Raw genomic sequence first — 72089 nt, forward strand, 5'->3', positions numbered from 1 at the left:
GACATCCTTTTTGTCGCAATTTGATCAGCGTTGTTGGGTGGTCATCTTTTAGGCACACAATACATTTCTCCATGGTATAGATGTAGCTGAAAAGAATTAGTTCACACATCATTTGTTGTTGCATATTTTAATCATTATATATATGTCATATAACATATCAATACACATTAAAATATTATTCAGAACAACAAGAATAAACAACATCGACTCTAAATGAATAATGTTTTCTTGTCCCTGTGATGTTTCTTTTTTAGTGTGTCTATACACTGTAATTCATTTGTCCATTTCTCAATTTATTATGAATTCTAGCACTACTGAAGATAATGAATTATTTGAAAAGTGTCATAACGGGTGACAAGAGAAGTTGAATCAATAGGCTTAAATCGCGACAGAGAAAACGAAAAGGACATTGAGACAAACAAGAAAAACTATACAAAGTACACACAGAAACGAGCAGCTTGAACTTAAGTACAATATTTATTATAAAGTATTAAACAAGTATACTATGTTCGATGTTTTCCCTACTTGGAAACTTTCGATTGTGTTTTATTGTAGCATATTCTGTACATTTGTTTAGTTGACCATTCATTTTGAATTTGGTTTAAATTGACTTTTGGTAGTACAAGATACACAAATATTTTTGACTCCATTGTGATAAAATATTTTCATTGAAATAGGAAATGCAGAAAAATATAATATATTACCTGATATAGAAATTATCCGTGTGCTAAACAATTAGCACAGTGACTGTGGTTAGCATGGTTGGCTCCAATAAAATCATGACACTGAACAGGTTTCTTCAAGTGAATTCAAAGCTGAAATAAATTACAAAATAGTTCATTTTCGACAATTATTCATTAATAAAGGAAGAAAATAATTATTTAAATTATTTATTTGAAGAAAATGCAATAGTAGGTAAGAATAAATGCTTTGGCTATAGTAATAAGTTCAAAATCGACAAAATTGCAATTATGACTATCCATTTTTGTTAATTTGGCGTTCCATACTTTTTTGTTTTTCGTTAGGGACGAGTCTTACTACGTTCCTTTAAATTATTTTTATTGCTATATTTTGGACTTTATTACTTTAAATTTAATTGATTTTATGTAAAGGTAGTTGATTTTATTTATTTTCTTTGAAATAAACAAAAATATAGCGATGTTTGGCGTTTGACCTGCGTCAAGAACTTTTGTATGTTTAATTCATTTCTTGACGCATTTCCGAATATCTAAATACACGTAAAACATAAGTGTATGTTAAAAAAACACTTACCAGCATACTTTTATAATAATATTAATTTATTTTAGCGATTCTTTCAGTGATATCATCTTCTCAGTTGGTTTCTATAAATTCACATATGTAAGAGTCTTCTCCCTTTGTCAATATGGCGGACCATTTCTGACATGAATCGGTAGGCACAATTCACCGATATTTTTATTTTCAATTTTCACCGATTTCCGACCGTACGATTTTGTTAGACTTTTTTAACAGTAATGTGCTATGATAATCTCATATGATATTTAAAAAATCTTTTCTGTTGCAATTTGTTTAGATTGATTCTGTAGACAGACTAGACTATTAGTCAGCCACGGACTTTATATTAAAGCTTTTGTTTATGCCTCCATGAGAAAAGAAACACACGAGGTCCGGATTCAGATAAAGAAATGTGACCCGCAAAATCAAAACAAAGTAAAGATTACATTTGCTGTTTGCTTGTGCAAAGCCGGGTAAGTGTAATACTAAATAATGCTAAATACAAAAATTACAGATCAGCAAATAAAATATGTGGATATATTTATCCTACCTTGATACAGACTTCCTTTTCTTCTTCATCCTAGATTCACACATGTTTTGTCATAATAAAAAAATCCTATTTTGTCCCGTGTCACTTATTTAACTCAGCCTATTATGTCGCTCATCTGTGTTAATTTTTTCAAAGTCAATGCGTTTACGAAACACTTTCATATGGTTGCATTTAAGGCACTATTTGTCTCATTAAATTTGAGAGAAAACACAATTAAGACTGAAGACACTGAAGAATGCAACAAAACAACACATTCCACTGTCACATGTGTACTGCATTCTATACACATATTGTCATGGAGTACACAAATACATTTAGAATTTACCGCCCAATCAACTTCCACAAAAGTGGGTAAGCCAATCAGAAGCTCTTTGGACGAGTCTACATATTAGAAGGTGTTAATCAACGTTAACAAAATTATGAAAAGCTGAAATGTCCAATAAATTAATTTACCAACAAAAACATCGTGAAAAAAATTACAACGAATTTATGATCATGAAGTAAGACAACTTGAAAACTCACCGAAAGTGGCAAACGTATATGAATTAATGTTGTTGGTTTTTTTCACTTGTCACGCAATTTTATGAGGAAATATTTAAATTGATATCAAACTACCTGTATTCTCACTCGTGGTAAAAAAAAAAACTTTTCCTTGACAGCATGTTTCAACGCATATAGGACCAAAGTCATAATTAAGGTAGGGAACAAACTATTGACGTTCCCTAGTTTGGGTCCTCTTTTTCAAATCCTTACCTTCATGTCCGGCGATATATAACCTGTCTGATAACAGGGACACGTCCCGGTGACGTATATATTTTTTTTCTTTCTACAAATGCACAAAACTGCTTATATATATATCAGACAAATGGACACATTCTATGAATCAGATATATAGGGGACTATAGTTGTATTACCCAGTCTGGTGACTTTTACATTTTTTTTTTAACAAAGCACCAATTATTTTGAAAATAGGGGGGGGGGGGGGGTCTTTGGCAAGCCGACTTTTGGAGTTAAACTTGAAAAATGTCAATGCACTTACCGACTTACCGAAATCCGCCTAATATTTCAATAAGATGCCCTGATCTGATGATGTTTTTTGGTTTGCTTTCAGATTGTCTGGTACATGCGGTCATGTATCCGCTGTCCTGTATCAGCTTATAGAATGGTCTCAGAGGTACAAACAGAAAGACAACTCATTACGTTGTGAGAAGAAGATTAATATCGATGACAATACTCCTTGCACTTCAAAACAAAACACCTGGAAACCACCCAAAAAGAAATCGCTGTTACCTAAAACATGTATAGCTGACTACACATTTCACAAAAACCTATCTGTATGGGAGAAACAGCCAACAAAACGCAGACAAAAGCGGGATTACAAAACATTCAATTCAGACCCTTCATTAACTGAAGACAAAATAACAAGTCGTGTACAGAATGCAATTGATAAATTACAACTGTCAGACAGAGTTTGCCGTGTACAAACAATATTGCAGCTTAAATATGCCAAGAAGGAATAAATTTGTTTTTTAACAACACGATTCTGTTGTAAATTATGTACGTTTTTGTGTATTTTAGTTGCATGTGAATAAAAATATGTTCTCGTGCCAACAAAGAAACAGATATTCATTCTGACCGGCCAACCAATACCTATATAAATGTAATAAGGGTTCAGATCTTCTTTTTTTTTTTGCTCATTGTTGAAGGCCGTACGGTGACCTACAGTTGTTAATGTCTGTGTCATTTTGGTCTTTTGTGGATAGTTGTCTCATTGGCAATCATACCACATCTTCTTTTTTTATATTTCAAATGATGCTAATGCTGACTCGTTATCATGCATAGTACAATTCATATTTAAATTTCACTCAAGTTCTAAATTAAATCATCCGGCAAATGACTGAAGACATTCTTTAATCGAATGTAAATTTATCTGTTTCATTATTTCCCTTTGCTGTTGCTGATTGCTATAATATATGTATTTTTTTGCTCCGTATCTGTTTGCCTTTTTTTCTTTTCTGATATTTTTTAATATATTTTCGTAAGTGTTTGTATGTATGTATGTTTGTTTGTTTGTTTGTTGTTGTTTATCTAAGCATGATATATTATTTGCTATTCATTTTCACTTTAACTGTACTGCAAGTAACTATTTCTTATGACCAACGTTTTGGAGACTGCATTCTTAGTATTAGCTAATTATAGACAAAGATTTAAGTTTAGAGTTATATCTTTTTAATGTTTTGGATTTTAGATCTGCAGACTAACAAATGCTGTACACTTCATCGGTTTCAATCTCCCCTTCAATTAACAAATCGACTAACCCAAGCACCAGCTCTTCGTCATATTCTCTGACGTCAATCTCAGGAATGTCAGGGTCACCGTCGCTGACGTTTTGTTTTGCAATGGGCTCAGCGATGTAGAATTGTTCTATGTTTTCCTCTGTGTTTTCTTCGTTTTCATCTAGTTGTAAAAGCTGTTTGCAAAATTTTTCAATGAGCACTTTACGGCGAGAGACAAGTATTGGATCTGCAGCAGTGACGAATGAACGTTGGAAATTTGTAAGGTAAGCGATGTTTAGACCGAATAATCTGTCTCTTGTGTGGGTACATTTGTCATTTCATATTTTCTTTTCATCATTTGGCTATTTATTATTTTTTTTTTTTTTTTTTGTGTCCACACGGAGACAGAAAGTGCTACTATCAAAAAGTAGTAGAAAGCCTACAATTTGTATGCAGTGGATTTTCAGGGTTTTGTTGCTTCCCCAGTGTTGCAAACACCTACCGATCGTTTGTTTATGGATTATTCTACATATCCGACTATGTCTCGATGTTTATTCTCCCTCAGAAAAGCCCCTATTATCATATTTGTTCCACAGGCGCTTGGGTCTATGATACAGATTTTTTTTTTTTTTTTTTTTTTTTTTAAATATTCAATTTTCTATATTTATAATACATATCTATCACTTCTGGGCATGTCTCACCTAGTTTCGAGTGATTTAAACGACCCAGAGAAAATACCAAATTTTACTATCCATACTAAGAAACAAAAAGGCAACTAACTCGACGCCATTTTTCTGCTATCTATAAATAAATAGATTGACCTACCTGGATTCCCCAACGATTTCTCTGGGAAAACGTGCCTTCCTTGTCGTCAGATCGCACACATCATTGATATTTATCAAATTGGTATTGTTCGTAACATTTTTAGTCCATCTCCAGCATATAATAAAAAGATTTTAACTATTTTGACTATTTTCAAATTTACGTGCCCGGAAGTTGATTGTTTTTCCCGAACTTTTGTCAAAGGGAAGTAATATTTTCCCGGACTTTTTCGGAACATCTCTCCAAGTACGTAGGAAAATAACAAAGTGATACGATGACTTTCGAACTAATACTATATGTTAACAAACAGATATGATGAACAACGAACAAAATCAAGCCCCTAATTTGATGGTTAGTGGTCATAATCTTTAATTTTTCAAAAATCACACAATTTTGATTTTATGTTAGAAAGGGGAACTACAAAATTTGGAAATATTGCCCCCCCCCCCCTTTTTTTTTTTTACATGACCCATGTTTTGTAATGATTAAAACAAAGTCGATAACATTTTCGTGGAAAGAAAATAATAGTAAATGTCCTCCCCCCCTTTTACACCAAACAAATAAAAATATCAGATCAAATGGTCAATGGCTTAATTTTTTTTAATTCCTCTCACAAGTAAATTTTGTGTGATAATCTGTATATTCATAAATTATCATGAATCAATGTTCTTATGAGTAACTTCCTTTGGTTGAATTGTCATCATTTCAGACTGAATATGAAGATTCTTTTCCGGCAATTGGAAATTTGCGCCTTTTTGTTAAAAGTTCGGAAATCATCGTATCACTTTATTATTTTCTTACGTACTTGGAGAGATGTTCCGAAAAAGTCCGGGAAAATATTACTTCCCTTTGACAAAAGTTCGGGAAAAACAATCAACTTCCGGGCACGTAAATTTGAAAATAGTCAAAATAGTTAAAATCTTTTTATTATATGCTGGAGATGGACTAAAAATGTTACGAACAATACCAATTTGATAAATATCAATGATGTGTGCGATCTGACGACAAGGAAGGCACGTTTTCCCAGAGAAATCGTTGGGGAATCCAGGTAGGTCAATCTATTTATTTATAGATAGCAGAAAAATGGCGTCGAGTTAGTTGCCTTTTTGTTTCTTAGTATGGATAGTAAAATTTGGTATTTTCTCTGGGTCGTTTAAATCACTCGAAACTAGGCGAGACATGCACAGAAGTGATAGATATGTATTATAAATATAGAAAATTGAATATTTAAAAAAAAAAAAAAAAAAAAAAAAAATCTGTATCATAGACCCAAGCGCTTAGTATGGATAGTAAAATTTGGTATTTTCTCTGGGTCGTTTAAATCACTCGAAACTAGGCGAGACATGCACAGAAGTGATAGATATGTATTATAAATATAGAAAATTGAATATTTAAAAAAAAAAAAAAAAAAAAAAAAAATCTGTATCATAGACCCAAGCGCCTGTGATTTGTTCAGCTCTGATTCACTCCACTTTAAATATCAATGGATTCCATTCATAAATATTCTGACCAATCAAAATCACTTTCTCATTTTCATGGGAAGGGAGATAATTTGATCACATGATCGAAACAGAAACCATGATTGTTTACAATGCACATGCAAAAACGTAAGATATAAATCAAATGAAATAGTATTAATGGCAAGTCAGAAACCTGCTGACAGCTGTAATGACAGTTGCAGTATCTGTAATGACAAATTTGTTTATCAAGTGAAAAGAAAAAGATTTGATAGAACAAGCATTGACAGTAAATTACATAGACAACCAGAAAAAGTGAGTGATGTACTCGAACACTTTATTCAGTTAACCCCAAATAGGGATGAAAAGGCATACATTTGTTCTAGTTGTTCTTCCAAAGTTTTCAAATATGGACAATTACTGTATTCCAAAGAAGAGCTTAGAACAGTAGCAGATAGTTCAACTTACATTGGGAAAAAAATATTAGTGACATGTGCATCACCAAGAACTCCTAGCAGATACAGGACAAAGAAACAATGTGTCCGAACTACATGTACTGTTACCCCAAAACATACAATGAAACAATTTGTCCAATCGTCGAAAAAACTGCAATTGAAAGGCAAAAAGCATTCCTCTTTTGGATATAAAAGAACTGCTTCAATTTATTTATCAGCTAGCAGATACTCTAATGTTTTTAAAACTTTGATTAAAAACTCTAAGGCTGCAAGAACAGCTTTTAAAAATATTATGGTCGGTGAGATAAAAAAAGAGGTCTCTGAGCTTTGTAAAGCAAAGCATGATACAGTGTGGCGCTCTGGCTCGAAAAATGGCATCAATGCTTTCAATCAATTTTCATGGGACAGTGCAGTAGAAGAAACAAAAAGGATTTGTCCACTGTTAGTAGCAGCTGTGTCATCATCTTTGTCAAATAACATCAATCTACAGAGAAAGTTTGGAAAAACACAAGTGTCTTTACTGCCAAATTTAGGTTGCATCCTTGGACAGATTGTCTTCGCAAGGAAACCCTACACAATGAAATTTTTACAAGAAATGATTGGGCTGCAGATGTGGATGTCTGGAACCTCCAGAAAGGTAAAAAGTCCAAAATTATAACAAATCAGTCAAACCTGTGTTAAGACAAATGTCAGAGACTAGAATTAGATAAAAAAAAAAAAAAAAAAGTGTTTAAAAATGTTCAGCTCAATTTGAGACTGTCTGAATTTTTTTTATAGTTATTACATATGTACCACCTCAATGTTATTGTACAATTATTTTTTGTTTGTTACACAGGTTAGGCTGTATTGCAATTTGGTTTGATATGTCCATAAAAATTGAATTAGAACTAATATGCATGTTGTATTGAACTTTAATGAAACCCAAAATTGGCATGATAAGTTTGAGAAAAATAGACAGTACAATATATAACATATGGAAACAAGTCATACACAGAGCTATCCCCCCCTTATTTTATCAAAATGTTAAAATTCAGTGCATTTTGTTTGAACTTGGAATAAATCATTTTGATTTAAAACTTTGAAGCAAAAAACAAGTACATTACTTTTTTATAAACATGTAGCAATGAGATATCTAATGAAACATTAATCATGTTTCTCATTAGAAGGTATACAGAATTCACCTTATTTATTGTGATAAAAAGACACAGGACCCAATCACAATCACTGATTATCTTACTAACAAATGTTAAGATTTCAACTTTAATGTATGTATGAAATTTAATATAGATGTGTTTTTTAGGCATTTACCCGACTGAACCATTTAGGCATCACGCTAGGAACAGATGCAACACGTGGTGCAGTGGACAAGATAAGACAGGGGTTTAGTAAAGATCTAACAGAGATGAAAGAGCATTTAACCCGTAACAACAGAGCAGCTGTACAGATACGCAGAAGGTTGTTTGATGAAGAAGGTATCATATGCTAAATTAAATCTATGTATACATAATTTTTTAAAATTTAATCTATACTTTCAAATACACACTTACTACAGACAACAATAAATACAATTGATGCGTTCTTAAAGTGCTACATGTAGCTTATCAATTAAATTTGTACATATGTACTCTAAATTTCAGTGTGAAACTTGCAATCGACTGTAATTTCATAACTCAATATTATTGTTATATTTCTTAAAATTTAAATTCCATAGATGTACTGTTTGCTCAAATTCTGCACAGATTAAAAAAAATCAACAAAAAGAAGGTTGGGGGAGGGGGGGGGGGGGGGGGGTGTCAAACCCCAGAACTGGATATGACATATCTGTCAAACATTTTTGACATATCTACCCTTATTTTAGCAGTGACAATACAATTAAATATTTCATCAGATATTTAATTAGTTGACTTTTGTGTTGAACAATTCAATAATCAATTTTAGATGAAGAGGGAGATGGAGAAGGGGTTGCCATTTTGGACGATACTCTACCATATGCAGTAGAAAGTGACAATGAGGATGCCAATCCAAATAATGGAAGAGACGAGGATGCAACAAGCTTAAATGACACAATTCCTTTTGAAGATGAAGATGAAGTTGAAGGTACATATAAAAACTGTAAATATCATAAAGGACAAAGTTCATAATTTGAAAGGAACAAAGAGTATGTCTAACTTAAATAGAATGTCAAAATTTCACTCAAACATTACTTGACAATATTGGTTAAGGTTACTCTCTTGAGCAGCTATGATTAAAATTTAAAAGTAGCAAGGACAAGTAAAACAGACATTTTGGTAAGTGAAAATTAAGTCCTGTTTTTTCTAGGGGGAACCTTTTTTCTCATGATTACTTTTCATTTTATATATGATTATCTGATAACTGTTTACTGATCATTTGATTCTTGACATTAAATTAATAATTATGATTAATGATAAAAATAATGTGATTGCAAGTATTAAGTAATGCTAACATTAGATTCCAGAATAACATATTAAACTAGAATAAGTTTTTATTTTATATTTTAGCTATTTTAGCTGATGATTTGCAAGAAGCAGTTATGATTACACCAGCTGAAAGACAAGGATTAGAGGAGGTTAATGAAGATTTAATGGTTGTTAATGAAGATTTAATGGTTGTTAATGAAGTTGACAATGAGGTATAATTTTTAAGTCCTATGATGCTGTCGTTGTCAGATTTTAAGCTTACATGACCCTTCGGCGTCAAGAATCTTCTCTGAAACTACTGGGCAAAATACCTTCAAACTTTAACTTAATGTTCCTCAGGGTGCTCTTACTGTAGAATAAAGTGACAGATCCATAAAAAACAGGGGGAGGTTTAGGCAAGGCATGGCATGTTCAGTTGGGGGTGGCGGGTAATTCTCAAAATTCATTTATAGGCTCAACCTCAACAAAAAAGTAACCCCTAAAAAACTATAACTTCAGTATTTAACTTGTGTGATTTGAATGAGATTTTATTAGATGGTCACTTGCAAGAAGAGGAAGGATCATATTTTATAAAGGAGTGTTGGCCCCGACCATTATTGAAAAGGGACCAAAATTGTATCTTTTATAACTTTACTAATAGTTGGATCGATTTACATTTAGAATTTTATTTTGCATGAGCTTGCAATTACAGTATATATTCTTTGAGTAATAATATTAAATGATATTCATGCAATAATGGATGGCAATATGTATTGAGCCAAATATGACTTTGATAGCAACTTTTGTGTTATTTTATAGGAAGAAGTTCCAGAAAATGAACTTTGTTTATATAGTTTAGTCTTCGACAATGTGAACAAACATTTACATGCAAAGCAAACTAGCAGAGACAAAGGGAACATAATGAAAAATATGGTGCAGGCATATGCGGCTGTTGATCGGATACCAACAGGGCATCTTGATGATAAACAGCCAACACCTGCAGAAGTTGCTGAAATACCATGTACTGTGTTTTTAACTAATGAAGAAGAGGTTAAAACCATAAGGTATGAATATTTTATTTGCGACGTGTTTTAATCAACATGAAAAAAATAAAAATTACAAAATTACTGCACACCACAAAGAAAATTCAAAAAGGACAGTCCCTAATCAAATGCAGTGTTTTAATGCAATAACATGAGTCCTAGCGTAAGTTTTATACAGACCCATAGAAAAGGTCCATTACCATGTTTCGTCAAGAGGTAATTCTGTCAGACATTATAGAATACATCTATTTATGTAACTGTTCTTTGTCAGACATTTCTTATAGAAAAATGACACTCGTCTAAACATCAACCCAACAATGTTAGATCTGTAAATTTGCTTTTGCAAATTTTTTGTTTTTCCCTCACCGGAATTCGAACCCATGCTTCTGAGATATCGTGACACCAAATCACCTCATTGTATCCTGTGCGCTAGACCACACGACCATATATATATAAGAATAAGACAATGTGGTAGATTGCCAATAAGACAAATCTCCATGCATGACCTAAAGTAGTAAATATAAGCAATTATGGATCACAGTGCCATATGATAAAACACATTGTAAAGTGTTTGTGACAGGTCAGACTTTTAATTGCATTTTATGTTAGACAATTAGTATAAATAAGAAGATGTGGTATGAGTGTCAATGAGACAACTATCCATCTAAGTTTCAATGTATTTAAAGTTAACAATTACAGGTCAAAGTACAGCCTTCAACTCTGACCTTGGTTAACACTGAACAGTCAGCTATAAGGGTCCAATGATTAGTGTATAACAATTTAAACGGGAAAAATCAGGCATATTTCAGTGAGTCTTTGCTTGCGTAGTAAAAAAATTAGCATAGTACACAAATCAGTTAAAACGTCATACAGTGTCAAGTTAGTGTCCATTGGTATTTTCAAAAACTTAATTTAATTTTTTTCTAAATTGTCAACGTCTTAATTTAAAATTGATTTTGCCTTATATTTCAGATTAGATTATGTACAGCAGGTGAAAGAAGTTTTGGTTGCCAATATTCCTTGCTTCCAGAATTTGGAATATGAAGATTCTCGTGTCCATTTATACGAGCAACATTCATCTAGAAAAAGCAATTTGGTATGTATAAACATATAAAGAATGGAAAGTTGTCTCAATGGCAACAAAACCACATCTTTTTGTGTTTATATTCATGAATATTTCAATAATGTAACATATTTCTTGAAGCAAGGCAAACAAAAAGTTGCATTGCTTTAGTTACATAGTTGTCACGCCTTTTATTTTAATTTCAGATCCCTTTGGGAGTCCTTGATAAAGATGAAGCAAGAATTGCAGAAATGGTTGATATCATGGAAGACTACCACCAATATGTTCCTGGTACAAGAGATGAAAATCCTGTGATAATACCTCTATTTGGAGATGGACTAAGTGTAGAAAGGGGCTTTGATGCTCAAGATGCTCGCATCAATGCAGGTGATCCTTGGCAGCAGTTACAGGGTCTTCATCCATCCATCCAAGAATGGCACAAGCGGGGAATTTTGCTACAGGTAATATGTTTATTATGTTTGCAATAAGGCACACACTTTAATTATATTTGGTATGAAAAAAACTGTAGAATTTACCAGTCTAGCTTATCATAATTTTTTTGTTATTGCCAAGATTGTTAGAACTTTAATGAGGGTCCTAAAGGGGGGGTATGTGCATTAAAAAACGTGAAATAAAATAACCGTTTTACGATGAAGAGAACATAAAAAAAAATGCTTGCACATTGCTGTTATGAACTATATGAACGGAAGCACTTGAAATAGAAATGGTGAAAAAAAAGCACTTTGGAAGCAAATAACCCTTAACCACCCTCTGAAATGAAAATAAAGCATGAGCATTGTGGGAGACTTGAAATTGTTAGATATGTTAAGTTTTTTTTTAATTGTCTTATATTCTTTATCCATATAAATAAGAAGATGTGGTATGACTGCCAATGAGACAACTCTCCATAAAAGTTAACAATTATAGGCCAAAGTATGGTAGTCAACACAGAGCCTTGGCTCACAATGAACATCAAGCTATAAAGAGCCCCAAAATGAACAATCTAATTAAAAACCGATCTCTCATCGCTCCTGTTTTCTGATATGTCGCGTGGGAGATCTAACGAAACCCACTTTGAGGTCACATGTGAGTGAACTGAAAGTTATGAATTTATAATGATATGCAAATGAGTTGATGACCTATTAATAAGCCAATCAAAAAAGTTTAATGAATTATTTGGACTGCTGATTTTGTCGTAAATAAAATGAATTACATCCCTTTACCTCAGGATAAATTTCCAAGATCGGGGAAGACTCTTTTTCATTGGAAGAAAAAAAAACACCTATGAGGTCACTCACATGTGACCTCAAAGCCGGTTTCGTTAGATCTGCAACGCGACATATCAGAAAACGGGAGCGATGAGAGATCGGTTTTTAATTAGATTGCAAAATGACTAGTGTAAAACAATTCAAACAGGAAAACCAAGTCTAATCTATATACAAAACAAGACGAGAGAAACTGATTTCTTTAATTTCAATATGCATGTTTTTTTGTTTTTTTCAGGATACTTTTAGGCTTCTTTCACTGGCAGACCTATTTGGAAAATCACCGTGATTTTTGTAAAAAAATCGGTGTTTTTTGGCCAATCTGCGCGGAACGGAAAATAAATAGAGGTTCATCGTAAATTTTCCGTTTTACAGAATATTTTGCGGTTCTCCGGAGATTTTCCGTGTCTCAGGGAATTATCCGTTTGTCCGATAAAACGGGTGTGTATTGAGTCATTGATAGAACCAGTGATGCGTGAGCGACGGTTATTAATAGGTCGGTTGTATAATCCGTTATGCGTGAGCGACGTTCAATCATTAATTGATCGTTGTATAATCCGTTAAGTGTGAGGGACGGTTGTATTGAGGTACAGATTGTGATATATGTTGAAGTTTACAGAACTACTAGTATCATTAATCGATTGAGATATAAGGAATTTTCAAAAATTTATCACATTATGTTTCTGTAAATTTAGAGAGAAACAGATTATATATTTCTCGGGGTTAAAGGTTTACTTTTATGATGGAAAAATACATGCGTATTTCTGAGGACGCAGATCATTTAAACTTCATTGGCAAATAGGAATTTTTAAAACGGTCTTGATCACCTGCTGATCTATTAATCTTTCAGAATGAAATGCACATTTATACCTCTTGGGGTTGAAGGCATATATTAGCAAAATTAACAATATGCTACGATGAGATAATAACAAGTTGCGAATTTTAGTCCGAATGTGCATATATGAGCATATGGACATACATTCATCTTTATAATTAATCAGTTCATCTGTCATTTGTTTTATTAAATTACTTTTCAATTGTGGTATAAATACAATTTTATCATTGTGTAAGACGATTTGAGAATAATGCTTTCATCGTAAATACTTCAGAAATTATAATTGATTGAAGAACCGTTTATTGGAACAAAAATAAAATGAACGGCCTGGAGGAAGTTCTAACCTTAGTTGATATCAGGGGTCAATTGGTATAGCAGTATGTTACGTAATACAACGATCGTCGATGCATAATATGTATATGTATGTATATAGTATGCATGCAACTGGATTTCGACAACTCGTGGGTTGGCTTTTAGACAAAGAAGTTCCATTTTAAAGATATGAAAGTACGTCAATGCACGTCTTGTAAACTAATCTATTACTTTTTGAAATATAAATAAGTTATATTTAAAAGATTGGATGGTTATTTCACACGTATCAAAGTTCTTCTGTCATCATTACTGTTTTTCAATTATCTTTTGAGAGTTCGATCTTAAAACTAAGTTCGTCCTGACATTTATGGAATATTTGCCACTGGAAGTTAAACAACCAACAATCAATCATCTTATTACAAAATTTAAAATATGCCTGAGCGATAATATTCTTTTAAATTTTAATGTGAAAGACAGTTTCTCCATTTATAAGAAGGCACTTCCAGGTCTAATGTTAAGTGTATCTACATCCCGGGATTGAGATTTATTTACTATACTAGCAAAAAAAAAAAAAAGAAAAGAAAAGAAATGATGATACGTTTTTTTTAATAATTAAATAATTAACGTTAAAAATATATGTAATTAACTTGATCTAAAACTTGACCTCGCTCATAATAGAGAATGTGAAAAATCAATTGTGTCGACTGCACGGGATTGTCCAACGGCGGGAAATACCCTGTAACTATAAACACAGGTGATGTTACTGACCGATTGTGGAATGTCAACTCAGGGTTAAAGTGATGTGTAATGATTGTGCGCTTGAAAGTTGAGGCTCTAGTAGGTTCATATCAATTGATAATCGAAAATCTAAAATCATATTTTTTTCAAATCAACGATGAAGTTTTGGATATTATGGAAGGGATTTTTTTAAGGACAACGGAGGTACCTTAAAAGTCTATAGGAAAATATACAAATAAAATAATATAAAACAATTTCGAAGGTCACAACTTGTATCTTATAAATCAATGATAAAGCGACTTCATCAGTATTAACAGTTATAAGATTGCAATCAGATGACTTTTAATTTTGTTTGTGTTTCAGGAGTGTGAGTGTATAAGATTACCTTATATTACAATGTTTGTTTATATTGCTTGACCCTTATGGGTGTAATTTTGCCAAAAAGATTAAAAATATATACTTTGGATGTTCCATTCTCAGCATTGTTTCTGGTCTGTCTGTTCGTTTGTTCGTTCGTCCGTCCGTCTGTCCCGCTTCAGGTTGAAGTTTTTGGTCGAGGTAGTGTTTGATGATGTTGATATCCAATCAATTTTAAACTTAGTACACATGTCCACAATGATATGATCTTTCTAAATTTAATGCCAAATTAGAATTACCTCATTTCCTCAGTCCACTCAGGGACTTTCTATACTGATTAAAGAAAGTCCTTGGTCTGTTAAACATAGAAAATGATAGTGCGGATTGGGCATCCGTTTATACTAGTGACACATTCTTTTTTTAATTTATTAAACTTGTTCTCAGTGGCAGATCCAGATTTTTTTTATATATAAGGAGAGGGGAGACTAACTGATAATGTCATGAGAGGACCAGCTCCAGTCATTCTCAAGTGATTCCCTATATAATCAATATTTATTTTTCAACAAAAGGGGGCGGACACCGTGTCATTCCCCCTTTATAGCCGACTGAGAAACTCAAAGGGCTGTTTAGGCAGTCAATGTCGTCAAAAGCTTCTATGTGTTGTATAGCCAGTCATTGAGTCAGTGTCGTTAAAAACTTCCATGTATATCAATCAATCAAATCAAGACTATTAAAAACTCTCATCAACGCCATTCCCCACTAAATCCGGCTCTGGTTCTATTAATTTCATTACTTCTTCAACATATTAGTATCGGGAGCATGTGAGTATGGTAGCACTCCGTAGATAGGTCTGTAGTTTTGCATGTATGACACTAACAGTTGGCCTAACGTATTAGAAGGCCAGGGTTGGAAGGTTATTCAACATTCTGTGGCTCAATTGTAACTATATTTTCTGTGAAGTGCTACCTAAGCCGTGGCCTGGTGAACCCTACCCATTTTTTTCACTGGATTTTCCAATAGCACATCGAAACACTTTCAGCATTCTATATTTTTTTCACCAAAAAAATTGTACCTCAGCATAATACAGGTCATGAGGTACATTTGTTTGAGGAGGGGGTTTCAATTACTGTTTAATTTCCTGTTACTACGAATTTTCGGGATTTTTTTTTCATCAGATTTGCCCTGTTGTCTTTTCTTTTAACTCCGTGTAAACCCTCACACGCGATGTTTACAGAATCATTTGTTTGAAAAATTAAATTTGTTGTATTACCTCTTTTATCAAAATAATATTTAGTAAGCTTTATTAGCGCCTTTTCAAAGTCCAAGCATTGAACATTGCAAACACATATAGATATTTTCAAATGAATTAGAAAATATCTTCCCAAATCGACAGAACGAACAGAGAGATATTTGCCACTGGTCTTTACCCAGTTAACGATTCACTCTTAAATGCATTTCTCAAAAAACGATGGGAAACAGAAAAAAACCAGACTATATCTTTTGGATAAACAGCCAAGGACATTTCCAGACATGAATATAACTGCATGGACCATCGCTTACAAGTTTTGTGACAGAACAGACTTACAACTTTACTATAGTACATGTACAGTGCTTAGAACTCTCATAATTTTACTCCAGTTTACATAGTGCATTCTTTTATGTTTTATGATAACAGAACTGTGTTTTATCAAGGTTTATCATAACTCGTATGGTTTTATGATAACTGATTTCTGAGGAATATGTTTAATAATGTAAACTTTATTTAAAGATACGTTTTTTCCAATTGGCGCTAAAGAAAAGCACCATATGAATATTCATGAACCTACAACGATTGCTCAAAATCGTTATTTAAAAATCCTGTTTGTGAGATGTAGATTCATTTCAATACCGAAATTTCGTCTATATATTAAGTTTCACAAGTGTATAACACGGAGAAGCTATCAGAAGGTACATTACTCCCATTTTGTTTGGGTGTTAACCATCGATGTTTACAGCAATATCAAAGAATAAGATGATGATGGTAGAAAGAACTATGGGCGTCATGTGGCAAATATTACATGCATATCGGACCATGAGTTGTCAATCTGTATGAAAAGATTTCCAATACAACCATATTATTGAGAAGGAATGTTTATATGCTCTCGTACTAGTATTACAGGGTTGAACTTCTTGTGTCGTTCACCTTAGACACACATCTTTTTAACGATGTTTAAAAAAAAAGACAGAACCAATTTAATGTCATATATCCTTATTTTTTAATATAACTATAACAAGAATATCCCTATTTAGCGGACAAGCAGTTTATTCTTTTTTTCTGTTATTGAATATTGAATACCAAGAAGGAAAATAAATCCCGAAATTAATTTGAAACTTTGATACTCAATAGTTTTCCAGCAAAATATTCACATCCCTTGTGGATAATTAGTGTTTGTCCAGTGGCATATATAACATGCATGTCGGAACAGGAAATTTTGCATAATGTACTTTCAGAACCATCTTCACATCATTATACATTATAGCCAACAATTGTGATGACAACTCCTTCCTTTGTTCGAGAACAATATTGTTGAAATAGAAATCTGTGATTTTACTATGTCCATAACTTCGATGAACCCAAAGCAAGTTAAATATCGACCTGTATTTAATTCAAATAAGTTCTCTTCTTCTTTCTCGTCCATCGACATCCCATGATAACATACTGTTGTCATACGAGGACTAGTTTATTTACAAAACTTTTAACCCAAATAAACAAAATGTATGTGTCTTTCTTATGTTCAATGTAAAAATGTATATAATTTTGAATTGCAACTATCTATAGTTCCGTAACTTTCTATCAAGGCGTATAAAAGAATGGTCGATAACTGCGTATTGTTTGTTAAATCAATATTTCTTGTATGTTTCAAACTGTCCTTCACTTTTGAGAACGAGTACTTACATTTCCCCAAATTTACACTTGGAAAAAATGTGAAAACAGATTTTTATTTTATCAAATCTTTTTTTTTGGAATTATTTAGATTTTTATAAATAATATTCTTTACAACAGAAATGTAATTTATAAACAAGCTTATGCGTTTAGTAATGACTAGTATATCGGACACGCAAGACAGAGATTTATACTATACACCTGATAGTTCAAAATGGAAAGTTACAAGTTATCGGTCGTATACACTGATCAATACCCTTAGAAGTGAAGCGATGCATGAACTTGCAAGTCCGACAGGAAATCGCTTGAATACCTGAACGTGTCACTTCACAATACATTTGGGAGTAATACCTTTAGCCATGCTGGTGATCAGACAAGGGAAGGTACACATTTATTTAAATAAGTTTATTACATAAAAGAATTATGAACAAATTAGATTTTCGAAAACAATTTTCACGGAACACTTATTTACGCTCATTTATGACTTTGAACTATGACTTTTTCACCAATTCCCATATAAACAGTTAAATACGACAGACCTTGGATTACCACGGTATTGCTGGCTTATATTAACCCTTAAACCAAATTTCTGAAATCCTTGTATTGTAGTTCCTGAGAAAAATGTGACGAAAAATTTTCAACTTGGCTATCATGTGTAAAATCAAACAAGTGTTCGGTAAACAGGAAGTTGTTGAGTGATGAATCTGAAAACGCATCAAGTTCCAAGTGTAGCTGACTTATATCAAGCCTGAAACCAAATTTCAGAAATCCTGGTAGTGTACGTAGTTCCTGACAAAAAATGTGACGAAAAATATTCATGGGATGGACGGACTGACTGACAGACTGACTGACGGACGGATGGACTGACGGACTGACGAACAGAGGTAAAACAGTATACCCCCCTTTTTTCAAAGCGGGGGTATAATTAAATATCTTACAATGCAAAGCTAGTTGTTTGCGATGTGCGATGATGCGTAGCTGTATTGTAGATTACCACGTGAATTAGATCATTTTGATTATCTTTGAATTCACCACAGTCGCTTGAATTTTAGTGATATATGTATGAAATTTTTTTTTAAAAATACTGTTATATGTATAATATATATATATATTATACATATAACAGTATTTAAAAAAAAAAAAAATTCATATATATTATACATATAACAGTATTTTTTTAATTTTTTTTTCATACATATATCACTAGAATTCAAGCGACTGTGAATTCACTAACACGTGGCTGTTGACACATTACACACAATATACTTAAAATACCTGGGGCAATTTACACTTCTGGTTTATTGTCCCTTTAACCAGCCAGTGTATCTGTGTATGATGTATTTATCTACCGTGCAAGGGTTGTGTAGCCAGTCAAGGTCGTTAAATGTATCTCTAGCTCCATTGACAGACTCCCATAATAATATATTCGAAAGCGGATCCCGGATTTTGAAAAAAAAAGAATGTGGAAGGACGTAAAGACAACATTACAAATTGGACTAGTGTACATGCAACATTCAATCTATTTCTTGTGTGACAGTTTACTGACTGTCAAACCCGTGTTCAATTTATTATTTTGATATGGTTCCATCATTCGAAAATAAGTTATTAAAATCTCAGTAGGCTAAAAAAAAAAACGACTGGATTTTACCCACAGAGTGCAAAAAACTCAGGTCACGGAAATGGTCTCTACTACTTCAAACTTTGGCAATCATGGCTAAAATAAAATCTAATCAGTCAATTTCACAGTATCACAATTTCATGTAACAGAAGAAGATAGTGCCTTGAAGATAGCTGAGTAAAATAAATATTTTTTTAAACAAGATATATGTAGGGAGCTCTATTTTTAACCAACCCGCGCATGAACAGATTAATTTTTTCTTGTATTTACTTCCTGAATGACACGACTCTAGAAATGTTTGCCACTGGACATCAATTTAAAAATTAAATAGAATCAGACAGTCATGCTCGAGCAAATAACATTGAGAACGGAACTTTATAGCAAGATATATACTATAGTGTATACAGATTGTATTTGAACACATACGAGGGTCTTGAATATTGTCTTATAGTTGTAATTTTTCTGTAGTCTTCATATTTTCCCCCATTATTCTATATTCTTTGTTTTCTTGGTGTCTATTTTATTTACTTTTTTGGCCCTTTGTTGTGCACTTTTTGTCCATATATATTCTCTCTTCTTCTATTAGATCCTATTCAAACCCTTATAAACATACACAATCAAAATGTTCAACTCAAAACCCCAGTTGACTTGTCATCCATGGAGTTTTTCTCAACTGTTGAGAATATAACAAATGCTAAATGAGTCCGTTTAAAAAAAAGATGTGGTGTGATTGCCAATGAGAAAACTCTCGTTAAGAGACCATATGCCACAGAAATTAACAACTATACATGTAGGTCACCGTACGGCCTTCAACAATGAGCACAGCCCATACTGCATAGTCGGCTATAAAAGGAGAAAAAGTCTAGGAGTCCATTACTGATATTACATATATATATGATTAATGTATCGAGTATACGTCTGATGCTTAATTATTGGCTCTGCTGGAAGGCAAAATATTTAGCTCTTTACTGACTAGTATTTAACAACTGAAACTAGATAAGTTATGAAAATCAAGGAATCTATACATGCTATAACAGCAAATTTGAACGGAACCAAAACGCAAATTAGTAAAATAATAAGTATACAACTTGCATTTCAGCATTTTAATATTGGTAATTATTAATGATGTAATGCGTAAATACGTTATCCTACACAGTGGAACAAATGGGAAGCCAAAGTACGTTAATGTCTGGATTAATCTTCTGCAAAAACAATGTCATTTTGTTTATTTTATCTGGTTAAATCTTCTGACATCAGACTCGGACTTCTTTAGAACTGAATTTTAAATGTGCGTATTGTTATGCGTTTACTTTTCTACTTTGGCTACTAGAGGTATAGGGGGAGGGTTGAGATCTCATAAACATGTTTAACCCCGCCGCATTTTTCCGCCTGTCCCAAGTCAGGAGCATCTGGCCTTTGTTAGTCTTGTATTATTTTAATTTTAGTCTCTTGTGTACAATTTGGAAATTAGTATGGCGTTCATTATCACTGAACTAGTATATATTTGTTTAGGGGCCAGCTGAAGGACGCCTTCGGGTGCGGGAGTTTCTCGCTACATTGAAGACCTGTTGGTGACCTTCTGCTGCTGTTTTTCTATGGTCGGGTTGCTATCTCTTTGACACATTCCCCATTTCCATTTTCAATTTTATTTCAATAAACTGACTTAAATAAAATTTAAGCAAGTTAAACTGTAAGCTTGCCGCCGTTGATACCCCCGCCGAAATATTTCGGTTCACAGGAAGTTGTTGAGAAATGAATCTGAAAACGCACCACACGGTACAACTTACTTGCATAAACCCTGTAACCAAATTGATAGATACGAAAAAGATAGATACGAAAAAAATTTACTGAAATAAATGTTTAATTTACATGTAATGTATGACGTACTTAACATCATCTTTGTGTAAAGAAACGTTTGAATTGGCTGATCTTTTTGTAAAGCATGCTATTTTGACGGTTACGGATTCAGACTCATTAAAGATGCATTTCTTTCTAACACAAACGATGCAAACGGCTAAGCTCGCACATGTTTTGATCATTTTTTTCAAACACATACGTTTGCAAAGTTTACATAAACTTTGACAAACTATGCAAACACTAAAAATGCGTCTCGAGTTTGTCGTTTGTTAGTACAAACGCTGCATTTGTTTCTAACTTCAACCTGATTAAACGAAGTATTTGTTTCTACGTTTGTAAAAAAGTCTGATTACCAACAACATGTGCATGCATTATTGACAATTCAAACAGGATCATTAAAGATTTGTCAAACGATGTATTTGTTTCTACTCGTGTATCGTTTAGAAAACAGTAACACACGCGACACAACGTTTACAAAGTTCTTGTTAGGAAGAAATGCGGCCTAAGAAAAATCTTATTAGAATCACAAGAAGTTCTGATAGGTCGTAAAATAAACTTCCAATCACTTTATTCTTTTCACATGTCAATTTAAAAATAATAAATTCGCAACGATGTCATAATTGAAAGCACGAGGAAGGCTGGCCAAAATGTTCAACTTGCGGCTAGTGATTGACAGGTATGATTATATCTTGGGGCTCTTGTGGGGAGCGTGGTGTCGGACGGAAAAAAGATTTCCAGTATTCATATATATATAAATGTCGATCTGATGTGGAAAATTGTGAGTTTTTTTTTAATAGCACAAAGAAAAAGACGTTAGAAGAGTAACAATGTGTAACTATAAACGAATTACTCGTTTATAATCTACGAGACTGATCAGATCGAAGTTTGATAAAAAAACAAACAAAAAAAAAGCATTCAATATCAAACCTTCTTGGTTGGAGAAAACATGTTCAATGTATACCTGCAAATATGTCTTAATAAATTATATTGTGTATTTAAATTATCTCCATTGAATACAATACAATTTATTAAATGTATCTATGATATCCTCCATAAATAAATATCTGTACAGGTAAAGTTAAATTCGGATCAACAGATTGATTTACGACCTTCCGCTTGTCCATGTTGTATTGCAAAAATATCACAGCAGGTGTTACTCACACTAGACAAGTGTCAAATCAGTATGACATTATGTCGGATTACGGCATCTGCAGTAATTAAGACTCTGTTTTTACTGTTTTTACAGGAACTGATTTATCTTAACATGACAATAAAGAAGAATTTTGTAAGGTGAACATATTTGTAGTATTGCAAAGTTACCACGTGCATTTTCCTGTTCATTGGTCACATTTAAATAGATTATTCTTTATTGAACTAAATTCGATATTTAAATTGCAAGTAACTTTAATATCAAAACCACCGCTTTTTATTTCTCGACTGAAAAGGGTAATAAGACGGTTATTTTTATCTGACTGTAAACAGTGTATATAATCACAACGATCTATTAATAACCGTTGCTCACAGATAACGGATTATACAACGATCTATTAATAACCGTCGCTCACGCATCACTGGTTCTATCACTGACTCAATACACACCAGTTTAATCGGACAAACGGATAATTCCCTGAGACACGCGGATAATTCCCTGAGACACGGAAAATCTCCGGAGAACCGCAAAATATACTGTAAAACGAAAAATATACGATGAAGCTCTATTTATTTTCCGTTCCGCGGAGATTTGCCAAAAATCGCGGTCATTTGCCAAATAGGTCTACCAGTGTTTACTCCCAAAAAAGTGCTAGAAGTGCTGGATCATTGTCATACATAAGAAACTCATACAGACAAATAAATGTGAAGGAGAAAGTGTCTGCATGCTTTAATGAAGCAACTGAGTTACTTAGATTTTCAACAACAGCATACATTGTGGCTTCAGCATTGACATTCATGAACTGCGCTTCTATCGATGATATTCCCACTGATCTCCAAACCCAACAAGATGACTTGCTTCTGTATATGTCAGAAATTGCAGAAAAGATAGTGGAAATGTGTTTCCTCCCACCAAATACTGTGTCTATTTTAAATGCCAATACCTCACAAAAGGACATTTATAAATACTGTGTATGTAAAAATGACATTGAAGAAGATATGATAAGGTGTAACAATAAGAAGTGCAATAGGGGAAAATGGTTTCATTATTCATGTAAAGACATTACAAATGATGAAATTCTTTCTGAAGAGTGGTACTGTTGTCAAGTTTGCAAGGTCAGTCAAACAAGTTCTGAAGTTAAAGATGATTTAGTGTATGAATATAGCCAGATGTTACTTTGGAGAGGTATTGGAGAGATGATACGTCATAAGGCAATAAGATCCAACAATGGACCAAAAATGTTAATGTACTGGAAAGAAGATATGGTTGAGTTCTTTAAAATGGGACATACAAAGTACTTTTTATGTGGACATAGATTATTGATGGACACACATGGTGCGTTGTCATTAAGAATAGCCAAGCAACTAACATGGAACAGAACAGTCAATGTCCACGGGGGTGTCAATCGCAATATAGAGATGGACTTACAAATGGAGTTCTTTAATAAAGAACTTAAAGGTAAAATATTTTTTAAAAATAAGTTACTTCTAACCTTTTATTATTTTTATGCCCCACCTACGATAGTAGAGGGGCATTATGTTTTCTGGTCTGTGCGTCCGTTCGTCTGTTCGTTCGTTCGTTCGTCCGTCTGTCCCGCTTCAGGTTAAAGTTTTTGGTCAAGGTAGTTTTTAATGAAGCTGAAGTCCAATCAACTTGAAACTTAGTACATATGTTCCTTATGATATGATCTTTCTAATTTTAAAGACAAATTAAACTTTTGACCCCTATTTCACGGTCCACTGAACATAGAAAATGAAAGTGCAAGTTTCAGGTTAAAGTTTTTGGTCAAGGTAGTTTTTGATGAAGTTGAAGTCCAATCAACTTGAAACTTAGTACAAATGTTTCCTATGATATGATCTTTTTAATTTTAATGCCTAATTATATTTTTTACCCATTTTCACGGTCCATTGAACATGGAAAATGATAGTGCGAGTGGGGCATCCGTGTACTTTGGACACATTCTTGTTTGTCATCATGTTAGTCGTCGTTGTCATTGTAAACTTTTAGTTCGCATTAAAGTGTCCACAGTATATCTCAGTAAGTATTCATGATCAGTAAACTTTGCATACAGGTGATTGATTGTTAGCATCCAAGCAGAATTAGGTCACTGTGACCTATATTTTCAGCTTCATTGACTTACATTAAAGTTTTCATCCAAGTTTATAATATATATCAGTAACAAGTTATCAGTTAACTGCTAGTAGTCTGTTGTTATTTATGTATTATTGTCATTTTGTTTATTTTCTTTGGTTACATCTTCTGACATCAGACTCAGACTTCTCTTGAATTGAATTTTAAATGTGCGTATTGTTATGCATTTACTTTTCTACATTGGCTAGAGGTATAGGGGAGGGTTGAGATCTCATAAACATGTTTAACCCCGCTGCATTTTTGCGCCTGTCCCAAGTCAGGAGCCTCTGGCCTTTGTTAGTCTTGTATTTTTTTAATTTTAGTTTCTTGTGTACAATTCGGAAATTAGTATGGCGTTCATTATCACTGAGCTAGTATATATTTGTTTAGGGGCCAGCTGAAGGACGCTCCCGGGTGTGGGAATGTCTCGCTACATTGAAGACCTGTTAGTGACTTTCTGCTGGGTTTTTTTCTATGGTCGGGTTGTTGTCTCTTTGACACATTCCCCATTTCCATTCTCAATTTTATAATTCAATCCTCCAACCATTCATATGAGATCTTCTCCGCTGAAACTACTGAAGGAATTGGAACCAAACTTGACCACAATCATCTTAATGGTTTCTACTTTGAAATTATGTTCCCATTTCTGCTGATTGAAAAATATGGCTACCAATGGCTAAAAATAGAACATTGGGGTCAGCCAACATTTTTGGTCTACTGAAGGAATGAGAACCAATCTTGAACAAAATTCTCCCAAGGGTTACTTTGGTTTTTCTTTTCTTTTTTAAGAATAATCATATTCCTCAGCCACAAGGATACAGTAGTTATTTAATGTATATATGCTCATAATTAGGGACATCAAAAGTTCAATGAGGAATGAAAAACTTTATTCACATAGTTTTTCATTACCCCTACCCCCTCTTAACTTAATTTGGGAAAAATTGTTTGACCAATATGGATATATGTAAAAATCAATGTCTGATAAACAAAACTTGCAGTAGTTTAACCCCACCACACACCCAAACTATTTTATTTAAGGTTTTTTTATCCTACATTGATCTTTTGATGTCGTCCCTTACTATTTACTCTATTCAACAAGTACATTAAAGTAAAATTCTAGTTTAACCAATTATTAAATGAACATTTTTTGTTTTCAGAATCACTGAAAGATGCTGGGGGAAACATTTCAGAAAAGACCATGGCAAGACATGGGGAAATGGTTGGTGTCGCAAAACAACTAGGGAAGATTATGGACAGAATTTGCATATCAAGTACACAATACTGTAGAAGTAGATCAGAAATTAAAAGAAATGATGATATAAAGCATCTCGTTAATTGCTTGTTAAAGAATGATTGCTGTAAACGAACAACATTAGCAAGATATCACACTGGTTTTGGGGATATTTCTTTCAACACATCCACAGATCATCCCATCGCAATGAGGAAAAGAATCGAGAAGCATGTAAAAAAAAGATCAAAAAGACTTCGTCTAATCAATGCAAGGTAATATCTTTTGACAACTATAGTCAGATTAAACTTCACATTGACCTTCAAGGACCAAAAAAATTTGAAATTCTTACACTTGATATTTGGTATTTCCAGATGTCACCTTTAATTGTCACCTATCGAAGTGCTTTCTTCCAGCAACAAATTGGCACACCAATGTGGAATAATTGTGCCCCCTTCTTTCCTTTTTTTTTGTTCTCTTACGAAACAGAAACTACTAAATAGCCAATCTATAAAACTTGTGAGAATGATAAGCATGATGAGCTGTACCTATCTACCAATTTTAAGATAAATTGGAATAAATTTGTAGGAATTATAGCCCCTTAATTCTTTAGACTTTATTTTTTGTCTATTTTGCACTGAAAGAGTAAGCGTCCTCTGCTTCTATATCTATTTTTGTCAAGAAAAAAACAAACATATTCACCAAATTAAAACTTGGATTTTACTTTCCCTTTACATTTACAGTTTTCAAAACATATACTACAACAATAGCATCTTTCACAAGAACAAGATTCACATTTTTCAGATTCACAATCTTTTGTTTTAAGTAAGCCTTTCTCCATTCCTTTCAAAGTAAACATTGATAGGATTTTTCTGCGATAGCAAATATCACCTTTTAATATTGATTTTAATTGTTCTTCAGAGCCTAATAGAGACCTGCCATATGGATATGTAATACATAAGCCTTGCCTGCCATCTCTACCACATCTGCCTGTTTCCTGCCAAAATGTCATGACTGACACAGGAGCACCCCAGTGGATGACATATTCTACATCTGGAATATCTATGCCTATGCCAAAGGCAACTGTTGCACAAATAACACGTATTTTATTACTTTGTAATTTAAAATTAGTCAATACACGATCAGCTGTATTTGTGTCTGTCCTACTATGAAACATTTCAATAAAACGATTTTGCAATTTTTCCTCTTCATGATGGTATGCACATTTTCCCAGTTCTTCCATAAGCCACATGTACACTGAATTACAATTGTATATATTTGTGCAGTATATAATAGTTTTTGGAGTCAGTTCCTGTTTATCCTTTATTAGATCAAGCAGCCATGCCAAGTTATCACCAATATCTTGTTTCACCTTTTTCTCTACATGTAAGTATACATTTGGCCTGCAAAAAAAAAACAGTTTACTGAGTTAACAAAGATGAAATAAAATAACATAGAGGCTGCAAAATTCAACATTAAGTCTTACGTCAAGAGATAATGACAAAGCAAGAGAAACTGGAGTCAACAAGAAAGTTAAAATTACACATTTAAACAAAACACGCTTAAAGATTAACAACCTTAATAAATTATTTGGCACATACCTGTCAGGCAAGACAGCAACTACCTTGGTGTCATTATCTAATGCAAGTAGAGAGTACAGGTCTTCTTGGATTTTTTCTGTTGCTGTTGCTGTAAGAAGTAGAGTAGGACAACTTGCAAAGAGGCTGATGATATCAGCAACCTTGCGGTACTCAGGTCGGAAATCAAGGCCCCTGAAAAAATAATTATATTGAAACAACATGTACAATCCTTTAATGGAACAATCAATTAAACAAATGTTAAGGTCTTCTATTAAAAAAAAAATCTTCAGAATATTTATTAAAAAAAATGGTAAAGGAAAAAAGAAGAGATATATCTGACAGAAATTCAGAATACAGTTTATCATATATACATGAAACACTTATACTGAAATTTAAAGAAAAAAACAAACCATTCTGAAATACAATGGCATTCATCAAAAACCAGTAGGCAAATCTGGCTCTCCAGTAACCGTAGATCATCAAGTGTTTTCCCTTTCAGGATTTCTGGTGATGCAAATATCATGTCCACATTGCCATCTTTCATTGCTGCAACAGATATAAATAGTGTTTATTATATTGTCTAGGATTGGTGAAAAGGTATTAAAAGTCTTGTTCTATAAACTTGTCTCTAGGCTTTTAAAATTGGCAATGATTGGGTCTGTTCTATTCACATTGTTTGCTCTCAGTCTGGGGCCATGTGGCAGATGCGTATTAAGTGGGTGGGTGTGGGAGGCATGCCTCCCCACCCCCCTTTTGTGGGAAAAAATTGGTTGATTATATAGAGAATCACTGAAGCGGGCCACTTATGCAGTAAGTGCCACCCCACCCCCTTAAACAAAATTCTGTATCTGCCACTGTGTGCAACACTACTGAGAGGGAGGGTATAGTATCTAGCATTATCTAGCCATCTGTCATATGATTGAGTACCATGTAATTAAGAAAGGAAGGCAAATTATAATGTTAAATGTTTTTAAATGTTTAATTAAGACACGAAGGCAAATTATGATATTAAATGTTTTTAAAAGTTTAATATTCACTACAATTTACCTTTACTATCTTCAGCTGGTGCATCTTTCATGATTGCAGCTCCTCTTATCTTCTTAGATTCCAGCGCCATGACTTGATCCTTCATAAGGGCTTTGAGGGGGGAAATTACTAGGCATGTCATCTTTTTGTTTTCTACCTAATTTGTTTCAAATATCAATTTTTAAGATATTTGTTTAAATATATTAAAGCAATATCTCAAAATAATTAAAGCTACATTTTCACATCAAATAAATGTGATAAAAATTGAAACTAACATTTCCTGAGTCCTGACATTTTTTTTTCAATTTTGGAAAAAGTAGTGGTTTTGTGATAAATGTCAGAAATGAAAAAAGTTAAGATAAATTTTACCCCTTTTGCACCTATATCTATGATTTATTTAACAAATGATAAAAATTTATAAATTACAAATCATAGCAATTTAGTTTGAATGTAAAACTACCTTTGACTTCATTAAGACAAAAAGGGTATATATAAGACTTTTTCCAAATCCTGTTGGAAGCATTGCAAACACATTTTGGTCATTTAGCAGATGCTGAATACATTGTTTTTGTTCATTTTTAATTCTTATATCAAATTTGTAAGCTTCAATTATTTCTTCCAAGTATTGCATATTAAAAACATATAAATAGCAGACAGCATGTGCTTGTTCTATTTTTAGAGATCACCTGACAATTTTTAGAGATCACCTGACAATTATCTCCCTTCCCATGAAAATGAGAAAGTGATTTTGATTGGTCAGAATATTTATGAATGGAATCCATTGATATTTAAAGTGGAGTGAATCAGAGCTGAACAAAGGGTGCTATAAACAGTTTCGTACTAAAAACTAGGGGTATTTCCCCAGTGAGATTTACATACTGATGGAATTCCCTGCTATTTATATATCACTAAATGAAAAAGTTGATTGTTTTTTATGTTCAATGTGAAAAACATATATTGAAGTTCAATTAAAATGCCACTTTTGTCAAGATTTAAAAAAAAAAAATGTTTTTGTGACTTCCTACTATATGGGAGGCAACTCCATAAACAGCTGATTTTCACCTGTTGCAAAAAGCACTTTGATTTGTCAGGTAAGATAGCTCCTTTCGGAGCAGGCGAACGTAGGCTGAAACTACATTTTCTTAAATCAGCCGGATAAGCTCTTCGAAATACATATTATAAGAAATCTCAAATATATGCACAGGTTACTGATCCATGTGTCCAAAGGTGGTCTGTTTTTAAGTTTTTTTAGGGGGAAAATGCCTAATTTCCAGCTGATAACTTGTACCAATTTGCATGTTTAAACAAGAGATGTTGGATTTTTTTTTATTTAATCAGAAAGTTCATAGAATTATCTTTCCATTGATGTATAGATATCTATATAACTATGAATATCTGACTTCTGCATGATGGGTCCACTATTACATGCCCTGTTACAGAATGACGTCACGTAAAAAACTGTTGATTGCACCCTTAAGGGACAAATACAAAATATTAGTGATGTTTTAGCATAAACATGTGTTTGCGAATGGAGTAAAATAATTCTGAAAAATATTGTACGGCATGTATACATTAATTTAAAAGCATCAGTTTGGTATATTTAATGCAAATATTACAGATTTGTACATAGCAACCAGATATAAGAAAACCAGACTCTGTGCGAATATTGAAGTTTTTTTAATTTTTTGCGACGTCATGATATTTTTATTCAATCCCTCATATATTTGGAACCAAAAGTTGCATATGAAAAGTGTAGATTTTTTCTACTTTGACCTTTACTCCTGATCAGTGTTACATAAAGTTTTATTCATTATAATATATATTTGGTACTTTTTATAGTCAAAAAGGTACACATGCCATTCCTAAGAAAAACACTATTTCAATATTTTCTCAACTCAGCTATAACTTAGTTCATATAGTACTAGGAACAAAATCTATTTAAAGTAACTTTATTCATGCCTATTTCATAGTTTTTATTCTATTTATTTAAAAGAAACCCTATTTTATGATTTATTTTCTTTGTAAAACTGATGAAAATGTGATACAGGAAATGTTTGGGATTTGCCAGTTAAACTGTTTGCCACTGGCCAATATGCCTCTACCGCGCGACATAAAAAAAGAGCTGTAGTTTCACTATTTGTGGTCACAATCCTTAAAGTAAGACATCATTTTAATCGGTATAGTGTACAGATTCAGAAAAGCTGAGAATTTTTTATATATCGCATACAAGGTTTTGCTTAAGGGTGCTATAAACAGTTTCGTACTAAAAACTAGGGGTATTTCCCCAGTGAGATTTACATACTGATGGAATTCCCTGCTATTTATATATCACTAAATGAAAAAGTTGATTGTTTTTTATGTTCAATGTGAAAAACATATATTGAAGTTCAATTAAAATGCCACTTTTGTCAAGATTTAAAAAAAAAAAATGTTTTTGTGACTTCCTACTATATGGGAGGCAACTCCATAAACAGCTGATTTTCACCTGTTGCAAAAAGCACTTTGATTTGTCAGGTAAGATAGCTCCTTTCGGAGCAGGCGAACGTAGGCTGAAACTACATTTTCTTAAATCAGCCGGATAAGCTCTTCGAAATACATATTATAAGAAATCTCAAATATATGCACAGGTTACTGATCCATGTGTCCAAAGGTGGTCTGTTTTTAAGTTTTTTTAGGGGGAAAATGCCTAATTTCCAGCTGATAACTTGTACCAATTTGCATGTTTAAACAAGAGATGTTGGATTTTTTTTTATTTAATCAGAAAGTTCATAGAATTATCTTTCCATTGATGTATAGATATCTATATAACTATGAATATCTGACTTCTGCATGATGGGTCCACTATTACATGCCCTGTTACAGAATGACGTCACGTAAAAAACTGTTGATTGCACCCAAATATGATAATAGGGGCTTTTCTGAGGGAGAATAAACATCGAGACATAGTCGGATATGTAGAATAATCCATAAACAAACGATCGGTAGGTGTTTGCAACACTGGGGAAGCAACAAAACCCTGAAAATCCACTGCATACAAATTGTAGGCTTTCTACTACTTTTTGATAGTAGCACTTTCTGTCTCCGTGTGGACACAAAAAAAAAAAAAAAAATAAATAAATAGCCAAATGATGAAAAGAAAATATGAAATGACAAATGTACCCACACAAGAGACAGATTATTCGGTCTAAGCGATGTTTTGTATGTGTATTGAAGCCAATTGAAAAGATGAAATAGGAATTCTCCTAGTTAAAAGTCTATACGATTTTATTCTACCTATCGCCTGTTCTACAAATATGCGGGTAGCTGCTATGTGTTTTGTTTTTTCGACCTGCTGTGGATTAAATTGTTTCTTATTTTTATTTGCAAAAGGGCACCAGAAGTTGCGCACCCTTTTCTCAGTGAAACTGCCTCTGAAGAGTGAAACCTTTATCGGCCATGTATACCTCGCCTTTTTTAATGTTATCCAATAAACCTGACTTTGTGCACATCTCAACATCTGTTGTACTGCCGGGGAACAAGTCGGAGATGAAAGATAATGACCCCCATAAAGTACAACCAACTAATACCTTTGCTGTATGACGACTCCAATACTCGGACCAAAATACTGACTGTTTATCGAGCTCACTGGGCTCATCGACCTCAAACTCTGTACAGTCCAAAATCATTACGCAGTTTGGGAATTTTTTTAGTATATCAGGGGGAACATAATGTCTGTAATTCGTCCATTGTAGGGTTCATATTAATTTTTGAAAATGTTAATTTCATGTGACAGGCCCATGTTGACAAAATACACGGAACAGTAGATATTGAAACATTGAACATAGAGGCAAGAACGGTTTCGCTAATGTCTTGTCGTAGCCTCAATAAATACATGAAAAACTCGTCTTGTGGTGATAAAGCTCTGTGTCTACCAAAATTTCCATCTAAAATCTTCTTGTCATATAAAGACCAGTATTGTTTAGGTTTGTCAAATAACGTAAACAGAATGTCAAATGTGTGATTATCAGGTAATCCGGTTAATTCTTTTATCTTTGTATCACTGTTCTTGAAATTGTTATATCTAAAGAGTTTATTACTGAGCATATTTTTTTCATTTAATAAGTTAGTATTTATGTTCTTTTCTTGTTCTAGCGCTTTTTCTAGATCTCGGATTTTCTCTTTCAGTTTATTATGTTCTGTTTCATTGTCCGTGGCCTTGGATTGTGGTTGACATGCGTAACCAGAAGGCATTGAAGGTAATTGGGATGGAGATTCATTGTTAAAGTGTGTTGAAAATTCTTCTGCTACTAGGCCATTTAGCTTTACTTTAGATTTCTTTTCTATCTTTTGAGTTTTCCGTTCACATTTTTTACCTATTTGCTTTCCAATTGAGAGGTCGGGGATACCGTTACTCAGAACCTTTTCACCAGCGAAAAAATGTTCAGAACAAATTCTTGTTCCCGTGTTTACATCTTCCTCCTCTAAGTTTAAGGCATTTAACCACTTTTTCCGTAAATTGTTTTTTGGAATTCTAAAAAAGCTCAAGTTTTGTGTGTTTCTAGATGTATTTGTGCACACGGCACATGTCCAACCCATTAGTATTGACGTTTTTTTGCACCAGCTACGGTAAACGTTACGGCGTCCTTAGAAACAAGATGGCGTCGCGGCGTACACCAAAGAATATTACCCATGATGCATTACATTCTGAAACGGCCAATTGCCATATGACTGAGGGAGGGTGACCATCCTTTTAGATTTTAATTTCCCAAATATTTTGTGCAGTATAAAATAAAACTTTTTCACCCGTTTGTAGATATGTCCTATTTTCGGTGCAAAATATAGTGAGCATGCATTTTGTATCCGGGGATTCATTGACACGTATGTATGGCTACAATAAAAAGAGTACAAAAGCGTTATATATCTAAATCTATATAAACTCTATATAAACAGAAAACACAATCATTTTTTATGATATCCTAGAATTTTGGTAAGTCGTTATCCTAAGGACATTTTTTTATATTTTTTTTCTGTAGACATAGCTTTGTTTTTAATTACCGTGCATTGTCAAGCTTGGTTACTCATAATTGTTTCTCAGTCACTAATTGTTCGATGTTGTTCCATGCTAAATCGTGTTTGTTTACATTCAAATTCCAATGGCGTCAAAACCACGAGACCCATTAAATCGTTATACCCAATCAAATTGCTCTATTGTTAATTAGGGGATTTTTTAGTCTAAGGCAATTACATTATTTGTTTGTATGACAGTTCTTTCAAACTGTTTTCAATAACTTGTGAATTGATGTAACCTGGAACATCATTTATTACCATGAAAATAGAAATCAATGAAAATTTTCAAAGAGTTCACCAGTGATGATTTTTTGGAATTAAACTCAAAAGCAATTTCTTTGTTAAATGAGTACAATAATGTTTCAGAATATGATTTGTATTTTTTATTTACCAATTAATCTACACCTTTCTCACAAACACACACATGACACTATCACCCCTTCTAATCGCTCTCCCTTTTGTACAATGAATATTAGATGCACCCATCTCTCACACCTCTCACACTGTGCCCACTTTGTAAAAATCAAGCTGCTACTCTGCCTCTGGTACTAACTTTTTACACACACAGCACTTTTCATCCTCTCTTATTTCAGACTCACTCTCACTCTCACTGTCAATTGCCCACTCATTCACACATCTACTCACTCCACTGGTTCCTGGCTTCTGAGAATCACTCTTAATTTAAACATTTTACCGTTTGTTTCTTCTCTTGCCCTCTCTTCCTCTTACTTCCCACAGAACCATTCTGGCCTTTCTTACAACTTTTATTCACTTTCACTTGCATTCTTCCCAGGATTCTTACTCACATGCTCTTTAACCCTCTCGAACGCATCATCCTCTGTCACAGTCTTGCCACTGATGATTCTACTCAACACATTCCTCTTTTTTTCTCACCTTTCACTCTTTTCATGTCAACTACTTTCTGTACAAAAAAATCACTCTTACTTCCTTTGTCTTGCAATGCCACATCTATCCTTCTATCAACCACACTTAAAACACTGTCATTCTCCTAAACATTCTCAACTTCCTCTCTATAACTCACACCACTCCTACCTACATCAAAACCAATCTCTCCTTCACTTACAACACCCACATTATCCTCATCACTCACAACTTCCTCTCTTTCACTCACATTCTCATTTTCTCTGACAACTACAGCACTGTTTAAAGCTTCTTCATACTCTACAATGTCACTAATGAAAGCTTCTGATGGTGTCTGGCAATTCCATAATAATGTATTTTTTGAAAGTATAAATGCCTGTTTTTCTAAAAGCTGACTGCAAATTACTGACAGATAAGGTATTTCCGTAAGCTTTGCATGCCATGCTGCAAACATCATAACGAGTTAGTGCACATTGTTTTGTTCTGATAGTTCTATGACAAAGGCTGTTGTACATATGTTGCAAAGGACCATAACAACCTACGTCCAATGGTTGCTAAAGATGACTGATGTGTGCTGGAAGTAACTGTATTACAATGTTATGACGACTTTCATATTCAATTGTGCTTACAGCAACATGAGATTTATGTCCATCTAACAATACCATCACATGCCCATTACCTGGAACAAATTTCTTGAAATGATTGCTGAGGAAATCCATAAACAGTTCCGAATTAGACCACCCCGTCTTAGAGACAGTGCCTGTTCCTGGTGTAGACCTCTCCAGCAACTGATCTTTCATTCTCTGTCCTAAGAGACAAAATAAGGGGGTAAAGCATTGGCAATTGTTTTTCCAAACCCTAAAATAGTCACGGTGTCACCCTTTCCAGATGAACCTCCTGCGGTGATGTCTCTACTCCTGACACTATCTGTGATGGGTTGTGGTTGATGGTTACACCCTTCTTATCAACATTGTATATCAAATGAGGTTTGTCCATAAGATCATATTACCCTTCTACAACGAAATTTGTTGTACATGCACACACGTATAAAAATTGCGGTTTTTATCAAACGCAATCATAGGTTTGAACGTAGTTTTCAATTTAGACTTGTATATATATATATGTCTAAACATCAACCCTACAATGTTAGATCTGTAAATTTGCTTTCGCAAATTTGTGTTCTTCCCTCGCCGGGATTCGAACCCATGCTGTTGAGATATCGTGACACCAAATCGCCTGCACTGTAGCCGTCCCGCTAGACCACACGACCGACCGAGCTTCATAAAAATGAAGCTTCCGGTGGCCGGGTGTTACCTTTTCATTTCAGTTTTAATCTAGCGTCGTACTACAGTACATGACGTATAAGGCATGGAGATGTAGATGCATTGTAGAAGGGTCTAAATACAGCACAAACAACATTTTCCAAAAGACCAAAAAAGTGAAAAAGTATATTTAAACAAAACACATTTGAATAACAGATCGAACAACTAATGTTCGTTAACCCTGCTGACTGCCATTGGCGATTGCCAAATAAAATTGATCACAAGATGTTACAAAATGGATCTTAATACAAAATTTAATACTAAACAGAAAACAATAAACTTGTGGCCAAGATGTTTTATATATATATATCTATACTGCTAAAAATATGTTATTTCCCCCATTTTTTGCTATAATTATGAACATATTATCTCCAGGCAGGGACTTTCTATACTAACGGGACTGGTCACTTATAACGATTTCTACAAAAATTATCAGACTGATCTCGTCCGTAGCTGATTTCATGATACTTTATAGCAAATAATTTCCCATCACCAGAGACATATATAGTAAGTTAGTAAGTACATTTTATTTATAGTCGGGCATGATGTACAATTCAACAAGGTAAACAGGAGCTCTGAAGAGCTCTTAACCGACTTGATATTTAAATTAAATAACAATTTACAAATTATCAGCACATTTAACAGACTACACATACAAATAAAACACATGCATAATATATTAGCAAAGCAAACATGCATAAATCAATGCAAGCTAAAAGAAAGGAAAAGCAAATTTTGCTTTAACTGGCACAATGACATAAGCTAAGCAAATAAATAGAAATAAAAGCAAACAATAAACAGAACATAGAGCCAGAAGATTCCAGCTCTGAGAACAGCAAAGTTAATGTCTACATGAGCTACAGAGTCCGTTTTCTGAGGAACACCATGAAGAAATAAAATGTTTGAACTGTTCCAAAGTTGAGAGGCTCCGTGCATGGTAAAGCTAAAACTCCTTTATATATTAACATGTCTCTGCAATCACAAAGTGTTCTTCATAACTATATGTTCAAGTTTAACAAAAAATCGTTTTTATGAAATTTTATACATTTTGTCATTTCAAAATGATTGTTTTCAAAAGATTTCTCGGATCGTTTTTTAAATATAGCTGAGAACAGTATATCTAACATTATAAGTTCCTGAATATAGAAAGTCCCTTCTCCAGGCGAGTGTGAAACGTCTAATAAGCCTACATCTGATAATTATCTAGGAATATAATATATATTCTAACTTTGAAATAGTTGCATTGCCATTCGATTTTATTATCAATAGACATGAGGATCAATTTATGTCGGCTTTTCAGTGCATTACAGTAAAAGTCAATCGTAACTACTCGGCCATTCTCGTTGTGCATTACAATATTTCTTCGTGCAACCAGGAAGGCCGAGTAGTTCCGATTAAGTAAAAGTTTTTTGAATTTTGTGAACGCAATTAAGTTTGTCTTTTCCATTATCCAGGAATTATTTGAATATAAAATATTAGTATTGTTGTTCAAGATTGACGTGTCCGATGCCTATACATAATGTAATACGAATTTACAGTATAAATTCACAGGCACTTGTTTCTATCCATTGGAAGACCCACTATCAACGTATGTTTACGAGAAGGTACACAACTACTTTTTTCACCTCTCCGCTTAAAACCCTTATTTCTCTGTCAATTCAGTCTCAAATTTTTTGTTCCATACAGTCACATGTATCCTCAGTCTTTCAAAAATTCATTAAATTAATCTAAAAATAATTAATGAGGCATTGCGAAATGGTCAACTGGTAAAAGACATTAATTGATGTTCCTTACTACCGATCATCCGAATAAGCGTAAGCCTCCCACGAGACGCATTGAGAGATTAAATGATCTAGCTCCTCCATCATTTGTCCATAGGTGGTATATTTTCACCATCATGCATGCACATATCTGCATCTGTCTGTCTTATTAATAAATGTCTTAGAAAAGTTCAAATGGAAAGAAAACATCAACCCACTAAACACATAACGTTCAACAATTTAAATTAATAGCAAAAAATGCAAGTATTAGATATGTTTGCATATTAATCAAACCTTTATTTTTTATTTTTTTTTTTTTAAGAGAATCAGTGATAATTATGCTAATATAGTTTTTGAAACTAATCATAAACCAATACTATAATAAAATTATATACAGAATGATATTTGATACAGCCATTCTGTTAATCAAACATATTCTGCAGATAAGGTTGACCAGATGTTGAACAAATCTATGGAAATTAAGGTTATAGGAAATCTGAACGTAATATGGGATGGTCACTTTTGAGTCTATTTTCTGTCGTGTAGTTTTAAGAAAACAGTGATAACACAGAAAACTAAAGAGGAAATTGCATCATCTAAAAAGAAAGAAACATGCAAGTTGTTACTTGTAAAAGCTGTAAAATAAAAACATTCCTTATACATGTTTTAAATCTCCCTAGCTACTTTTTATTTAGGGAGATACCATTTGATTTTTATGGGGGGGGGGGGGGGGGGGGGGCTAGGATGAAAAATGTTGTCCTGCCTTTTTTTTTAGCTGTAATCTCTGTCCTGCCTTTTTATTTTTCACTCTGTTCGGTCCTGCCTTTTTTTTTTTTTAGTTTATCCTGACTTTTTTTTTTTGCAAGTGTCTCATCCTGCCTTTTTTTTTTATTCAAAACTCCTGTCCTGCCTATTTTTTTCAAATTTCATCCTAGACCCCCCCCCCCCAATAAAAATCAAATGGTAGCTCCCTTAACACCACTATCAACATGTCATAATTGTCCTGATTTACAACAGAAAATATTATCCTCCGCACACATAGTAATGAAAATACTGAGATTGAAATGTATAATTTACAATTCAGTTGAAATAGGAATTAGCAAAAAAAAAGTTATTAAAGTATGGTTTTGTCTGTTCATAGTCTTTTCGGTATTTTGGTGTACTCTACAGAAATGTGATGTTGAGGCAGAAAGTAAACGATCAGAACCATTTATAATATATCAGTCCTACACAAAAAAACATTTGAAGCAAAATATCACCAAAACGTACCATTAAACGGATCACTTTACTAGGCTTTCTTAATGAATATATTCAAGGATTTTTTGTTCTATTCAAATTCATTATATATATTCTGAAATTTGCTTTTTCAAAGCCTTTCTATGTAATGACTGTCCTTAATCGATGATAAGTTTCATTTATGGATAGTGTTGCTTATTGCTTTTGAAAGTTAGAAAAGGTACTTGTTTGTACTATAAACGTTTCGTTCAGGGCATTTTCCCACGAAGATCTGTCAGGTGAAAAATCATCTGGATACCACACTCGTTTGGTGCGTTTGAGCTTATGATTTTGCAATTTTATTGGAGATCTGTATGGTTGTGATTAACTTTTCATCGGTGAGTAGGGTCCTTATTTTTATAGATGAACGACTTATATGGACAAGTTTGGGTCCATTCGCCCCGAGTCTGTTGATACTGTGACTCATTCAAGAGAGAATCAACGATATAGCCTTCCACTTCCAGTAGTGCACGAATCTGATCATGGGTCACATTATGTTACAGAATATCTGAAAAATATAAGTCATTCAATCACCAATATTATGGGTTATGTATTTAGCCCAATATCAGAAGTAATTGTTTCCAAATTTATAGAGCTGTAGAAAATCTGTATCTTACTTTTATTTAATGTGAAAAATATTTTTTATGTTCATAACCAGTGTCCTTATTTGGATATCGGGACCGTTCGCCCTAATAACATGTTCGCCCTAGGTCCGTTCGCTCTGAGTTCGTTCGCCCAGAGTCCGTTCGCCCAGAGTCCGTTCGCCCTACTATAAATTAAAATATTAATAAAATATTCAGGGCTAAAATTTAGTATAGTTTAGTTTAAGTTGAATAAACTTATTCAGATATTTCTATGGTATATATATCATGTATATTCTTGAAATTTATGGAAACATTGAAATATTTAAAAGTTTATGGTTTGTTTATGATCATTAATTGTTCAATGACAAAATAATTCGGATAGCTGATTATTGTGAAACTTGTCTTTTGATGGATTAATAATAAAAACAAACGTTTTATTTTGATAAAATATTCAGCTTGAAATTAATAAAACCAATGATGTACGAACTGTAAATTATGAAACGGATTTACAAGTTCATTATGACATTAATTTATACTGCATACTTTCGTGATTGACTGATTACAATGATTTTGTTAACAAATATCAATAAAGATAAATACATTGTATTCCAGTATTCTACTCTGCAAATCAAAGGGAAAATGATAAATTGATTGCGGCAATATTAATATTCTGTCAATTTTTCAACAAACTTTAACATATTTTGTTCAAATACTTAAAATAATGCGACAAGACAACAATTAGAAAAAAATAATAATCAGGGCGAACGGACCCTGGGCGAACAGGTATCAGGGCGAACAGGTACTAGGGCGAACATGAATCAGGGCGAACGGACCCGGATTCCCTTATTTGCTTCAAAATACCGATACCAGGTCAAATTGAGTAGAATAATTGGTGTGTATACTGTTTACAAGAACAACCTTAACACACTATTATCCACTTTGTAATTTTTTTAGGAAACAGTAATAAATAAAATACATAAAATGTTTGGACACCGTTATGAACAGAAATATTGTTCTCAAATCTATCATTATGTTCCCTGTGTGAATAAACAAACATTGCAATCGCTTTATAGGTGAATTTATTGTATCAAACAATACCAAATAATAGCTTAAGAACTAAACAAAAAGTTACATTCTGTTAATAAAACCATGATTATAGACATTTTTAAAACGTTCATAACAATATTTCAAAACTGCTTCCGTCGTTATCATGGTTATGAACAAAAACATTTTCCCAAAATTCAAATGAAAGTCGCAAATTGCTAGCAATTTCAACAACTCCTCTTTTAAAGACAACATAAGATTTCTTGAAAATACAACTTATTTATCATTTATTGCTCAAAATCATATAAAAATAATCAAATAATAATCGTTCATAACAACAGACACAAAAAAAGTGTGTCTTTAAATTATTAACAATGCTGATATCGAAAATTTAATCTTCATGCCAAAAGTTATAAATGTGTGACGTGATAAAATAAAATCAGACATCAAATGTTTTTGATTATGTTTAAAAGAAGCACCAATAATCCATTTAATTTATTAAAAAACAGATTTATAACATTTGTTCATAACACCATATACTGTAAGCTAGTGTTAGAGTTATGAACGGCATAATTCACTCTATTTAAAGTTTATTATACGCCCTAGATTTACAATTTTGACATTAAAATATTAAGTAGACTTAAAAAGGATGTTGTGTTTTCGATTTCAATATTGAACAAGTTTCATTTCAAGTTTAAATTTTAATATATGTCTTGTTCAAAACTATGGAAACCATGACCCTTTCCGCCAAGTCGGTATAAAAAACTGAATTTTTGCAAACTGCAAAGACTATAACACTAATTATTTCATTACTTTTATTTAATAGTTACTATACTTTGATAAAAAGTTCATTTGACACCGATACTGTTCACGAAAATCTTGAAAATTCATTAAAACTGAAACTCTTTCTTTTCTGGCGTTCATAACTTACGCATTCTATTGACGGACGCCAACGTTGTGTAGATGGTCACATCTCTGTGTGTAGTCACATCAATATATATATGATAACTATGTCATAACCTTATGTGTACTGGAATGTTCCATTCCATATTTTGGAGGAGCACATTGTATGACTAACAACGGATTTATTACGTATTTTTACGTTCATAAACAACTGGACACCTCGAAAACCTGATTGACAATTTGGTCAATGATAATTGTTCTTTTAAGACCACGTGCTTAAATTCGACTGCTTGCTCGATGATATTCGATTAACAATGATTTTTTTTAGTTGTAGCTCTAATAAGAATGTAAACATTAAGATGGTTTTGACATTTTCTTCCAACGTTTTATTGGATACCGCTGTTATGAACATGATTAGTTTTTTTGACAATATATTCTGACTTAACTAAATGATAGAATATGACTGTAGCACAAGAAATGGTCATTCATGTGTCAGTTTTATTCATTTTCATAAAGCGCTGTTCATTATTCAGAAACATATTTAATACAGAGCCTCCTAAAAATCTAAGATGGTGCAATGTAACATTTCCGGTTCGAAATTTAGCCATTTTTTTGGAAAAAATGTTCAAATAAAAAAACATAGAAGATTTATTTCTCCCATCTCTGGTATTATCAGGTTCCTTGGTTTCTAATTTTTATTGCCATATACAGTTATCCAGGTAATAACATATGGAACAAATAGAAATTGACAGATTTTTAGTCACATGTAGTGATGTACCCATGATCAGATTCGTGCACAGAAGCAAGAGACTGACATCAATCAAAATAAAAAAATAAACTTTTTTAATATACTATAATATGAGGAAGGCGCTACCTTAAATGCCAGCTTTATACCAAGACAATGTCCTATTTATTGATTGGTTGTTGGTTACTTAACATCCAGTGGCAAATATTTCATGCATGTCAGGTCGAATGTCCTAGACCTAGGCTACATAACATATAAATGATATATATATAGTTTTTGTCTAAAATAAAATAATAAGTTCAGATGGAAAATGTTTAGGGAACGATCATTGAACTTCAAAAGGCAGGACGGGGTATGGTATTTTTTTCTTTTTTTTTTTTAAATTATATTCAATTCCCAAATCGATGACGATGGGGAAAAAATCGGTTCAAGCATAGGACATTTAGGACAAAAAAAATATTTTGAATGCAGATCTTCACCAAAATGATTTTTATATTTCAGATATGCAAAATAAATTCAACTTTTATATATAAACTAAAAATATTTAAAACTAACCAAACCGCACAGGTAAGAAAGTCTGTACACAGTAGTTTTTTAGGAGAAAATACGGCCGTATTTGCCAATTTGTTATGATGAACCTTAATACTAGTGTTAAATCTTGACTAAATAATTCTTATTGATAGCGCTAAACAGCTTCGGTGAAATAAATCTGACTCGAACAAAAAACCATTCATCATGTTCATATTCCTGATCAGCTTCAGTTTGTGGGTTCTACATCAATTTCATGTACTAATTCAGAGTCAGTTTTATGTAATTTCTTGCATATATATTTTTTGTGTTAGCTTACTTTTCAAGTTTTATATAACAGCACAATAAAATTGATAATGGAAATGGGAAATACAAGCATGTCAAAAATTTGCTTTCGAGAAATGCTTAATCATGTGGTTGTTGTTTTCAAGAAGACACATTTGGTTTCCAGACAATAACTTAAGTATAAGTAAAATTTAGAATGGAATTTAGTATACAAATGTAAGTGAACGGATCTCTATGAAATTGTGCAGGCCTCGACAATAACACTTGTCCGATTGTCCGGTACCAGAGGGAAAAAAGGTCGGACAAGTAAAAGCTGTATTAAGCTTGTCCGTCAGGACAAGTTCAATTATTTTACAGAAAATAAGTTTTAATTATCCAACTTTGTTGAACATTTTTTCACAAAAATATTTTTTTTTTATTTACCATAAAATTAACAAAATCATATTTGATCATAAGTAGAAAAATAAAAATACTTGCAATATAGTGACCTTTAGTTGTAAATTTCTGTGTCATTTGGTCTCTTGCTGATAGTTGTCTCATTGGCAATCAGACCTTATCTTCTTTTTATTGATTGTATTTGAATACACTTTTTTCAACTTAAAAAATATAGGATACAAATGTCAAATGAGTGTAAAGGCCTATCAGATGGTGCCTCGTGTGCAGAGTCTGATGAGACTAGCATTGATGAAAACTAGAAACTAAGTCCTGTGACATGACTAGATTCAGTTGTACTTGACTTTTAATTTTGAAAAGTATTTCAAAAGAAAAACATCAAATTCTGTTCTATTGTTTCAGTTCATTTTGTTCCTTTAATCAACTCAAGATGTAAAAAGATTATTTTTAGTAAAAAAAAAATTGGACAAGTAACAATTTCATTCGGACAAGTAAGTTTTGGTATGTACTTGTCCTACTGGACAAGTTGAAAAAAAAGTTATTGTAGAGGCCTGTTGTTCTAGAATTAAGGTTTAATACACAAAATGAAGATTAGAATTAATTTTGGGGTTATGGTACAACATTTTTGGGGGTGTTTTTTTTTACAAAATTTGGGTTTTTTCTTCAAAAATGTTCCATATTTACATTGATTATTACTCATCTAGTATATATAGATGCTTAAAATATTGATTTGGCAGAAGATGCACAAAAAAAAGGGGGTTTTCATTATTTTATCTGTAATTTGTGCATTTTTTCTACGATGTGTACTCCTTGATTATATTGTCGTTGTCAGTATCATGATACAGAAAATATATTTGGTAAGTATTTTCACAATTGACATGAGCCAGTGTGCCGCAAAAGGATCTTCTTTCCCTTTAATTCCCAAAATTGCACATGATTTTTTTTTCTCACAGAAACACATGCATGACATGAGTTATTTGGTAAATAGAACATGTGTCATTGTTTTAGACTTTCAGTAACAAAACATTATTTAAGCCTTTTTGAATGTTTCACTGATTGTGTGAAAATTTTAACAGAAATGTACAAATCACTTGATAAAATTGCATTATTTGCAGAATTATTGATATTAATTTTCCTCACTATATCATGTATATATATTCACCATGTTCACCAGGACATATTTATTTTTATTATAACTATCATATTGTCCATGCTATTCTGATCTGAGTTTTTATTCATACATATACTGGCATGGCTTGTGCTGTTTCAAGTTATCTTCTTTTTCTGTTTCTTGAGAAGCATTTGTTTAACCTGTTCAGTCACTATAAAGTGTTACAATTCTTATTTAGATGCAACACATAAATAGTGACCAAGAAGGTACCGCTTTCACATGACAGAACCTAGAAAAAAATTAAATGTACTCATTTTCAATATTTTTGTAGGACTATCATGTAAAATTAAGGAGATATGTAGTAAGAGACTGCTGCTAAATAGAAATGTTTAGGTTCACCTGATACCTGTTTTCAAATAGGTCCATATTGAAGTTTGATAGGTCCAAAATCAAAATATGTTTGATTTCAACTAACATAAACATTTTGGTATTTTTCAGATTAAACTTTTTTAAATACTTCAAATTAAGAAAATTGTCATTTTTAGCTCACCTGGCCCACAGGGCCAAGTGAGCTTTTCCCATCACTTTGCGTCCGTCGTCTGTCGTCAATCGTCGTTAACTTTTACAAAAATCTTCTCCTCTGAAACTACTGGACCAAATTAATCCAAACTTGGCCACAATCAGCTTTGGGGAATTTAGTTTAAAATATGTGTCTGGTGACCCGGTCATCAAATCAAGATGGCCGCAACGGCTAAAAATAGAACATAGGGGTAAAATGCAGTTTTTGTCTTATAACTCAAAAAACAAAGCATTTAGAGCCAATCTGACATGGGATAAAAGATCTAAAAATATGTCTACATGACCAAAATGGTCAATTGACCCCCTAAGGAGTTATTGTCCTGTAAATTTCTATTAACATTTTCCACTGAAACTCCTGGGCCAAGTTCATTATAGATAGAGATAATTGTAAGCAGCAAGACTGTTTAGTAAAGTAAGATGTACAAACACATCACCATCCCCAAAACACAATTTTGTCATGAATCCATCTGCTTCCTTTAATTTGTTTAATATTCACATAGACCAAGGTGAGCGACACAGGCTCTTTAGAGCCTCTAGTTTCCTGTAGTTCCTGTTAGTGTTTTATGTGAAAGTCCTATCCACTAGTCTACTTATAAAACACACAGACTTATTACTTTTGTATATTTAATAAGAAAATAAATAAGTTTTATTTGGCATTTAAAAATCAACTCTCAGCTTCACATTTCCTCTGCCGTCATTTGGGGTACCTGTTGAACTTTTCTTTTTTCTTCCCTTGTAAGTGATCAACATCTTTTTTCTACAACTTTTCCATTACAAGATATAACAAATATTTATTTGGCCTAAAAATTGCTAGATTCTGGGCCCTTTTTAGCTCACCTGGCCAAAAGGGCCAAGTGAGGTTTTCTCATCACTTGGCGTCCGTCATTGTCTGTCGTCGTCCGTCGACGTAAATTTTACAAAAATCTTCTCCTGTGCAACTACTGGGCCAAATTTAACCAAACTTAGCCACATTATCATCATTTGGGTATCTAGTTTAAAAATTGTGTCCAGTGACCCTCCAAACCAACCAAGATGGGGGCCATGGCTAAAAATAGAACATAGGGGTAAAATGTATGTTTTGGCTTATAACTCTGAAACCAAAGCATTTAGAGCAAATCTGACATGGAGGTAAAATTGTTTAATAAGTCAAGTTCTATTTGCCCTGAAATTTTCAGATGAATCTGACAATGGGTTGTTGGGTTGAATTGGTAATTTTAAGAAAAATTTTGTCCGTTTTCGGTTATTATCTTGAAAATTATTATAGATAGAGATAAACTGTAAACAGCAATAATGTTCAGCAAAGTAAGATCTACAAATAAGTTAACATGATCAAAATGGTCAGTTGACCCTTTAAGGAGTTATTGTCCTTAATAGTAATTTTTTACCAATTTTTTGTAAATTTTTGTAATCTTGTACAAAAATCTTCTCCTCTGAAACTACTGTACCAAATTTAACCAAACTTAGCCAACATCATTATAATGGTATCTAGTTTAAAAAAATGTGTGCGGTGACCTGGCCAACCAACCAAAATGTACGCCATGGCTAAAAATAGAACATAGGGGTAATATGTAGATTTTGGCTTATAACTCTGAAACCAAAGCATTTCTTACAAGGGATTAACTTGTTTCTCTAGTAAATATCTATCTGCCCTGAAATTTTCAGATGAATTGGATAACTGGTTGATGGGTTGCTGCCCTCCAATTGGTAATTTTTAAAGAAATTTAGCCGTTTTTTGGTTGTTATCTTGAATACTATTATAGATAGAGATAAAGTGTAAACAGCAATAATGTTCAGTAAATTAGGATCTACAAATAAGTCGACATGACCAAAATGGCCAGTTGACCCCTTAAGGAGTTATTGCCCTTTATAGTCAATTTTTAACAATTTTCATTAATTTGGTAATTTTTGGTAAGTTTTTACAAAATGTTTTCCTCTGTAACTTAAGGGCCAAGTTCATTACAGATAGAGAAAATTGTAAGTTGCAAGAATGATCAGTAAAGTATGATCTACAAACACATCACCATCACCAAAACACAATTTTGTCATGAATCCATCTGATGATCTGTTTCCTTTGTTTAATATGCACATAGACCAAGGTGAGCGACACAGGTTCTTAAGAGCCTCTAGTTTTGATTCCATAGGTTATAATCTGCCATTAGCTCTTTTGGAACCAGTCGAAAATGAGCATAACATAGTATTCAGAAACAAAAACATGGCAGATTTTGATTGGGTGGAGTATGCCACAAATAAATTTTTTTTTCCTGAAACCTTATTGATTCTTGGTTTATAGCAATGACAAAATAAAATTTGATTCCTCCTTCAGAAATAATTGAGAAGTTTTTTTTCTTCCTGTTGTTGAATGCCTAAATTTTACTGTTATTTTTGTGCAAGATTGACGGTCACCCTTGACATCTGTAAATAACACCTAGAAAAGCAACGCAATCATATCATTTTTTTTATGAAATATGTTAACACAATAAATATTCTTTATTTTAAAAAAGGTTTTATAATAAAATTCAACTCAATAAAATCAGTACAGCAAGAAACATTACTATTGTCGGCAATGGAAATATCAATTGTTTTTTACATTCTATATTGGGATGAAATTTACTTTCACTTTCATCATGTTCATTTTAGAAAAGCAAGTTGCTGAATCAGACTTTTTTTAAAACGTTTTTCTGATTGTGTCAGCATCATGGAGGACTTTTATAAAGATTTAGATAGAGGGGAGATTTCTTAGGAAAACAAAAAAATTGGGCAATATTCATGGTTGCATGGGACGGCTATGTTGATAAATTAGGATACGGTGTCATGAATGTAAACTGGCCAAGGGAGGGTGCAAAAAAAGAAAGAGCACATAGACTAACATATATGATTAAGGAAAGAATAAGCCACAATGATATGCCAAGACTTGATGAAAACAACAATTGCATAGAATGTAGTCACTTGTGCCATAATAAGACCTGTGTCAACTAAGAGCATATTAAACTTGAGTCCCATGCTACAAACTAGGAACTTATTCATTGTAAAGGGCAAAATTTATGTGCAAAATGTCATGAACCACACTGTCTTATATGAAAGTATGCTTTATTTACAAATTAACACTTTTTTGTCATTGCAACTTGTGGTTTTTTGGCATATGGATTGTCCTCGGCTTGTGTTTTGGTACGTTTAACTGCCCGCATAAGCTTGTTTTTCTGGTAACACTTTTCTTCCTGATGTTTTTCATATATTTTATACAAATGTTTCCTAGTATCAGACCTCTCCTTTTAATATTTCATTGATTTTTTATAAGCTTTCTGCATTCTGTCTGTTGATAGCTCACCTGGCCCGAAGGGCCAAGTGAGCTTTTCTCATCACTTGGCGTCTGTCTTCCATCGTAGTCCTGCATCACTGTCTGTCGTCGTTAACTTTTACAAAAATCTTCTCCTCTGAAACTACTGGGCCAAATTTAACCAAACTTGGTCACAATCATCATTGGGGTATCTAGTTTAAAAAATGTGTTCGGTGACCCAGCCAACTAACCAAGATGGCCACCATGGCTAAAAATAGAACATAGGGTTAAAATGCAGTTTTTGGCTTATAACTCAAAAACCAAAGCATTTAGAGCAAATCTGTCAGCGTGAAATTTTTTATCAGGTCAAGATCTATCTGCCCTGAAATTTTCAGATGAATTAGACAACCTGTTGTTGGGTTGCTGCCCCTGAATTGGTAATTTTAAGGAAATTTTGCTGTTTTTGGTTATTATCTTGAATATTATTATAGATAGAGATAAACTGTACACAGCAATAATGTTCAGCAAAGTAAGATTTACAAATAGGTCAACGTGACCGAAATGGTCAGTTGACCCCTTTTGGAGTTAATGCCCTTTATAGTCAATTTTTAACCATTTTACGTAAATCTTAGTTATCTTTTACAAAAATCTTCTCCTCTGAAACTACTTGGCCAAATTAATCCAAACTTGGCCACAATCATCTTTGGGGTATTTAGTTTGAAAAAATGTGTCTGGTGACCCAGCCATCCAACCAAGATGGCCGCTATGGCTAAAAATAGAACATAGGGGTAAAATGCAGTTTTTGGTTTATAACTCAAAAACCAAAGCATTAAAAGCAAATCTGACATGGAGTTAAATTGTTTATCAGTTCAAGATCTATCTGCCCGGTAATTTTCAGATGAATCGGACAACCCGTTGTTGGGTTGCTGCCCCCTAAATTGGTAATTTTAAGGAAATTTTACCTTTTTGGGTTATAATCTTGAATATTATTATAGATAGAGATAAACTGTAAACAGCAATAATGTACAGCAAAGTAAGATTTACAAATAAGTCAACATGACTGAAATGGTCAATTGACCCCCTAAGGAGTTATTGTCCTTTATAGTAAATGTTTAACAATTTTCATAAAATTTGTAAATTTTTACTAACATTTTCCACTGAAACTACTGGGCCAAGTTCATTATAGATAGAGATAATTGTAAGCAGCAAGAATGTTCAGTAAAGTAAGATGTACAAACACATCACCATCACCAAAACACAATTTTGTCATGAATCCATCTGCTTCCTTTGTTTAATATTCACATAGACCAAGGTGAGCGACACAGGCTCTTTATAGCCTCTAGTTTGTATAGCTTTTAGTTCTTTTTCAGCAGCAGACCCAGGACTGATTTCTACTCCAAGTTGCTAACAGATCACTTGGAGAGACTCACCAGGACCAAAATTTACACTATGAATAGCTGAATGGACACGACCTTCAAAGTTTTTTGTATAGGTATTTTTTTGGTAGTGATCTATGCAGTGATCTGTTAAATCCCTCAACTTTTTAGGATCAATCTCGTCTTTTTTAAAGCACTCGGACTGAGACGATATAACACACACTTTCTTATGGCATTCAAGTTCTCATCCAATTTTCTGATTTTGAAACTATTTGGTAAGAAAGCTCTGTTGGACAACCAGAATTTTTGTCCACCCTTGAAAACAAAGGAATGTCTGCAACAAAGTTCATGATTGCCAGTGTAACATGCAGGTATGGCATCAACGGTGAAAGAGATTTTATTCTTCACTTTGGTAAAGTCACCACCATATTTTTACATGGATATTTTCCATGGCCTTGGTAAACTCTGACTGACATCTCTCAGCTAAATCCAGAGCAAAATTGTTCAAAAGCTTTTCACGGTCTTTTTAAGTTCTACCGGGCATTATTTCTCCCAATTCTTTATTATTCTTGCTGTTTTTTCTGTGATTATTTGAAAAATGCCTGGTATCTAGAAAATGTTCTGGTTCTGAAGATGTTGTATTTTCAAGATACAGGTCATCTGCAGCTCTATAAGGAGAGCTGTCTGGATCTGTTGTTAAATGTTTAGCCTCAATTATATCACTTGCAAAATCTTGACGAGCGTCTTTTGCCCATGTGTACTTATCTATGCTTTTTATAAAAGTTAAATTTGAACTGCATGCAGAAGTACACTTTTTACCGGACTTGATTGGATGAACTGAGCAAAGTTTATTTTTGCAAACCACTCCTATAATACTTTTATCTTCTGTTTCAGCTTTTGCAACAGAGTACACCACTTGTGTAGCAGGCTGGAATGGGGTTTTTCCAATGCTGGAATATATCGCATTGTTGTATGCACCGTCAGCCTGTAGACTTACAGAACCAGGATCTTTTCTTCCTCTGAGTGTATTAATTGCAATCAGCTGTTTGCGTCATGCTTTCATGTCTTCCTTATTTATATTTACTATTTCAGGTAGCACTTTATTTGCCCTCTTTTGAAGTCCTATAGGTTGCATTTCTGTAAATATTGACAATGCAATTTCCCATAGGAACTCCTTTTACGGCTAAAACTGTACCACTTTTACTATGAAGTTTTGAAAAAAATCTTATCCTAGAATTGAAAGTTCATATGCAACACAATTTTTTTCAAAGGTCAAAATATAGGGCTGTGCGGCATATTTTCAACGTTTATATGCCCTGAACTTCTCAGAGTTTAAACTTACACTAATTTTCTTAACTACCCCTACCTCGAATGAAAGGTTACCACAGATTTCAATGTAAACAATATGCACGTGTTTATTTACTGGTAACATTCCCAAGTTCTGTCTCTGCGATATGGAACACAGAGAGCATAACTGGGAACCAGTATGTAAACAAAATGAATTTTCTATGAATATTCAATTACTCCCCAAAAGAGGCGTGTTTTGAGAAACAGCTGTATTTACAAAGTGCAACCTATACAGACATTTATTTAAATAGAAAACTCGCTAAAATCAGTTTTTCTCACATTAATACTCATTTATCAGAATTATAGTCTTAAAGAAATCACTGTGTATACTCTAAGTTTTTCTTTACTATACATTTTATACCCCCTCCCCTGTTTCAATTTTTTAAAGAATTTGAAAACAAGACTTTAATTATTGCCAGCTTACCCTATTTGCATATTTTCTGATAAAAAATGCCTAGAACCTGTTAAAAACTGTTTTGATAACATATTGAAAGCATATCAGAATATCATAAATGTAATGTTTAGCAGTCAATCATTACAACATTCAAGATTATATAAAGTATCCAATCCAGCCTCTATCTCCAGTCCTTATCTTACTGTATGCCTATTTGTCAATTAAAGAACACATTTTCTGCCTCAAATGGTCAATTTAGAATTCTTGTCACAACAGTATAATCTTTAACCATATATCTGACACAATTTAGCTACTATATATACTAGAAGTGTTCAAACAAAGCCATATTTGCAATAGTTATATGTATGCAGATACCAGTCTGAGATATAAATTCACTTAAAATGTTGTAGAGATGACTGCTAACATTTGATTTTTGCATAACTTCCAAGCATAGTTATTGTTTTCTATATCAAGAACTTTAAAATCATAAAATCATAGCATTTACAAGTTAAATTATTTGTTTTATGACCCAGGGGGTAGGCAATTTTCTATGTTTCTTGCCCCTGGGGCCTCAAATTTCCTAAATAATTCTGCTGTTTCTAGCAATTTGGAATATTTAGTACATATTCAGGATAGAACACACTATTGTAAGTTTTCTTGAGATATTTTTGTTTTTCTAGCTTGTATTTATTATGCCGTGGTGACAAAAAAGCAGATTTAGGTGTTGCGGCTTACTTTTGGGTTATCGAAAGGACACAAATACCCCATAAATAATATTCAGGAAGGATCTATGAGTTTCAATGACTGCGAAGAGTAAATATAAGCACTTCTTAACAATTTAACTTACAAATATGCAAATATTATGATTTAATTTTGTATCCAGAACTTTAAGTAAACTATGCATACTGTAAACTGTGAATTTATGCTGAGTCATCATATTTAAGGCCCAGGATTCTATCAATCTTCATTAAATATTTATAAAACTTCTTATTTGAGTTAATTTCTTTGAAATCTGTGAAATAAAGCAAATTTGGTTAAATTCTGAATGTTCCCCTTTTTCACCCTATAGGTTGCATTTCTGTAAATATTGACAATGCAATTTCCCATAGGAACTCCTTTTACGGCTAAAACTGTACCACTTTTACTATGAAGTTTTGAAAAAAATCTTATCCTAGCATTGAAAGTTCATATGCAACACAATTTTTTTCAAAGGTCAAAATATAGGGCTGTGCGGCATATTTTCAACGTTTATATGCCCTGAACTTCTCAGAGTTTAAACTTACACTAATTTTCTTAACTACCCCTACCTCGAATGAAAGGTTACCACAGATTTCAATGTAAACAATATGCACGTGTTTATTTACTGGTAACATTCCCAAGTTCTGTCTCTGCGATATGGAACACAGAGAGCATAACTGGGAACCAGTATGTAAACAAAATGAATTTTCTATGAATATTCAATTACTCCCCAAAAGAGGCGTGTTTTGAGAAACAGCTGTATTTACAAAGTGCAACCTGAAGTGGATGGAGCTGGCATGTTACAGCCAAGTACTATTTTCCTCAAACCAGTATATCCAAGTGGTGTTTGACTTAATGCTGCTTGAGCGGATACATTTATCTTTGCTGCCTTCCTTCCTGGTTTACTGGTTTGCTCTTCTTCATACAGTTTGAACTTTCTCCATTGATAATTGCATTTGTCACACATTGCCTCTTCACGATTAACAAATCCAAACTTTTCTTCTCGTTCCATATTCCACTGTAAAAATCCATTACAATTGGGATGAAGTCTTTGGTGTTCTCCAAATACAGAGTTCCACATTGCTGCATTCAGTCTCACATTAACAGTTCTATTAGATGAATCCTCAGACCTAAAATTTGATAGAAAAAAATGCCATAAGAGAGTGTTTTTATACCTGTAACAGTATTTTCTAAATGTACTTCAAAAATATTTGTGAATTACCTCCCTTTGGTCACAATTTTTTTTTTTGCACAAATATAAAATGGAATTTCTTGGTATTATGAAGCTAAGCAAGTTAAAGTGTCATTATTTTCTTTAAGTTAAGCATATATTTTATTAATTCAAGAAGGGACACAACAACAAAGGACCATTTCAAGGAAAATTTGTAGATTTAATGAACTTATAGGCATTATCAATCCGCTTTTAGAAAAATGATTTAAAATAGAGTTAATTAATACCTATGTTCATATTATCTGGTATTTTGATATTTTATGTTATTACTTTAATTATCATTTAACCTACCTTTGATTTTTCTTTGCTGATTTCTTTGTTTTGAGAATTTTAGGAGCAGCCTCCCTTGGTCGCAACAGAACAGCAGGTTTGGTGTCATTCACAGATTGAGTATCGGTATCCTTATATGGAATGTTTTGCACAAGAGAAGTCATTTTTCTGGTAAGTCTTTTATAAACTGATTGTGTTGTGTCACTTTTACTAGGTTTTACAGTTTTTCTTTGTCTATTGTAAGGCACAGTTCCAGTTGGAAAACCTGAATTATTTCCCTTTCTAAATTTGGTTATTTTTATATGTAGAATTTATTTTTAATCCATGAATGTAAGTGTTTAAGGAAAAAGTTTGTGAAAGTTTGGGATTCTTTCTTTACTTTTATATTGAAAATTTGGTTAAAATTTGCATCTTTTATTTGAAAGAAAGGCACCAAACAGAACTCTCATAAAAAAATTCTCACAAACAGAGAGAGATAGCAGTACAGATATAATTTTTTAATTCTTACAGCTGCAGTGACAGATATGATAAGATAATAGATTCATCATCTCTGGTCAATGTCTTATCTGTTTGGTGTAAGGTTATGGTTTTTTAGTGCATTAAGTTGTTTCAGATTAAACTTTTAATACTTCAAAATTAAGAAAATTACATTTTTTCCTGTAGTTTTCAATTCTTGGGTAGAATCTACCCCATTTATCTGACAGCAGCTGATGTTAGTGTTTTATGTGAAAGTCCTATCCACTAGTCTACTGATAAAACACACAGACTTATTACTTTTGTATATTTTTAAAATAAGAAAATAAATAAGTTTTATTTGGCATAAAAATCAACTCTCAGCTTCACATTTCCTCTGCCTTTATTTGGGGTACATGTTGAACTTTTCTTTTTTCTTCGCTTATATATTTTATACAAATGTTTCCTAGTATCAGACCTCTCCTTTTAATATTTCATTGATTTTTTTATAAGCTTTCTGCATTCTGTCTGTTTTTTGTATAGCTTTAAATTCTTTTTCAGCAGCTGACCCAGGAATGATTTCTACTTCAAGTTGCTTACAGATCACTAGGAGAAACTCGCCAGGACCAAGATTTACACTATGAATAGATGAAGGGACACAACCTTCAAAGTTTTTTGTATAGGTAACATTTTTTGGTAGTGATCTGTTAAATCCCTCGTCTTTTTGAGTAATTAGGATCAATCTCGTCTTTTTTAAAGCGCTCAGACTGAGACGATATAACACACACTTTCTTATGGCATTCAAGTCCTCGTCCAATTTTCTTATTTTGAAACTATTTGGTAAGAAAGCTCTGTTGGACAACCTGAATTTTTTTCCACCCTTGAAAACAAAGGAATGTCTACAACAAAGTTCATGATTGCCAGTGTAACATGCAGGTATGGCATCAACAATGAAAGAGATTTTATTCTTCACTTTGGTAAAGTCACCACCATATTTTACATGGATATTTTCCATGGCCTTGGTAAACTTCGACTGACATCTCTCAGCTAAATCCAGAGCAAAATTGTTCAAAAGCTTTTCACGGTCTTTTTTTATAGTTGTACCGGGCATTATTTCTCCCAATTCTTTATTATTCTTGATGTTTTTTCTGTGATTATTTGAAAAATTCCTGGTATCTAGAAAATGTTCTGGTTCTGTAGATGTTGTATTTTCAAGATACAGGTCATCTGCAGCTCTATAAGGAGAGCTGACTGGATCTGTTGTTAAATGTTTAGCCTCAATACCATCACTTGCAAAATCTTGAAGAGCGTCTTTTGCCCATGTGTACTTATCTATGCTTTTTATAAAAGTTAAATTTGAACTGCATGCAGAAGTACACTTTTTACCGGACTTGATTGGATGAACTGAGCAAAGTTTATTTTTGCAAACCACTCCTATAATACTTTTATCTTCTGTTTCAGCTTTTGCAACAGAGTACACCACTTGTGTAGCAGGCTGGAATGAGATTTTTCCAATGCCGGAATATATTGCATTGTTGTATGCACAGTCAGCCTGTAGACTTACAGAACCAGGATCTTTTCTTTTTCTGAGTGTATTAATTGCAATCAGCTGTTTGCGTCGTGCTTTCATGTCTTCCTTATTTATATTTACTATTTCAGGTAGCACTTTATTTGCCCTCTCTTGAAGTCCTGAAGCAGATGGAGCTGGCATGTTACAGCCAAGTACTATTTTCTTCAAACCAGTATATCCAAGTGGTGTTTGACTTAATGCTGCTTGAGCGGATACATTTATCTTGGCTGCCTTCCTTCCTGGTTTACTGGTTTGCTCTTCTTCATACAGTTTGAACTTTCTCCATTGATAATTGCATTTGTCACACATTGCCTCTTCACGATTAACAAATCCAAACTTTTCTTCTCGTTCCATATTCCACTGTAAAAATCCATTACAATTGGGATGAAGTCTTTGGTGTTCTCCAAATACAGAGTTCCACATTACTGCATTCAGTCTCACATTAACAGTTCTATTAATGAATCCTCAGACCTAAAATTTGATAGAAAAAAATGCCATAAGAGAGTGTTTTTCTACCTGTAACAGTAGTTTCTAAATGTACTTCGAAATATTTGTGAATTACCTCCCTTTGGTCACAATTTTTTTTTTTGCACAAATATAAAATGGAATTTCTTGGTATTATGAAGCTAAGCAAGTTAAAGTGTCATTATTTTTTTTAAGTTAAGCATATATTTTATTAATTCAAGAAGGTACAACAACAACAAAGGACCATTTCAAGGAAAATTTGTAGATTTAATGAACTTATAGGTATTATCAATCCACTTTTAGAAAAATTATTTAAAATAGAGTTAATTGATACCTATGTTCATATTAACTGGTATTTTGATATTTTATGTTATTACTTTAATTATCATTTAACCTATCTTTGATTTTTCTTTGCTGATTTCTTTGTTTTTGGAATTTTAGGAGCAGTATCCCTTGGTCGCAACAGAACAGCAGGTTTGGTGTCATTCACAGATTGAGTATCTGTATCCTTATATGGAATGTTTTGCACAAGAGAAGTCATTTTTCTGGTAAGTCTTTTATAAACTGATTGTGTTGTGTCACTTTTACTAGGTTTTACAGTTTTTCTTTGTCTATTTTAAGACACAGTTCCAGTTGGAAAACCTGAATTATTTCCCTTTCTAAATTTGGTCTTTTTTATATGTAGAATTTATTTTTAATCCGTGAATGTAAGTGATTAAGGAAAAAGTTTGTGAAAGTCTTTACTTTTATATTGAAAATTTGGTTAAAATTTGCATCTTTCATTTGAAAGAAAGGCACCAAACAGAACTCTCATTAAAAATTCTCATAAACAGAGAGAGATAGTAGTACAGATATAAATTTTTAGGCAGTTGAAAAAGTGCCATTGCTCTGATCTGGCAGGTCTGGTAGATTCTTTATAACTAATTAGACATTTTTTCACACTTTTTGTTATGAAAAACAATAAATATAAGGAAGATTACCTTAAATGATTGTCTATATACCCAAAACAATTGATGTTCCCCATTTGAAAAAGTGCTAATTAAAAAGTTAAGCATAGTTTTTTATCGTCTGTGCTTTTGATGAAGATGTAAGTGAACTATTGTTAGAATAATTTCATCGCCGAAAATGTTTGTAATGAAGGGATTAAAATTTGCCAAATGGTGCATGGATATTATTTTGCGGCTATTTTTAATCAGTGACGCTGTTGAATTTGGTGGATTCCATCCTAATGAAGGTAAATATTTAAAAGCATTGTCTTACTTCCTCTCTGTAGAAGTCTTGAATTTGTTCAATCGGGACCTCATTTGAATACGTATTTATAGATTTTGTCGATGTCAAAGTCATTTCAAGATGGTTTCCTTTATCATGTTTTAGTTAAGGCTTTGGTGTTACAGACTGCTACATGTGCTTTGATATAGACAAAGGCGCTTCAAACAATATTAAGATTACTACTTTATCAATAATTTGCTAAAGGACAGCATTATTTCACTTCAAAAGTCGCATATAATTGTAAAATATTAAGTACCAAATTTGTGACGCGTCCCAAGCCTTAATTGATTTGGATTTACAAGCACTTTTCATTTTACGGAAATAAAAAATCATCTTTTTGCAATGTTTTTTTTGTGATTTTTTCATATTTAAACACTCCTGAAGTTTTCAAGAATCATAGCTTTGCGTTTCCTTCAGCAACTTGATACTGGTAAACCACTTTTATATGAAATTACTGTTAAAAAAACCTTGCATGGTACGAAAAGAAGCCCTATAGAAGGTAACGTTGTGCCTTACAAGTTACGTTTTCAACAAGTTACAAACAGTTTTTTTTCTTAATTCCTATATCAATTATTTATAGAACAGATATATTATTTTATTATAACAATGGCAATGGATGACAGCGAATCCATGATCAAAATATTTCACTAACAATTTCAAATAAAATTGGAATGAAAATGGGGAATGTGCTAAAAAGACAACAACCCGACCAAAGAGCTGAGAACAGCTGAAGGCCACCAAATGGTCTTCAATGCAGCGAGAAACTCTCATACATGGAGGCTTGCTTCAATTGATCCCTAAACAAAAGTTACTAGTTCAGTGATTATGGACTTCATAGTCATACTAAACTTAAGTTAGAATTATACACAAGAATTTATAATTGAAAATCATACAAGACTAACAAAGGCCAGACGATCCTGACTTGTGACCCTAGAGAACTTAAGCATTACAAATGTAATTATATGGGCCTCAATGAACATGGACAAAACTAATACATAAAGATTTTAGACATGAATATATAAAAAAGAAGATGTGGTATGATTGCCAATGAGACAACTGTCCACAAGAGACCAAAATGACACAGACATTATTAAAACAACTATAGGTCACCGTATGGCCTTCAACAATGAGCAAAGCCCATACCGCATAGTCAGCTATAAAAGGCCCCAATAAGACAATGTAAAACAATTCAAACGAGAAAACTAACAGCCTTATTTATATAAAAAATGAACGAAAAACAAATATGTAACGCATAAACAAATAACAACCACTGAATTACAGGCTCCTGACTTGGGACAGGCACATACATAAATAATGTGGCGAGGTCAAACATGTTAGCGGGATCCCAACCCTCCCCCTAACCTGGGACAGTGGTATAACAGTACAACATAAGAACGAACTATAAAAATCAGTTGAAAAAGGCTCAACTCATCAGATGGACAAGTGGACGTGACATGAAGCCTTTTTTGCTACATTGTATCATACCTGCCAATTTTTCAAAATCCCAATGGGGGTTTTGCTTGCAAGATGGCTGTCAGAGTCCTAAAAAACCCTCTAGGGGGGCCTGCAAATACCTTTTAATGTTGTTTTTCATACTTTTTTAAGCCTTATTAAAGTCATTGTAAAATTAATTGTTTTGTTTAAATTGAGGACAAAATTGCTCTTTCAAAATTTCAATTTGGGAGCCTCCACGGGGGAAATCCCCTGCAAATAGTGACAGTTGGCAGGTATGTTGTATATGTAAACATTTTAAAGCAATAATGAATATTATACTTATTTGTATTTGTTTTTATTTCAGCTTGATTCCAATCTTTGGCAATGGCTAATACAAGATGAGGCCAGGCATATACATGTACATGTATATGTACAATACATGATTCTCTATAGCAATTGGATTGTCTATTCACCCTTATAGTTCCACAACAACAATGAAACTCTAAACTACTACATGTATGATATTATGAAGATATTTACATATATCTACATGTACATCTACATATATGATCAATTTTGAAGATTGTTTATGTCTGGTCTAATCATGTAATCATCGACTAGTACAACAAGTTTTGATTCAACTTTCTGACAGGAATTATTTATAAACTTGTCAGCAGTTTCGACAAATGAATATTATTAATTGAGTTAAAAATTAAGCTCATTCGGACAGTGAAGTGATTTTGACGCGTATTGAAGTAGACATTAAACATGTTAAACGTTAAGAATTGATATTGAATTATGTGTAAATGCAGCATTGATTTATTTAAGAAATTAAGAATATAGAAATATTAAAAAAAAATGGACAAAATAATTGCATTAAATTTGTTGGAATTTTTGTCTTGCCAAAGATGACAGAGTCAAAAAGAGAGGCATATATATAGTTGTGTTGTTTTGTCACCATCAACAATGTATTACAAAAATGTAGTTTGTGATTGTGTGATTAGGTCTAGTTTATGGGAGGTCAATGTAATTTGGTAAGCAGTTGTGTTAGCATAGGTATATCTCATTACCAGAATATTTAGCCCCACCCCCTTTGTCATGGTCTATTGACTCTGAAACTTAGTTTACATGTACGAGCTTTTGATTAGGACAGTTATTGAGGAACCACTAGTGAACGGTCAATGATATTTGGTGTGCAGTTGTATAAACTTTATCACTTTCAATTTCTATTGAGGATATTTGGCCCTGCCCCCTCAATTATTCTCTTTTTACTTGGAAACTTATGTTACTTTAAATTTCAAAAAGCTTTTGATTATTTTACTATGGGGAAACCAATTGTCGCAAGTCAATGATGATTACCATGCAGGTGAAGAAGCATTAGTACATCTCAGTTCCATAGAGGATATTTGGTCCTTACCCCCCTCGGTCATATGCATGATCTATTGACTTTGAACTTTTAACTAGTTCACTTGAATTAGCAGTGGCGGATCCAGAAATTTTCATAAGTGGGGGCCCACTGACTGACCTAAGAGGGGGCCCGCTTCAGTCACACTTCAGTGATTCCCTATATAAGCAACCAAATTTTTTTCCCAAAACGGCGGGGCCCAGGCCCCCTGCCCCCCCCGCCCCTAAATCCGCCTCTGATTAGTTTGTGATTATTATAATCATGTTAGTTTAAGATACCAGTAATCTTAAGTCAAAGCCATTTGGTATGCAAACATGTTGGTATTTAAAAGTTTCATTTCCATGGATATTATATAACCCCGACCTCTCATTATTGTTCATTGAATGACTTAGAAATTAGATATGTGTTAAGGTTTGTTTAAAGGGGACAACTTATGAAAAGTCAATGGTATTTGGTAAGCAGTTGTACAAGTGTTGGCACATCTTATTTCCATAGGGATTGTTCAGCCCTGTACAATCAGTCATGGATCATTGTCTTTGAATATATTTTACATGCATTTAATGCATTTCTATTTTAATTGTATTATTTGCATTATCAAAATAAGAAATAGGCAAAACATGTCTCTGTATTAAAAGCTGATTATAGATAAGACATGTACAATTATTATAAAGATAAGCAGATGTGGAATGATAGCCAATGCATCATTATCAGACAACTATATATACAACTCGTCTAAACATCAACCCAACAATGTTAGATCTGTAAATTTGCTTTCGCAATTTTTTTGTTCTTCCCTTTGCCTGGATTCGAACCCATGCTACTGAGATAACGTGACAGCTAATCGCCTGCACTCTAGCCGTCCCGCTAGACCACACGACCACCTGTTATATAGACATGTTTGGGTCCATTCGCCCTTAGTCTGTTGAAACTGTGACTCATTTCATACTACACTGCTTACATTCCGAAATATTATGAACAAGATACTTCTAGAAACAGTTGATGTACTTTAAAATAACAGTCTTGGAATTTAATGAAATATTGGACAATGAAAATCTGCAAATAATTCTGGTTTGTATTGTTTTGATTGTCCTTAATTGACATTGACAAGAGGTATCTTCACAACTATAGGTGAGTTAAAGAGTTAATATGAGTCAGTGAGTGGACAGTATCAAAGTAATTCAGGTGTTTGTTTATTTTTACACCTTCTGCAGAAAGGGAAAAAAATGCCCATCAAAAACCAACAAAGATTTTATCTTTCTTAAACACAAAATGCATTTAACTTTTATATATCTAGTGGATGCTAGGCATTAAAACTTTCCAAACAGCACAGGTAAGTCTGTACACAGAGTAGTTTTTGAGGCGAAAATACGACCATATTTGTCCATTTGTTATGATGAACCTTAATAAGATGGATCAAGATAGTATGCAGATAATAATTATAATAATAATGACTTTTAAAAGGAAAGACTAACTGCTTCCATAAAAGAAGAAACAAAATCATTGCCACAAAATTCTTATATATTAACTAGTCAATTTTACAGAGTAAAAATAATGAACCTGTTTTACCATATACATACATACTAGTCATGCTAGTGGTGACATTTTATTAAAGTGTGCGATCTTATATTGAAAATATTTTAAATTTGTATACAGCTAACAGAATTTTAAGTAATACTTGAATTACATAACAGAATAAAAAACACAAAGGACCTTTTAGATGAAATGAATATAACTTTTAGATAATACTTTTAAAGTTTATAATTCACGAGGAAGAGGCACTCATTCTTTTATCTTTTTACCATGAAACAAAAGCAAATATATGGAATAATATTTTTGATATTTTAAAGAAATGAGTCATACTAACTTTTAAAGCATACAAACAGTCAGGGGTACTACTTGTACATGTAATTTTTATTTACTTGAAGAAGTAAAAAAAAAATACACACATATATTTTATAAGTTAATTCAGAGACATATATACACATATGTGTATATATGTCTCTGGTTAATTGTAATGTTTAAATAATCTCCCCTTAATTTTCTCAAAATTCACTTGTATAAGTAAATTTTTCTTACAATCCCACAAAAATTCTCAAGTTTTGAGATGTAAAATCATGCCTTTAATGATTTTTCCCAGGTTAGCTTTTAATTTTGGATTAGCAGATTAGAGTCCAATGTTTCATCTCATTAATTCAACAAAGAAACTGATTGGGCAAAGATCTTAAGTATTTGCACAATGCCTTCAAAAATTGCTCCTTGGGGGCTTGTAAATGAGCAGTGTTCTGAAGATACATGTTACAAACAAATGGGATTTTCATTGTCCATAAAATTACACTTTAAAAATGATAAGTAAAGACATTGGGAAAGGGCAGACAATTTAAAATTCTATAAGAGCAAAGAAATCTTAAGAATTCAAGAAAAGAAGATAGGATGACTATTTTACTTATACAAGTAAAAAAAAATTGAATGTCTAACATGTCTAAGGAACATAACATGCATAACTAAGCCATTTTTTACCTATACAAGTAAATAAAATTCACTTGTACAAGTATCCTACAAATTAACTTATATGTGTATATTTTTTGTTTACTTCCTCAAGTAAATAAAAATTACTTGTATAAGTAGTACCCCTGACTGACATAGTTACGTATACAAATCAGTTAAAGGAACCAAAAACAAATGCAAAACAAGTGTATATATATAAAGAAAGAGAGGAATTTTATAGTGACTTGACTTTTAATCATCGTATGAAAAGCACAGAAACATTGTAAAATAAAACAAAGGATTTTTAATATAAGTGTGTGTGAGTAGGATTTCACTGCAACATATTTGGTGGAGGCATCACTGCACGTTAGAAATTACAGATCACAAGTTCTACATACCAGCATATGGTTCATCTACAACATGTACAAAGGGGGTTAAAGATATAGAGGTAAGGTTTGTTCATATAGTCTGTTCACCCTGGGTTAATTCTCCTTACTTTTATTGAAAAATATTAGTATTATCATGCCGATACAGAACGCAAGGAATTATGGAAGGTGTAGTGTGAAACTCACAGGCAATAATCTATATCAACCAGATAATATCAGGTTAAATATAAAATTGTCACTGTATGATAAGCGTCCCAGAAAAAAATTAAAATAGCCTTGCCAGACATCATAATTATTTGGACTAGGAATAATATAGCCTGCTGTAGAATATGGACTTGTTCTTCTATACACTCTTACAGCACCACCTAATAAGGTTAATGGTTCTTCTAACGTTAAATTTGACTGATTTTTCAAAATCAAAATTCTAACTGGTCATAGAATTATATACCTGTACCATGTTAAATACATCTTAATTTGCAGAATTTTATACTTAATCACTTGAAAACAAGACGTTTTGGTCATGTAGCCTGTTCGGCCTTGGTGAATTTAGACCATTAAACTGTTCGGCCATGTAATAAAAGTCGTTTTGGCCATATATCAATATTATAAGAGAGTTTTTTATAATAATTTCTTTGTTAATTTTATATCTTTTAAAAGTTTTTGAAATTAAAGTAAAATATACATTTAGAAATTATGTATTTTTTTTAAATAATTAGTACTATTATCTGCCAGAGGGTGAACTGACACTGACATACCAAGCCCAAATGGGACAACTATTATGTACACAGGTGATTATGGTCAACATTTTAAGTACTATTTGCAATCATTTGAAAGTTAATTATGAGTTGATTGCACTTTGCAGATAACACATACTATTATTTTTCAACCCCCTTTTTTGGATGATCAATGCATTTGAATGGGAGCATATAGTTGGTGGAACCCCCCTTTACTCTGGGGACGGCTTTAACCTGTCTTACCCTGATAACCTCACTAAAGCAACCAACAGACTCTGACAAAAACTTCAACCTCAGAACCTATACAGATTTAGACTTTGAGGTATTTTTACACATTTTTATATCTTATTGTTTTAAATATGGAAGTCTTATATATGTACAGAACTTTATTTACCGCAGGGCCTTAAAGGTGGTATGGGTGTCTTTCGCAATCTTGGATTGTAAAAAAACAGAAAAACTAAGGGCCAGATTTTCAATCAAGTTAGCAAAATTTGATGCAGGAATGCAGATAACTAATGTGAATTTGCATTTAAAAGAACAAATTTATAAGATTATAACTTACGAATATTAATATTTGTACAAGTGTTGGTTAGTTCTGCTTGAATTTTAATATTTTTAAATTGGCATTTTAAGGGGAGGTAACTCTGAAATAGTGCATTTTCTGAAGGAATCTACATGGAATTTTGCTATTTCGTATTTTAGCCGAAAAAATGCACGGTGACCCTATCTTTTCTTTTGATATTCTCAAAGCATTTTAGAAAAGCTATCTTCTCGTATTTTATTTTACAATTCTATCATTTAATTAAGCTTCTAATCACATAATGGTGATTTTTCCTGTATAATCCATACCAAATGTGTCATTTTGTCACAAGTTTGAGAAAATGCACGGTGACCTATCAATTTTATGATATTTTTGAACATATATCAATAGATACTACCTTTTGGCAAAGTATGAACAAATTCTATCATTTTTTATTTAGACTCCCATATATACCACCTTAACAATGATCAATTCATTTCAAGTACGTGGGTACCAATTAAGGTCTGTCATCATTACAGTAACTGAGCTGGTGTTATGGAAGCGGTTGCATGAGAACCAAAGAAATATAATTTAAGCATAAGCACACTTTCATTGTATGATATTTAACATTAGAAATGAAACTTATTTTATTGAGTAAATTGAAGACATTGGAACAAAGCAAAATAAGGTATTGTTGGTGTCTCCCCTAAATGCAATAATGGAAGAGAACAAGATTAATGTTAAAGTTGTTCAGCTTAGCCAGAAGTGCCAGATTATTGAGAACAACAAAAACAGCTGTAAATATGGTATGTATTCATGATACTATCAATATATAAAAGCAACCAAACAACATACAAAATGTAGCATAAGACAATTACATCAAGTAGGCAATATAAACTTTTTTCAAATGAATTCAATAACAATTGTATCTGTATATAAACAATATCTGCTTCTGAATAATAAGAAGTATTTTAGAATGTTTACATAAATGACCGTTCTAAATGTGAATGTTCATGATGTTAAAACAACTTCAACTATTTAGCTTTATGTTCTGTAATGAGTTCAGTATGGGAAAGTCCTCTTTATTACAGTTGAGGTTGATCTTTTTCTGCAGAAATGACATATTAACTTGATTGCTGACAATTCAACTGTCTGAGAAACTAAGAAAATTTTAATTAAATATTCATATTTATTTATACTATGTTATTTAAGAAATATTAAAAACTTAAAAGGGAAAAAGATTCTCCTCATATTGGTGCCTTTATCTTCATTTTCAAATGGATATTGGCATTGATGTACATTGAAGGGTTGCGTGATGCATGGGATCGAATCCCTTTGAGGTCAAGCCCTTGCTTCTCACACTGAACAAATTACTTATCTATGTATATTAAATGGTCATACAGGAATAACTTAATGCCAGTATCATTCTGACACACCCTGAGTTAGTTGCAGAAAAATGGTGTTAAAGGGAAACTCTGCAAAAAATCAAAAATTGATATTATGTCAATTCTATATAAAAATGCTCAAATTCATATTTTCACCATAGTGGGAAATGTTCGTCTAAAACTGACTACATATTACAAAGTAACCATCATATCATTAACTAGTTTGTAAACTTGGAAAGAGACTATATGAACACTTCACAACATGATCCTGTCATGGCTCTTGTCAGAGTGGGTATCACTGAAAATCAGCAAGGTGAAAAGGACCATAAAATTTTAAAAAGTGAACCAATTTGTAACGCCATAGCTGTCTTATGTGATAGTAATCATTATTTGATGGTGGGTTTTGCATTATATGATGTGGATTTGTTATTATATGATTTGGGTTTCTTATTATATGCTGTGGGTTTGTCATTATATGCTGTGGTTCCGTCATTATGTGCTGTGGGTTTATCATTATATGCTGCGGGTTTGTTATTATATGCTGTGGGTTTGTTATTATATGCTGTGGGTTTGTTATTATATGCTGTGGGTTTTTTATTATATGCTGTGGTACGTCATTTTACGCTTTTTCTTTATGATCACTCTTCTTTATTATGATAACTATTCTTTATTATGATCACTCTTCTTTATTATGATCACTCTTCTTTATTATGATCACTCTTCTTGTATGTATTTTCTGAATCTTATCAAAGTCAAGTCGACCCCACCGCATGCCTTCCCAGTGTGTTTTTTTTTTTTACCGTAATCAGAGACGTGTAATGTAAATTACTCTGCCAAAATATATGAATTGCAGTCCAAAAATCACACTGAAAATGTGCATTTTTAAAACATTTTTAAGAATAAAATTTAATATAGTAGGTAGGCCTTGTATTTTTATGCTGCCGACAGTGACATAAAACATATTATGTTTTCGCTCCCTTAAAAAATATATCAAACATATGTTGTTGTATGTTTGAAAGATGATTTAATACTGGGATTATAGGCAAGTGAACTGGCGGATCCAGAGCTTTAGAAAAGAGGGGATTGGGAACTACACTGCTTGCTGAAAAAGTGGGGGGAGGGGGGCAACCCAAAAATTTGGATAAAATTCTGGAAAAACATTTTGCCAATAAGGGGAGCTTATCACCCCTGGATCCTCCTGTGTAAATTATTTCTAAACTTTAAAGTCTGATGCAAGGGAACTGTCGCAACCCAAAACCCCCAAAATTCCCTTAACCTTGATTTGATCATGACTTCAAATACAAATGTAGTTACAAAATAATCTACAAACAATTGAATTTATTAATTCAATGTACATGTGTATGTATGAATATATATACATTGTAAAGATAACCATGCAAGGAATAGGCAGATCCAGGGGTCCAGCCTTTTTTTCTATTGAAAAATAGGCATAATAATGAACATCAACCCCCCCCCCCCCTTTTTTTTTGTGGTGAAAAAGTTGTATTTTGCATTGAGAAAGTAAACGTCAGAGCCAAGTAACTTTCATTTTTTTGCTTTTCACTTTCTGGGAAAAAAATTGGACCCCCTTTTGAAAATTCCTGGATCCGCACATGCAAGGGGAAGACAAATGTTTTTGGGGTTATTTACATTTGGGGTGGGGCACCAGTGTGTCAAACGTAATTAATTTGCAAGCCAAACAGCAGATTCTATTAGGGGACTTACATGTGTATCATTGCAACATTGTGTATATCAGTAAAACTTTAATAGATTTTTATATTTTCTTAGTAGTTCAAATGTCACTGTCACTAAAAATAGAATTTTCCAGTAGAAGTTTGGTTTCTGCAGGATAACTTGAGTTACTTTCATAGATGTTAAAGAAACTTACACAGTTGTTAGTTAAGTGGACAAGAAAGCAACCAATTGATTTTAAGGCCAGTAGGTCGAGGTCACTGTTACTAAGTTAAAAGCTTGAAATATACCATCACAGAATAAATTATTTTTTTATACCCTATTGTTTAATGTTGTCTCATATACATTGTCCTCCTAAACGATACTTTTTATCTTCAAGTGGACAACCATAGAACCAAAATAGTGCACTTGAATGTCAAAGATAAAAGTCATTGTCAACAGAAACACTGTTCACTTCCACACAGGGACCTTGAGCATCGCCCTTGTTAAGTTTATGCTATCGAGTCCATGGAGTACATTTCTCAATAGCTACTGATACTAGGAGTTTCAGATTTGGTCTGTAGAAATGTCTTGAGGAGTGGGTTGTGTCACTTTACCCTGAATTTATTTCACTTTTCATTTCTCTTTATTTTAAATTTGCAACAATCATTCTATACAAATGGGCTGCAAGCAGTAAGACATTAATTTTGTATGAAAACATTTTATATTCCTGATTACAGATTAAGTCACTTACTCGGTAACTACAAGCAGCTGTCCAATTATTGTTGGTTGTTATATATTCATCTAGGGGAGTTCATGTCAGTCTGAGTCTCTGACAATTGACATCAGATCTTTACAACGAGACATTTTTTGCGCCACACTTCTTTATATTACCGTATATATTAACACCTAACACACACATGACACAACTGTAGTATATCTTTCTAAACATCTAATTATATAAGATGTGTTTAAACCTCAAAATACCGTTCTTGTAAATAAAAGAACTTGAATTGATACATGGAGTGTATTCACAAATTGACTGGAATTCATTGAGCTCTGTTAAAAGTTTTAGTATTTGCTTTTTTTTGCAGGTGGTAGAAGAGAATTTATTTCTCTACAGAATGTGTTACAATTTACTACAGGTTCCACAGAGGAACCAGTGCTTGGTTTTACTTTACATCCTTCCGTTGATTTTGATGAAGTCAAACAAGGATCAAGCTTTTTACCAACCACAAATACCTGCATTTACACCATGCAGCTACCTAGACCATCTCTGCTAATGTATTTACCACCCACAGGGAAACTTTTTAAGCTTTATGATTATGCTTTTTTTAAATACTTATTTTGGGCTTTATTATAAGTTATAATATAATGAACAGCAAAAAGGAGTAACAACAGGATCAAAACTTAATATTGTAGTCATACTAATTTAGTATGCAAAAAATATCTGTATCCACACTAATGCTGTGTCCAAATTTTTGCTAAGACAAACACCTGACAAGTTTCAGCAGCCAGTGGAATCTGCTGTTTCGAACAGCTATTGTATTATTTTTTGGTCAGCTATCTTGCACTTTAATTTTATATTTTATGTATTTCTTCTCTTGCAATTAGTTTAATGTATGTTAAATGTTGAGTTAGATATTGTTTTTTTGCACTCAAAAGTATTAATAAATGTTTTCTGTTGCATCATGATGTTGTTTTCAATTGGATCGAAACATGTTTTTCTGAGTTGAATGATTTAAAAAGAAAAGTTTAACAGAAAAAAATCCATATTAAAAAAAAATCCACACAGACAATCAGCCAATTGCTAACAAATAAAGAACAAAACAAAGGACAGGATAAAGGACAAATACTAGTAGTCACTGGCTTTGAACAGTCGATGTCTAGGTTAAGTGATTGCAGTATTAAGCCATTTTATTACTGGTATATAGTATATTATACATGTGTACCAGTTTCCAAAAATGGACACTTAATTATTAGACTCACACAAACGAAGTTTCACCTTGTCCGTTGATATTTTGTATCGGAACATATCTCGTATATCATTCAGCCTAGACCAAACTTGATTTATGGATGCATCATAGGAAGGCAATCTGTCAGAAACCAAAACTTGGTCACTATGACATTGAGTTTGACCTTTGACCATGTTGACCTCTATCATATCGGTGCTTCTGGTCATATAAAACTCGTGCCAAGGGCATATCTTTAACATAGGATCACTAAACTTGTTGTACTTATATGCTTAATAATGAATGATGGGTGTATAAATAAGCAAACAATATCCATATAAATGAAGGAATTTTCTTTCACCTAAAAAATGATTTCCAGAGGAACATGTTTCACAATATTAGCTCATGTGTGACTCTTTGTTTCAGCTGTTTGTTTTTTGTTGTACAAAATTATGGATACCTCTTCCTTTTTCAATGAGTCAGTTATATGTACATTTTTATCAGTAATGTACAAAATTAAACATACATATTTGTTCACCAAACCAGCTTTTATAACAGGTGTTTTACAAGTAGACATTTGGTTCATTATATACAAAGTAACTAAGATAAAAATTACAATCAGTATTAGTGATATTTATTCTAGTTGTATATTTCTACAATTTCTAAACACCTTAGAAAATCATCTATTCCAAAGTTATTGCCATTCCTGATAAATTCTTGGGCAATAATATCTCTACACTGTTCGTTTATCAAGTATGCAAGAGATGCAAAAATGGGTCGTTCTCCATCTTCAACGTCATTTTGATCAACAAATCCTTCAACTCCATCATTTTGAAGATTTGCTGCACCATCCAGCTCAACTGGGTTCTGCAGTTGCCCAGATACCACAAATTCAACGGTGAAGAACTTGCGGTACGAAGTCTATGGCCAGCCCAAGCGTCTCGCCAAAATTCTAGTTTTTTGTTAATTTCTGATATAAATATATAGTGGAGGGGAGCTAAATGGATCTGATTTAGTGGATCAAGAATGCCCTGATCTTCCATGTGGTAAAATATGTTGTAAAAAAAACTTAAGATTCCATCATATACATCTCGCCATAGTCTCTCTATCCTCTGGTTGTGTGTGCTCTTGCCTGTGATCATACTATCGAGGCCCTTTTTAGACAACATGAAATCTGCCACGGATACATTTTCCATCCCTTTATCAGATCGGACTCAATTCGGAATGCCGAATTTGTCTACTCCTGATAAAAAGCATTGTAATAGAGTTTCAAAAATATTGTTATCAGTGCAGTTTAAAAACATAATCAGTCTACTAAAACCATCGATCCCTCCCACAATAACAAATCGCCAGAGGACAAGTTAATGATTGGTATCAATGTGTCAAAGATGGTTTGGTCCCATAACGTTGTAGATCCGCCTGTGAAGTCTCCCAGTTTGTCTTTCACGGACACCACGACTGTCCATTCAATGAACGCTTTCTCTTAATCTCCACCTCGGCACTCTAATTCTTTTTATAATTAGCATCTGTTTCAAGAGGTTTTCTCCACACAAGGGAAAATCTTTCAAATTTTACCAAGTTCTACATCAAGTTCATTGTCACTTATTTGTGAAAAAAATCCTTTTGCTTAATCCAAATGCCGCCATCCTCCGGTAAAAAGTGCTTTGGGATACCGTTAGGAGTTTGGAAATGTAAGATACTTCGCAGCCATTTTCAAGGAAATTTTCCAGGATTGATTTTGGAATGTAAAAGTTTGGAGGACCACACTGAGACCGGACCCTTTCGGGCTTGTCAGTTCCGTACTTGACACACTCTGTCCGTAATCTCATCATGTCTGCCTGCTTGAAACACCTAAAGCTTCCATTTCATGAGATGACAATTTGCAGACAATATCAGGCGTTATTTTTTCATCAATAAATGTTTTAGTGTACGCTTTGAGATTTAAATCTTGCAATACATGTTCCATTGTTGAATCCCCCATTTCTTCGTCAGTTGCTAAAATTTCATTACATACATACGGGTACTAAAGAACAGGAAAATTTTACCTCATCATAATAAAGAATAATCATCATATTAAAGAAGAGTGATCATAATAAAGAAGAGTTATCATAAAGAAAAAGTGTATAATGACGTAACCACAGCATATAATAAAAAACCCACAGCATATAATAACAAACCCACAGCATATAATAACAAACCCACAGCATATAATAACAAACCCGCAGCATATAATGATAAACCAACAGCACATAATGACGGAACCACAGCATATAATGACAAACCTACAGAATATAATAACAAACCCACAGCATATAATAACAAACCCACATCATATAATGCAAAACCCACCATCACATAATAAATACTGTCACATAAGACAGCTATGGCGTTCCATAAATATGGACGTGGGAGTTTTCAATTCTGAAGTATACTTAAACCTAAAATAATAAATGATTATGCAAAATATACAAAACCATCCTGGTTGACAGAATAAGCCCAATTACAAATTCATCTGAGATATTTGGAATATTCACTTGCTTGCAAAAATTAGAAGGGCTCAGTTGAAAAATGATACTAATGTCTTGTAGAGTTAGTCCGGCGGCTACAAGCATATTTCAGACGAATTGTGCACATCCTGTTACAAGCATGAAATTTGGCATAGACCTTCCTCAACTATTACTCTTTTATTTCAGATAGGAAGGCATTTGAAAAAAATGTCTCACTTCCGGTAAAATCCAAAATGGCGGACGTCATACTTAAATCAGCCCAATATCGAAGGCTAGCGTGTAAAAATGTGTTTTTATCATGCTACTATCATAATATTTGGTACAGACCTTTGTTTTTTACTACTTTTGGATAAATTAAATAGATTAGATGTCTTCAGAAACCCCACTTTCGGTTAAAATCCAATATGGCTG

At 33.0% G+C, this 72089-nt stretch overlaps 4 protein-coding genes, 2 long non-coding RNA genes and 1 pseudogene across 8 annotated transcripts; 4 read left to right on the plus strand and 3 right to left on the minus strand.

Moving 5' to 3' along the window:
• The first annotated feature begins 1584 nt into the window (after positions 1 to 1584).
• On the plus strand, positions 1585 to 3226 carry LOC139528996 (uncharacterized). The gene is made up of 2 exons (XR_011665734.1): positions 1585 to 1727; positions 2916 to 3226. It is a non-coding gene; the product is annotated as an uncharacterized lncRNA (long non-coding RNA).
• Positions 3227 to 6450: 3224 nt separating this feature from the next.
• LOC139501106 (uncharacterized) lies at positions 6451 to 12891 on the plus strand. The gene is made up of 8 exons (XM_071290450.1): positions 6451 to 7451; positions 8115 to 8286; positions 8753 to 8911; positions 9334 to 9464; positions 10051 to 10295; positions 11247 to 11370; positions 11544 to 11798; positions 12841 to 12891. Exons 1-8 carry the CDS (start codon positions 6540 to 6542, stop codon positions 12889 to 12891), a joined length of 2049 nt encoding a protein of 682 aa, XP_071146551.1. The 5' UTR covers positions 6451 to 6539.
• A 10058-nt stretch (positions 12892 to 22949) lies between these two features.
• Positions 22950 to 26808, plus strand: LOC139501906 (uncharacterized). The gene is made up of 3 exons (XM_071291567.1): positions 22950 to 23850; positions 25680 to 26025; positions 26672 to 26808. The coding sequence occupies exons 1-3, from the start codon at positions 22950 to 22952 to the stop codon at positions 26676 to 26678; spliced, it is 1254 nt and encodes a 417-aa protein (XP_071147668.1). The 3' UTR covers positions 26679 to 26808.
• A 150-nt stretch (positions 26809 to 26958) lies between these two features.
• LOC139502731 (probable ATP-dependent DNA helicase RecS) lies at positions 26959 to 28447 on the minus strand. The gene is made up of 4 exons (XM_071292671.1): positions 28378 to 28447; positions 27741 to 27876; positions 27352 to 27522; positions 26959 to 27007 (listed from the first exon to the last, which is right to left on the minus strand). Exons 1-4 carry the CDS (start codon positions 28445 to 28447, stop codon positions 26959 to 26961), a joined length of 426 nt encoding a protein of 141 aa, XP_071148772.1.
• Positions 28448 to 32049: 3602 nt separating this feature from the next.
• Positions 32050 to 32931, minus strand: LOC139503581 (uncharacterized). The gene has a single exon (XM_071293766.1). It carries the CDS (start codon positions 32929 to 32931, stop codon positions 32050 to 32052), a length of 882 nt encoding a protein of 293 aa, XP_071149867.1.
• A 5950-nt stretch (positions 32932 to 38881) lies between these two features.
• Positions 38882 to 59505, plus strand: LOC139529003 (uncharacterized). Of its 3 annotated transcripts, none has more exons than XR_011665736.1 (6): positions 38882 to 38979; positions 49461 to 49579; positions 53508 to 53614; positions 54458 to 54579; positions 56373 to 56479; positions 58999 to 59505. It is a non-coding gene; the product is annotated as an uncharacterized lncRNA (long non-coding RNA). The 3 variants fall into 3 exon arrangements; XR_011665735.1 differs by having other exon boundaries at positions 38890 to 38979; positions 49458 to 49579; XR_011665737.1 differs by having other exon boundaries at positions 38890 to 38979; positions 49458 to 49579; positions 54461 to 54579.
• An 11494-nt stretch (positions 59506 to 70999) lies between these two features.
• Positions 71000 to 72089, minus strand: part of LOC139504361 (uncharacterized) — a 14912-nt pseudogene continuing 13822 nt past the window's right edge.

This window comes from Mytilus edulis, chromosome 1 (genome assembly GCF_963676685.1).
Source record: "Mytilus edulis chromosome 1, xbMytEdul2.2, whole genome shotgun sequence".
NCBI classification, from domain to species: Eukaryota; Metazoa; Mollusca; class Bivalvia; order Mytilida; family Mytilidae; genus Mytilus; species Mytilus edulis.

Excerpts from the sequence above, each read along its gene's own strand:
- LOC139501106 (XM_071290450.1), top strand. The coding sequence starts at position 6,540 with ATGGCAAGTCAGAAACCTGCTGACAGCTGTAATGACAGTTGCAGTATC. Across the intron at positions 7,452-8,114 it reads TGTCTGGAACCTCCAGAAAG|GCATTTACCCGACTGAACCA; the intron begins GTAAAAAGTCCA and ends TGTGTTTTTTAG. Across the intron at positions 8,912-9,333 it reads AGATGAAGATGAAGTTGAAG|CTATTTTAGCTGATGATTTG; the intron begins GTACATATAAAA and ends TTTATATTTTAG.
- LOC139501906 (XM_071291567.1), top strand. The coding sequence starts at position 22,950 with ATGAAGCTCTATTTATTTTCCGTTCCGCGGAGATTTGCCAAAAATCGC. Across the intron at positions 23,851-25,679 it reads CTTTAATAAAGAACTTAAAG|AATCACTGAAAGATGCTGGG; the intron begins GTAAAATATTTT and ends TTTTGTTTTCAG.
- LOC139502731 (XM_071292671.1), bottom strand. The coding sequence starts at position 28,447 with ATGGCGCTGGAATCTAAGAAGATAAGAGGAGCTGCAATCATGAAAGAT. Across the intron at positions 27,523-27,740 it reads TGCCATTGTATTTCAGAATG|GGGCCTTGATTTCCGACCTG; the intron begins GTTTGTTTTTTT and ends TTATTTTTTCAG. Across the intron at positions 27,008-27,351 it reads GTTGCTGTCTTGCCTGACAG|TGTACATGTGGCTTATGGAA; the intron begins GTATGTGCCAAA and ends ATTGTAATTCAG.
- LOC139503581 (XM_071293766.1), bottom strand. The coding sequence starts at position 32,931 with ATGGGTTGGACATGTGCCGTGTGCACAAATACATCTAGAAACACACAA.